Here is a 63,693-nt window from a genome sequence, read left to right on the forward strand (position 1 = left end):
GCCGCTGCCTCCTGCCACCACAGCCACCTTCAGCTGGCCTGGCTGTGCCACAGCACAGCTCAGAGCTTCTGCAGGGTCCAGTCCTGGGGGGGGCTGTGGGCTCAGCTGCCACCATGGCTGGCACAGAGCAGGGCTGAAACAACTAACAAACAAGGAATGTGGCTTGGCCTGCACACCGAAACAGAGATGAGCTGCTGCAAAAGCTGAATCCCAGCGAGGCAGTGGAGCAGGGAGGAAGAGGATGGTGGAGCTGCCACGCACTGGTGGGGAGCAGACAGTCCTGGCAGACACCAGATCCTACCTCTGGGGTCTGGGGAGGGGAAGGACCCCAAGGTGTGAGCAGGAGTGCCCAGCTCCGGCCGTGGGATGAAGGCAGGTCAAGCTGGGCTGGAGGACGTTGTGCCATCCCCTTGTGCCCCAGCCAGCACTGCCAGAGGCCACATGGCCGAGCACACACAGTGACAGCAGCAAAGGAAGGGCAGTAAATCATTAATCTGCTCTGGCTGCTCCGTTAGACCCCACACTGGAATCTCCAGGCACCTCACCCTGCCCATGACTGCACAAGGGCTGGAGTTGGGGTCTCGGAACCCACCACCCTCTCCCTTGTGCAGACCCTTGTGCTCTGCCCCAGGGAGCAGCTGCCTCGCTCCTCGGGCTCATTAGCATTTTCTAAGCAAACAGTCTTGCAAGTGCAGCTTGGAGCAGAGCATCTGCTGTGAAGCTGGGACTGGGTTATATCTGCAGCCCTGATTCTTTGGAAACTGCTGAAGCAGGCGAGGGAAGAGTTCCCGGTCCCCTCGAACGCACTCGACCTCCCCGGAGGAGTTGGCTGAGTGAGCGGTTCGAGCAGGAGAAGACTTGTGCTTTATTCCCAGCTCTGCCATTAACTCACTGGGTGGCTTTGAGTGAATCACTTCCCTCTGCCTGTGTTTCCAGCCGGGAAGTGCCAGCCGGGGCAGTTGCTGCTCCCCAGGCACAGGGTGGATGTACCTGGCTGGCTGCAGGATGGGCAGCAAGGGCACAGCATGGTGGAGAGGGGCAGCTCTGGGCTCCATCAGGACCCTGAGGACCAGGACATCCCTGCTAACAGGCCCAAGGCAAAGCCGGCTGACACCCTGAGCCATACCCAGCCTGCTGCAGGCAGAGCGTGGACAACACTGCCTGCCAAAGAGGTTTACTCCCTCTCTCCCCTGTGCCCCCCCTCTGCCATTCCCACATCCCTGGATCCCATCTTGTCCTTGGACAGCCTCACATGCTCCATCAAGCCAGGACAGACAGGACTCCCACGCCCTCCTCCCCAATGCCATGAGCCTAGTTGAAAAGATCCAGGTCAGACCCAGGCAGACTGTCCCCAGGATTTCAGATCCTTTGGAAAAAAAGAGCCTTGATGCTAGAAATAAAACTTGAAATGTTCTGGACCTTCATGATGACTCAATGCTGCTAATGGTGCGCAAGATCTGCATCTTCTGGGCTTCTGTGCACAGATGCACAGCACCCAGGGGGCCGCACCCACAGACCTGTGGGGTGTTGTTCCCATGGCTCTGGGCAGGGCAATTGCATCCATCAGGTGTTTGGGGTAGGGATCACCAGGTTTCTGGAAGAACTTCCAGAAGAGGGGCCTCTGGGACGCTAGAAGGGGATGAAGTGAAGGTAAGAAATGCAGGAACTGGTGGGGAATGTGTATAGGTGTCCCAGGCCAGGGAAGGTCAGGAGGTGCAGTAGGCAGTTGCTTGGAGGAGAACAAGGGTCAGTCCATGAACACAAATCCCCCTGATGATATTGGCTTACAGTTTCCTTCCACATGGCCTTACCCAGGGACATGGCAATCCCTGCATTTTCCTGAAGAGAAAACTGACAGCAAGAGGCAAGTCAGGTATGGAGGTCAGCAACAGGGTGAACATGAAAGCAAGCTTGGAGCACCCTGCCCAGCCCCTCCACCACATACAGCCTTCCCACAAGAGCACTTTTCCCCTCTGCAGGGCACAGGGGTGCCCCGGCAGTGCAGCCAGGCACCAGACCCTCCACAGCTCAGGATGGAGAGCCACAGAGACAGAGAGGGGAAAATGCACCAGAACATGGGGGTCTTCCAGAGATAATGCAGCTACTGGGGTCCCAGGAAGAAACGGGACAAGCAGGCACCTGCCAAAGGGAACACACAACAATCCCAGCGTCCAGCTCTGTCCACAGAGTTACAGAGGTTTGGGATCAGCTCTCCTGTGCCCCAGGCTGTGGTGTAGCCCTGGGCACATCAGCCCCAGTCCCCGTGAGGGCACTCCACATACCATGGCAGCTGGGTTCTCTGCCGGAGAGTTTGCAGTCAGCTCCTGGCGCAGCCGTGTCCCGGCAGAGCCCAGGGAAGGCTCAGGACCTCCTCTCGAGGCTCCACAGGAGTCATCTCTGGCAGATCCACTCCCAAACTGAACAGTCTGTTCCCCTCCACTCCCCGCTGGCTGCAGGCAGGGCAAGGCTTTGTGTGCACTGGGCAGGCAGCGGGCAGGGTCAGAGCACCCTCTGTCACTGCTCCTCATCCAGCACCCAGCTCCCAAACTGCAAAAGGAGAAAAACTCCCAAGGCCCCAGCTTATCACTCATATAATAGGCACAGCAAAAGGAAGTTTATAAATCCGGTCCACTTCTCTAAGTGGATTTGCATTTGGCATCTCTTTCAACAGGAGCAATGAAAACAGACTTTGATATCATATGCTATCATTTTACAAATAAAAACAGACCACAGTTGCCAAATAGATCTGAGCATCTTAAAAGTGCTCTTTGAATTAAAGAGACATTGCCAAATTCAAAGGGCAAGTTCTTAGTTCAGGAACTGGCCTGCATCAGTTAGACAGGAGGGCAGCAAGAGAGGGGCAGGCCGAGCAGCCCGCTGTGCTCAGCACAGCTCTCCGTGCACGCAGCTGCCTGCACACGTGTCTGCTCTGCCCCGCTGCTCCAGCAGCAGCATCCCTGGCTGCCGGGAGCATGTCCTGGGCCCGCTCCCGCAGCACACCTGCCTGGGAGGGCCGGGCTCCCGCAGGAACTGCCGCTGGCCGTGCGGAGCCGAGCTCTCCCACGGCTGCGGGGCCAAACCAGGGGTCCCACCTGCAGACAAACTGGGGGGTGAGATCCCCTCGGAGATCGGCCCACGGCACAGAGCTGGGAGCCCTCGGGGTTGGATCAGAGGGGACCTGCACTCGGGTGGAGCAGCAGCTCTCCAGCCCTGAGCATCTCCCGTGACGCGGCTGCCGCAGGAGGCAGCGGGAAGCAGAGCCGCCCCCAGGCTGCTCCTGCCCTCCCCAGCTCTGCAGGGCCCGCCCGCAGGGCTGAGAGTCAGAGCATCGGGGCCCTGCTCTGGGGACAGAATGAGGGCCCAGCAGCTGGGACAGATACAAAGCCTGTCCCTGCACATTTCTGTCTCTGAGTCACCGACTGATGCTGGCTAACAATCCAGGGAGTTATCAAAAAAGCAGTTCTCAAAAGGGATAAGTCTGATTGTTCTTGTCCCTGTCTGCCTAAACCTGTCTGCATACCTTCACGCCATGTCGGCACAGTCCCCAAGGCTTGGAAAGGCTCCCACTTCCCAAAAGTCAACAGTTTGGAGGGCTCCTTTGAGGAGTCCCAGCCTCCACTCAGTGTGCAGGAATATGCAGGGGATCAGCTATCATTCCTGCTGGCCTTGTCCCCTGGGGAGAGGGACCTCTGTGCCGGATGGAGTTGCCAAACTCTCTCCGTCCCAGGACTCCCAGTCTCAGCTCCTCACGAAGAGGACTAAAATTGGGAGAGGTGAATCACCCCCTTCCTCACCCCCAAGGCAAAGCTGGTCAGGAATTTTCTGTCATTGTAATTTTCCTAAAGGAAAATCCACTTGTGCCCAGCTCTGTGACCTTTAAGATTGACTGTCTGCTGGGAAAGTAGGAAAAAAACAGATTTGTTTGGTTCAGTTTGATCTGACTCGAAATATTTTTGGTTGTGGTCCTGATCCAAAGTGTTTCATCTCAGATCAGTTCCACATTAATCCGTAATTCCCTGGCAGGCTCCGCTGCCAGCAGCACTGTAGCTGGGATGCTGCTCCCTCCTGGGGCCCTGCTCCTGCGCCAGGGTGGATCTCTGTGGCTGCCCCTACCAGCCCTGGCCAGGTGTGCCATGAGGGTCACTGGCAGGAGGTTTATCTGGAGGTGCAGGTCCCCAGATGTGGGTGCAGGTCTGTGACAACCACCTCACACTGTCCCCGAGCAGTTCAGTGCCCACATCTGTGCACTGGCTGAGGATTTGGCCTAAGGAGCATCGGGCTTCAGGGCTCAGCAGGAGGCTCCTCTGAAGCAGCTCCTCACTGTCTTCTCTAACTTTTTTCACTTCTCTCTGCTCTAGGACCATCCCATTTCTTCCCAGCATTTGCCCCATCCCCAGCAATCTTTGCCTTCTTGACACTGTACCCCTGCCCCATTCATATGGCCCCGTGAGAGCACGGGGGGAACCTGAGCCCTGCGTGAACAGACATAAAACCTTTGCTGCCTCTGGTGCCTGGCTGCTGTCCCGCCGTAAGGCACTCGCTGTTTCAGGACACACAGACTGAGGGCACCGTGTCAGGGCTGGCGGCGAACAGGGGCTGCAGACAACGGGGGGCTGTGTGTGCCTGTCCCACAGCAGCTCCCCTGGGCAGCCCCGGCTCCAGGCAGACACATCCCGGTGCAGGAGGTGTTGATGGAGCCACGGGCCTGCGTGGGGCCTGCTCACAGGAGGCTGTGTCTGAGAGCAGGGCTCCTGCAACCAAGGGAGACCTCTGCCTCTGCAGGCAGAGACCCCAGGGCAGTGTGAACCCGGGATGCCACATGGCACGTGTGCTGTCCCTCTCCTTCAGTCCTGGGTGTCCTCAGCCACCAGCAGAAAGGGCTTGCAAAGCATAAGGATACTGTCCTTCCCCCTGGTGGGATGCACCTGTGGGTGTGCACGCACAGAGAGCTGCTCTGCAGCAGAGTCAGCCCCGTGGGTGTTTCTGCTGGACATGCACACCCTGCCCTGCCCTGAAATCACAAGGGAGGCCTCAAGCATCACTCATCTTGCTGCCATTTGCTGCAGAAGTTTGTCTATACACCAAAACATCCCAGCCAGCCTCAGTGGCATTATCTGGAGGGCGGGAAGGAGCATGCCAGTGAACCTCTGTGCCACTAGTTACAGTCTCCTTCCTCTACCTATTACAGAGCAACTGCAGGTAATGTGGGAGCCAGCTCCTGCATGTCCTCAGATGGGAGGGAGCAGAAGGCATGCTGAAGCTGGGGACAAGTCAAGACAGTGGCCTTGGGTGGAGGTAAGGTGTGCAAGGATCCTGATGAACACCATGAACCTCTGTGGTCTAGCACAGCCCGGAGCCCACAGCCAGGCCAGTGCTTTCAGAAGGAGAACATGTTTCCTCCAGCAATACTTGCAAATTGTATTGCAAGTATTGTAATAACCTCACCATCTATGTTTCCCACTATCCTGCAAAACGGTTTTATAAATGGATAGCTCTTGCCATGGGAGACTGGTGTGCACACAGCCCCCAGGAAAGATTTTTAGGTTGGTTCTGCAGAAAAATCTTACAGTCTCTGGGTGTTTCAGCCTGCCTGACTGAGATAACAGGCACACTATCATCTCAGGCAGCCGAGGCTCCCAGGAGCAGCATTAGGAAGGCAAACATTTGGATGCTCTAGATTGCTCTCCATGGCCCCACGGCACATCTTTGCTGTCTTGTTTGTTTCTAAAACTCTCCTGGTCTCCAGGCCGGCTCCTGCACAGAGCTACAGGACACACATCTACACACTCCAGCAATTTATCACTTGAGTATCCAGCTCCCTGAGCTCATTTCCTGGCAAAAAACTCACTGCACTTCTCCTCTTTGAGTCTGAACACCAACACTACCTGCCACAGGAGGGGAGCATGACCCCATAGATAAAGACCCCATGTGCCATCCCACCTGTGTGCTGGAACATCCTCCCCTGCGGAGGGGGAGTTCTTATTTCATGAAAAGGTTGAGGCTGGGAGGGACCTCCAGAGCTCACCTTGTACAACCCGCTCCAGGAGGAGGGAGATCCACATGGAAAAGCAGAAGGCTCTAGGGCCAGGCTATTCTGACATGGCCACAGGCAACTGCCACAAGACAATGCAGCCATGCTCACGTGTGACTGCGTTACTGCTGCCATCTGCCATCCATGACTGTGTGGGTGCTGCAAGCCATGGGAAATGCATGGAATGCTGCAGCCATGAGTTGGCTCCACAAACATCTGTGTGACCACAGATGCACAGACCTGCCAAGCAGAGACCTGTGCCAGGAACTGCACAAGGAGCCAGACAGCTCACAGGCAGTGCCGGCATGGCATGAACCACCTCCATCCACCCCTGGCAGCACATCTGCTCCCATGGCAGCACAGCACCAAGGAGGCTGCAGGAGGGAGGTGAAGGATGGGGCAGAAGGGCAATGGATGGGCACAGAGTCATAGACCCATGGAATATCCTGAGTTGGAAAGGGACTCAGAAGGATCATCGAGTCCACCTCCTGGCCCTGCACAGGACAACCCCAAGAATCCCACCATGTGCCATGAGAAGAACTGTGAAAGGGAGACTGCTAGTGTGATTGGCCATGACAGAAGACAAGGAACCAGAAAGGGTATTTTTTGTAATGTAAAAATAAGGTCTTTCAGCTCTTCATCTTTGCTACCTCCAAGGCTTTCAATGCTGAGGACTGAGATGTACAAGAGAGTTCACAGAAACACTAGCTGTGCCTAAACTGCAGGACCCAGGAACACATTTCAGCACTGGTATTTGGTGGGAACCAAATCACATCACAGCTTCACAGCAGGATAACACAGTCATCCTTCCCACCCAGTGCCAAAGTCAGTCAGTCCAGGCAGCAGGAGCTGAGCAGTTAGGCACTGTCCTGGACTCACACACAGCCCTAAGCAGTGATAGACCCTGCCTTTAGCAAGACCTCAAGGTGCTGGGCAGATGTTTGCAGAGCGTCAGAAACATGGAAATGATGTGCTGGGGGCCTCAGCCAACTCTCCTCTTTCAGGCTCAGAGGAGGTCACAGCCTGCCCAGTTGCTCATGGTGTCTTTATTCTGGCTCCCTCTTAAAATGTTTGCCATTCTTTGTCTAGAAACACCTTTGCTGCTCACAGCAGTTGTTCTTCCTAACTCAGCAGTAACTCACTTTGTATTGTTCTGTTTATGTTTCCAAGGACAGTTTGACTGCTTGTCCTTATCTCCTCTGTTCTTCTTAAAGAGCCTTGAATCACACCGGGGCAGCATCTCTGCTCACTGTTTTTGTGGTTCAGATTGTGATCACTCACAACAACTATGGACTGTTTGACCTGCCCTCTCCCTTGCTGAGTTTTGGGGGAAGGAAAGATGGACATAGATCCTGGAAGGAAACTGTGACATGCTGTAATCCCATAGTTTAGGCAAAATTTATTGATCCAGGGTAAAGAACCAAAGTCAGGGGAGGTTTAGGTCAGATATTGGGAAAAGGTTCTTCCCCCAGAAGGTGGTCAGGCACTGAACAGGCTTCCCAGGGCAGTGGTCACAGCCTCAAGCTTGGCAGAGTTCAAGAAACATTTGGACAATGCTCTCAGGCTCAGGGTGGGATTGTTGGGGTGTCCTGTGCAGGGCCAGGAGTTGGACTCGATGATCCTGGTGGGGCCCTTCCAGCTCAGAACATTCTAAGATATTGTGATTCTGCTGTGCTGCAGAGGGAGACTGACTCCCAACTTTTACTTTACTGCCACAGACAAAAGTCCTAGATAGTCAGGAAAGCCAGACTATTTGGGTCACCTCTCCCAGCATCTTCATCCTCCTCGCTGGAGTCCAGTGGGAAGGACCTGTCTGGAGCAAGCCCACCCCACCAGGGCCAGCACAGTCACTTTGAAAGGCTGCAGCACCTCACTTCTGTGTCCCCATTGTGTCAGCAGGTCTTGCTCTCTGTTGTCAGAAGCCTAAGATCAAGCATTTCTTCACCCAGTTTTTCCTCTGAGTACCTGATCTTTGAAACCCTGGTGCAGCAGGATGTGCAGTTTCAGTCCAGCTGCTGAACATCAGCATCTGTCCGCTGGTTCCAGTGGCACAGAACGAGTTTACACCAACAAAAGATCCCATCCAGGAAGCAGGAAGCATTGTTCTCATTACCTCTGCAATGCTTTTGGTCACAAGTTATCCCATAGGGAATGGTGGAGCTGGTTGTTTCAGCCTGGTTTCCACTGGAAACAAAACTTAAGCAATCATGCCATTTGTGTTTGTTCATCCATCCCCAACACCTTGGAGCCCATCGGCAAATTTCACCCAAATAGCACTGAGGTGTCAAGAAGCCGATGGTCTGACTGGACCTGTGACATGAGACCCTGGTGTGACTCAGTGTGTGTGACATGTGATCCCTCTTTTCTACCAATTGCGTGGCTATGAGAGCTCAGCTTCTATCAGACACCAGGAAAGAACACACAGAGCTTCCCCAAATGCAGAAACACAGACCTTCCTCGTGTGGGTGGGACTCACTCTTTCCAGGGTGGGACTCACTGTTTCCAGGACACCAGAGGATCCACCAGAGAAGAGAGAGCCCTGGGAGAAGAGATTTGTTCCTTCTGAGGATGTTGCCACCATGAAACAGAGAAGTTAACACTGATAAACAGAATGACTGAGAACACCTGTACCTGATGGAAAGAAGCAATGCCCCACCTTGGGAGACCAGCACTCAAAAATGCCAGGCAACATCAACTATGGCCCAGAACAGCATAAGGGTCGGGATTTTCTCACCCTTACAGATGAAGTTTAGAGATAATGGTGTCTTTTCTCCAGGCTTCACCAAACACTCAGAAGGAAATCCAGGGGAAACAATTGATGTCAGTGACTGATGTGCCCACTACAGTGCTTGAGCTGGTCATAGGAAGAAGCACAAAAATAATATAAGTTCACTGTTTATCTAACATCAGCCACAGGCAAAGTCAACAAACAGCCTTGGTATCTCTCAGGAGACACAGAGCTGACAGCCTCAGCCTGCCCTCAGTGGACATGGGACACATTGACTTTGGCAGCACTGCCTGCTGCCTGCTGTCATGTCAATAAACATCCCCATACAGATATCTGAGGGAGGTGAACGCTCCTGGGACATAGAGAGGAGCAGTGCTTGCTATAAAAAGGCAAGGGAGAGAGAAAAATCAGTCTTATAAATAATAACACCTCCCTCTATGATGTGCCAGGAAAAGTTGGAGCACTGATGGGGGAGGCAGTCTGGAAGACACAGTATTGCCTATACTGCTGTGCAGCTGGGTACAGCTGAGAAGATGGTGATGCTGCTGCTGCTGTTTTCCTGTGTGCTTCTAAAACCCCCTTACCTCACCACACAGTGTGAACCACTCTGGTTGCTCCTCTCCAGGAACACAGTCCGCATGTGCCAGTTTGCATGGAGATGGATGCAGCTCCGTACGAGTCTGTGGCTGGAGATCTAACCCAGAGCAGTGTTCCTTCCAGCCCACACCTCCTCTCAGATCCAGCCCCTTTCCCACCTCGGCCAGCAAAAGTAGCTGACATAGTAGCTTACACGTGGCAATGCTGTGATTACATCCTGGTGATACTGGTACTGTGGGAGAAACTACGGCTCATGGTGCAAATTTCACTCTCTGAGATGTGACTAGTCTAACACAGTCCCTTCAGGTGCTCACTTGGAGAAGGGAAGCTTGTTTCCACCATCTTTGAAGAAAGAGGGCTGCCTAAAATGGAAGCAAGAAGCAAACGAGCAGCACGGGCGGCAGAGAAAAGCCAGGCCATCAGCCCTGCAATGTACAGCACAGGACAGGCTACTGCTCGTGAAGTGCCCTCTGAGCAGCAGCTGTGCCCTCTGGGGTATCAGCTGGTTGCCCCCAGTCTCACTGAGAGTACACTCTAAGCCATTAAAAAGACACTAAACATTATTAGTCCCGGTGTCAAAAAAAGTATTGAATATCTCTGCCTTTTCCATGCCCTTTGTTTCTAGGTCCTCTGCCCCAGGAAGCAGCAAGCCAACACTTTCCTTAGTCTTCATTTTGTGTCTGGCATACTTGAAAGAGGCCCCTCTTGGTGTCTTTCATGTCTGCTGGCTCCAGCACTTTGGCTTTCCTCATTCCATTCCTGGAAGCTCAGGCAATGCTTCAATGCCTGCTGTAGGTAAACTGTCCCCGTGTCTACCACTGCCCCTGTGTCCGCTCTTGGGTTCCCCCCAAGCACTGCTCTTACATCAAGGAAGTTGGTCCCTGTCCAAGATGCTGCTATTTCAGTGGATCCAGGAAAAAAAGGCAAAGTTTCAGTGTAGTCTATCCAGGGGGAATCAAGAGTGAAATTCCACTCTTCCCAAAACATCTAAGCTGCACATACAGTGCAGGACCATTTTAAGAGCAACAATGCCCCCTGCCTGTCTCCATTCCAGCGTTCTCTTCCCATTCCTTTGAATTTTCCACCTCCAAATCAGTTGATTTAGATCCTTTCTCTCATACCACAGCTAGGACATGCAACTCCAGGTTTAGGGGAGATGGATCTTTCAGGACTGAATTCTATTTCAAGATGCTGGAGAGTAAGAGTGGCTTCACTGAAGTTTCTGCTGTTCAGCCTGAGCCAGGGCTTGGTCAGGGACAAGCCAGGTCCCTTTCAGAGGCCGACATCCTCAGGAGCACACAGAAACTCAGCTCCTTCTGTTTCCAGCTTCATGTTCCATACTAGTAACTCCATCCTACACTCTCCTTTCAACTCCACCACCTTTTCCAAACTCCCACTGTGCAAAGAGAAGATGCTGGGCTCTCTAGGGTGCTCTGCATCTTCTTGCTCTCTAAGGGTAGAGCCTTGTCTTGACTTACTGCTTTCTCCAAGAGGGCAACATGAGCAAAGATGGAAGAGAAGCAGGTCCTGGTGCCAAAGGAGGGCTGCAGGGCTGGAAAGGGTTTGTGCAGTGAGGTGATACACTCAGAGCCATGACCTGGGTCCCCACAGGGAGCTGGCTTGTCTAAGTACCTTCAGAAGAGGACTAGGAGGGTCTGAACCCAGAGAAGATCATTGAGACTCCACAGAACAGAGCAGGGGAGCTGCCAAAACTACTCTCTGAACAGACAAGGAGCTGCGGTAGGATCACAGACAACCCTGACGCAGAGGAAACCAGGCACTGGGAACCTGGAACAAGGGACTGGGAAGCACAGCAAGGGAAGAGTTTGGGGTGATGAGTCACAGGCTGAGCGCAAACACAGGCACAGGCTATCACGCGGTAACCAGTTCCTGCGTGTCAGCGTTGCAGTCCATGTGCATTCGCTTAGTCCGTGCAAATAAGGTCATTTCAGCCAGCTTAGTGCGGTTCTGTCACGTTGGCTAACTCAAATTGACTTGCATGTGCCATGGATTAAGGGTGTGCACACAGATGCCCCCCACTGCCAGCTGATGTGCAGCAGTATATTCCTCTGTGACAACTCGTCCAGTCTGTCCGCGCCTCCAGCTTCAGAACAGCTTCATCAGTGGGACAGGGAAGGCTCAAGGAAAAGCACTTGGGGTATGGTAAGGTGGTTAAGGAAACCAGGTGGCCAGTGGGGTTATGCTGAAGCACAACAAGGACCCATCCCATGCCAGTTCAGCCTTCCATCTTGGGCATGCCTTCTCCAGGACCACAGCCCTCCATGTTCCTCTCCTAGGCTGGAGCCTACTGGGCTTGGAGATGGCTGCTTGACAGAACTGCCTCGTTAGGAGGTTTCGCAATCAGCTCCCTGTGACTGCATTAAGCGGCCTGCATCATCTGTTTTGACTTTGCTGGATTTGTCTGTGTTCAATATATTTCTCGCAAGGGTCCCAGTTCAGCCCTCATTGACGTCAATGGGAGTCAGTCCATTCCCTTCAGTGAGAGCAAGAGCTGTCCCTTGGTGCTTGTATCTTGGCTGTTCCATTTCAGTACCCAGCTCCATACACTCTCCTACCTTTCCCATCCTTTCCACATGGCTGGCAGCTCTACCCTCTCCCTTCTGGCTGAACAGCCAGATCCTGTCCCAAACTCTCTCCTTGTTCCCTGACACTGTTTTTCACCACAAATCTTGATTTTCTGAGCACCTTCAGCATCATATTTCCTCAGCTGGGCCCTCGGCAATGTTTCCATTTCCTAAATTTTGCCAAAGCAGGTTTTGTTGGTTGGCCTCTCCACCTGGGTGATGTCCTCCTTCGACAGCACAGTCATCCAGCTGGACAATAAGGAAGGCTTTCCCTTCAGTTAAGTTTATTTCCACATTAGCTCCTCGAGGGTCAGTTAACCCATCCTAACTTAGATCTCTGTGTGGATGATTATCAAATACAAAAGCTGGACAGTCACAGGACTCTGAGAATCTGTTTTCAACACCACGCTCTGTTAAGGATACCCACTGAGATTTCAGATAAGCCATTTAAATTCTTCACTCCCTCCTGTAAAACCAGGAATCGTGCTCCCCTCTCTCCAGTGCTTTTTGATGATGAGATGTCCTCATAGTACTTTTGAGACCACTACTAAAGCTCATGCAGAGAGCTTAACATCCCCAAGCCTTTCTGAGTTAGCACCACCGCAGCTTCTAAGACACTTCAAAAATGGACAAACAAAGATACAAAATATTTGCTGATCACCCGCTAGATAAACCTTTCACCACAACCATGGATTGTCAGAGAAGAGGCAGGACAACACACACCATGCCTTCATTGTTCCCAGCCCTTTCCTAGAGCACTCACTCCAGCAATGCTGTGGAGAGGATCCCGCACTCAACAGCTCCATGGCGTGACCAGTGCAGCCCTGCTTACGTTCGCACGTTTATCCCGGAGCCAAATTGTCTGTCTGATTTATGTTATCCTAAGGAAGATCTTGAGTTAATGGCACCACATTTCTTCAGAGAAGACCCATCTCATGGCAAAGGGAAAAAGACAAGGAAAGAGGGAACCACGGAATTCTTCTCCTTCCACATCCCAGCTGGGCTTGGCTGGAGCTGGCTCCAATTATGCTGGTGGAGCCCAGCACTGCGTGCACTTCTGAGGCTGCCACAATGACTCCCAGCGCCAGAGATGCGCTCTCAGGCAAAGTGGGAAGCAGATGGGTCAAGACGGCACCCCCAGCTCCTTGGGGCAGGCACAGTTGGAGAGAAGGGGGTCGTTTCTATCAGTCACAGAGATTCTGCTGGAGGGGGTTGGCTTCCTGTGGGCTCCAGCAGTGAGGAGGGAATGGCAAAGCACTCAAACAGCAGTCAGCCAGGGTTCCAGGGGAACACTTTCAAGATGTGGTCTGTCCCACTTATAGGCACTGACAGAGAATTCAGCCTCAGGAGCAACCCTGTATCCCACCGGATATAGAGAAAAGACAATGCTTCAAAGCTGATGGTGTCCAGGGTCCCCCTGCACATCATCTCCCTGAGGATCTGCTGAGGCCCGTTTTCCACAGGGAAAGCCACTTGGTCTGAAGTGCTCACACTCAGCTCTCATCTCACAGGCAAATCCCAGGGAAGGAACTGCCAAAGCAAAGACCTGCCAGCTCTGCATTCCCTCAGCCCTTTACCTGCACAGCACTGGTACTAGAGACTGGCAGGGGATGGGGACATGCAGTGACACAGCTGTCAGACCAAGGAGGAACCAGGGATGTGAGAAAGGAGAAGGAGGAGGGATGAAAAAGGTGAACATCGGCTGCCAGAGCCCTGCTCAGGTGGGAGCTGGGCAGAAATGGCAGTGAATCCACTATTTACGAGGAGTAAAGTGCTACAGAGCACAGCTGGGCCTGGACTACCTTCACCAACACCACAGCCTGCCAAGCTCCTAATAAAACCCAACATGGGTTGACTTGGGTTCTCATGGTGCTCCAGAGCAGCAGCTTCCCCCTCCCCACCTGGGGCCCACATGCGCTGTGAAGCAAGTGCTTCCCCAGCATCTCACCACATCCAGGGTCTCCAGGGCTTCCCCACCCACCTCTAGAGCCAAGAGAGCAGCTAAGGAGTAGTGGGTCCATGCCCTCACAGCTTAACCTCCCCTCCACAGCCCCACCTCTCCACACACACCTCCCCTCTCCGAGCAGGGATGGAGTACGCCTATGGTCTGTTGTTGTTGGTTTTGGCACAGCAGTAGCAGGCTGCTTCCAGCAAGAGTGGTATGAATAATTGCCCAATTAACTGGAGGAACTTCCAGATGTGTGTTTGCTTTCATACCCATCCAGCCCCCCTCAATCCCACGTGCCTGACGCTGCGGAGAGCGGTGGGGGTGGGAGAGCCCCGGCTCTGTGAGCTCGCACAGCAGCATGGGCAGGGCTCACCCGCTGCCTGGCTCAGCTCCCCTTTCCATCCCCACCTCCCTCACGATCTTTAAATGGGGAAATGGTCTTTTTTTAATGACCCTGGGGAGAAGGAGATTTGCCCTGCCTGCCAGAGCTTGGTTACACATGCCAAAAGCAGAGCAAGCAGAGAAGAAAGTTGATCCCATGTTATGATTTTTATCAGGTGCACATACAGTGAACCCTCTTAAGACAGGTATTTTTTGCCATTTCCCCCCACCTTTTCCCACTGAATAATCTCGCACTCAGCAGAGGTTTTATTATCAGCCAAACTGCTTTCACCCTGTGGGACACTCGGGAACCTTTCAAGGTTGTGGTTCTTCCCTGTTGCCAGCAGGATCCGATTCTAGAAGCACCACCCGTCTGCTTCACACCGGCTGAGAAAGGGAGGCTCCTTCTAGGATCCAGGTAGAGATCTGACCTGAGCACAGGGTGTCTGGAATTCAGTCAATAGAACAAGGCCAAAAGCTGGCTCAGACCCCACAGACGATGTGAGCTTCCCCCCATCCCTCCCTCACACAAAAAGTGAAACGGGTGGTTTTCACCTCTGATTTTAGCACCCAGTTTGGCACCTGAACATCTAAGCTCCAGTGAGAAGAAACAGAAGCAGCTTCAGAGCAACCTGCTCCACCCGATAGTGCTTAAGACAAATGAGCTGATTCACTCACAGGAGGCTTCAGTCTCTCCCCACTGCACAGCACAGATGGAGCTCAGAGGACAGAATTATACCAGATGGCAAACTTCTAGACAGATACTGTTTGGGGAAATAAATGCCATCCAAAACACACTCTCTGTCCAACCACAGCAGGAATGAAGCAACTCCAGTTCAAAGCATTCTCCCAGACCAAAACCTCAGCCCTGAGACCCTTCAGACAAGATGTCCAGAAATAACAGCAGATAGGGGTGATGGCTCTGGAATTGGCATTAGCTTGGTACTGTGGGCTTTGTGTGACTCCTTGTGTCATCCAGCTTCCAAAGCTTTATCTTCCAAACCTTCAGACAGCAAGCAGCAGAGAGCATTCAGGACTTAGCAGCAACATAACTCCAGCCAGAACATCTCCTTTAGCTCCAGCACATGGATGCACACATGGCACTGTTGAAGCAGAAGGCTCATAAGACCTGCTTCTCACCCAGCAACTGACAAAGCTGGAACCGAGGAAGGAGGACGAACTTCCACGTGATCCTTCCCCGTGGTGTACAGGGAGCCAGGCTCACTGCAGGCCAAGCAAATGCTCTCTCTAACTGAGCAGCTTCAGGGAAAGTGTGCTCCTGAAGCCAGGAAATGGTTTGGATGATGCTCTGCTCCCATCCTTTGAATCAGGACAAGTGGACAGGGCAGACAGCCAAGCTCAAAATACCTTTGAAAGATGAACGATGATGTTTTCCTGAGAGGAGCTCAACAGCCAACATTAACTTTTCAATCATCAGCAAATAGCCCAGTGTCAAAAACTCTTTTTCATGCCAAATTTCCATACCACCCATCACAAGACTAGGATATAAAGTCTCATTTCTCACAATCACTGGAAAAGTCAGTGCTGCCAGGAATGACTTTCCCTTGCCCCTTAGATTACTATTCAAATCCAGCCCACCTACAGCAATGACAATTCATTTGCCCCCTTCTCTCCACAGCACATTTTCAGGTCAAATCCAGACACAGAGAAGTAAATGATTGGGTTGTTTCATGCAGACAGAGCATGAACCTGTTTGCTGGAGAGCAGCTGTCCAACTGCAATGCCTGCCTTTTGGAGGACTTACTCACAGCTCTTATGCTTGACCTGCTGCACATGGGGCAGCTTCTGCCACATATGTGGGAACATGAGGGAGGCAGGGTCTGAGATCCTGGCCTGAGGGGTGAGACTGTGCAGGACCAGAAGTGGTAAAGATGGGGAATTCGATAACTGTCCAAAGGGAGGAACTGTGTGTTTCCTAAGGACAGCAAAAGCTCACATCTGTTCCGGGCACTGGTGTCTCAACTCTGCCATCGGTGGGGCAGGGCACTGAGCCTGCTGCCCACAGTGCTGCTGTCAGAAGGCAGAGGAAGCTTTTAGACCATGCAGTATTCAGCAAGGGTGGAACAACTGGCTTCCCTTCCACAGCCATCGCCCTCCCCACCACCCCGCAGGACTCTAAGAGGGCCATAAATGTTTTCAGCATGGCTCTTTACCAAGCATATGCCATAAATTACAGTCCTGTGCCGATAATAAGGCAGGTAATAGCGACACTTTTTTGTCCTGCCAACTGCACAAAAGGTGGCAGAGGGGAGGGAGGAAGGTGGGGGGAGACGCCTATTAGCACCAGGCTGGATTTTACACGCGATGGAAAGTGTTTGTTCAGCTGGAAGTGAGAAGGGTCCTTAACCCAGAAGCACACACTAATGCAAACAGAGTGTGCGGAGGGTGAGGGGCACAGCACAGAGCAGCGATTCACGCTCCGGCGCAGGTGCGAGGGCTGCAAGGACCAGGCCTGGGCCAGAGCACCCACCGAGCCTGCTTTTGCTCCAGCTCCATTTCACACCTTTTGGAAACACTAATTGCAGGTTCTGCCTTGCCTTAGAGGAGAACACAGGCAGGTGTGAAAGCACCCAGTGCCACAGATTTTGGTGTAAAGCCCACTTGAGAGCTGAGCCAGGGACCTGCCCTGGCCCTTTGGCTGGGACAGACAGGATCCCACTCCAGGCAGAGGCCCTCTGGGCACCACACCCTCTTGTCCTTCACCCAGGAAGGCTCAGCCTTTTCTCAGGTCTCCAGAAAGCAAAGCCGTGGGTTCACAGCCTGGTTTTGCCTTTACTTGTCCAGCCACCTCTGCTGTGAACTCTTCTGGTCCCTCACTGCTCCCACTCCGTCACCCTACAAGGTAAATGCACTGAAGACCCAGAGGCAGCTGCCCAGGCAGAGGCACAATGCTATGAGGGACCCCAGTCCCCAAAAAACAGGCCCTGCTTTGCCTGGCAAAAGCCAGTGAGTCCCCTGAGAAGAGACAGTGATGTGTTTGGGCTGGTCAGAGCAGTGCAGGGGGAAGGAAGGGACCAAGCCACTATCGAAGACAGTGCAGAGCATAAATCAAGAACATTTACTTATCCATCCATGTCTGTAGCACGTAACTCACCAACAGTCCCTGGAGTTTATAGGATGCACCTCCACTTGGGAATAAACCAGACTCCTTCAGAATCACCTTCTCAGGAAAAGACCTTGGAAAATAAGCCATTCCCTAAAATCCCACAGGTCATCAGGCAGACACTCCATGGATGCAGGCAAACTGTGACATCCAAAATCCCTCTGCAATGAACTCTCCTCCTCCAGAGAGTCAGGAGCTGGCAAGAGTGCCCTAAAAGTGCCCAGCAGCCAGAGGGGTCTCTGTGGACTGGACCTTACGAGGTACCAAACACCAGAGCAGTACCTGCAGGCAAAGCTGGATGCTAAAAGGCAACATCCCCCTCTGGAATATCCGGTGTGATATGTTGAGAGTGTACTACACACCACCACCCAGTCCCCTCATGGAGGAGGGGGATTAAAGTCATCCTAAAGGAAACCTGCTAATTCCTCACAAATCCACTGTCCAAACCAAGAGGATCACCCAAAAGTTAACCCTCCTCATGGTATTCCTGGCACGATATGACTGCTCACCCCTAAAAGGCAGGAGCTGCCATAGCTGGGGCGAGGGAAGGGACAAAAAACCAGGAAAAGGTGGCTGCAATCCATTTGGTGTCATTAAAACATCCACCAGCACTCTCCCAATTTTGGGACCATTGGCTTGAGCCTTACCCTCATTGCCAGGAGGAACATCAGCAGCTCATCCAGAAGGGCAAAACCAGGTCTGGCTGCTGCAGGTGGAAGTGATCCACACCACTAAGCAAACCTCCCATTAAGATGCTGGCACGTGATAGGAAAAGGATTTACTTAATTATCCCATAGTAATTCCCTGTTTCACCCACAGGAGGTCACACTTTGCCAAGACTTATCATCTCTCCACGCAAACAGCCCAGTGCAAACAGCACTGCAGTGGGACCAGCAAAGCCACGGTTTTACTAGCCCAGCTTAGGTTTTGGCCTAAGTCCCTTCGGTGCATCCTGGCATTCTCTGATGATCCTCCAGCCGCTCTCCAGCCCACCCCACCAGCGCTAAGCTGCCTTCTCCAAGGCTGTTGGACACCCATGAGGACAGGTCTCATGTGGACTCAGCCATTCCTCACTTTCTTTTCTTTTCTTGCTTTCATGTCCTTCCCCAGTCCAGCCTTCCAGTCCCTCCACTGCCCCTGCCAAAAAGCTTCCATTACATCCAGTGCCTAGTCCATAACTCCAATTTGGTTTCACAAAAAAATGAGAGATACAACTGCATGCACCAGAGAGATTTCTGTTCCTATATGCCTCGGGAAAATGAACGCTCAGGGGGAATAGCATTCCCACACAAAGGAATGGTTCAGTATGAGCTCACTTGTCTTCAGAGAACAGAGAGAGAAGCCACCTTCAAAACACAAATCCATAGGTAAACAGGCTTCACCCAACATTGCACTTGTGGAACTTGATGCCACCTGAAAGTGTTCCCAAGTTGCAGGATATAAATGAATATCCTTCTTTCATCCCTAAAAAGCCCCTGCATATTCACTGCCCTCAGTGCCCAGCAGGTCACCAGGTCTTGCTCTCTATTTGAACCGTTGCAGGGTTTAGTACTTAGAGCCTCGGCATCCCCTGGCTTCTGTAAAGCTGCCAGCAATTAACACCTTTCTCCAAGAGAAGTAGATGCACTCAAACGTGTTTTCCATCAGCCATCAACCAGCTACTCAAGCAAGGTTTTCCCCTTTTCTCTCACTCACAGTCACAGTCCAACAGCCTGAGCATAGGCTGGCACAGATCACTCATGCAGCCTCCAAAACACCCAGCACCCACTCTGCACACATCATCTGCCATTTTTACAACCTCTACAAGCCCACTCCACCTGAAGTCTGGAAACATGGGGGCCTTGCACTCCATGCTAAATTTCATGAGTTTGTGGTGCGCTGTTGGGAACTAGGCGAACTACCTTCAGACCTTCGTGATGCAGTCATCATCACCTTGTATAAGAAGAAAGGAATTAAATCAGACTGTTCAGATTACCGTGGTATTACTCTGCTCTCCATTGCTGGCAAAATCCTGGCAAAAATACTCTTGAACAGACTAATACCCGCTATAGCAGAAGAAACTCTACCTGAAAGTCAGTGTGGTTTCAGAGCCAACAGGAGCACCACAGACATGATATTTGTTCTCAGACAACTGCAAGAAAAGTGTAGGGAACAGAACAAAGGTCTCTATGTAACCTTTGTCGACCTCACCAAGGCTTTCGATACTGTGAGCAGAAAAGGTCTGTGGCAGATTTTGGAACGTTTAGGTTGTCCCCCCAAGTTCCTTCAAATGATCATCTCACTTCATGAGGATCAGCACGGCCAAGTCAGATATGGCAACACACTTTCTGAGCCCTTTCTAATAAAGAATGGCGTGAAACAAGGCTGCGTTCTCGCTCCTACCCTATTCACAGTCTTCTTCAGCAGGATGCTCCAAAGTGCCACGGCAGACCTTGAGGATCAGGACGGTATCTACATTGGATATTGTACTGATGGAAGCCTTTTCAACCTAAGGCGACTGAAGGCCCACACTAAGATCTTAAACCATCTTGTCCAGGAGCTGCTCTATGCTGATGATGCTGCCCTTGTTGCCCACACAGAAGCAGCCCTGCAGCGTTTAACATCCTGCTTTGCAGACGGTGCTGAGCTCTTTGGGCTGGAAGTCAGCTTAAAGAAGACAGAAGTTCTCCATCAACCTGCACCTCAGGAAGTCCCCCACCATTCCCACATCACCATCGGCCAATCAGAGCTCAAATCAGTCCAACAGTTCAATTACCTTGGCAGCCTCATCTCCTCGGATGGTGAGATTGACGGGGAGATAGACAACAGGTTAGCGAAGGCATATAGTGCTTTTGGAAAACTCCATAAAAGAGTATGGCACAATAAACACTTGAAGAAAAGTACCAAGATCAGTGTTTACAGAGCCATAGTGCTGTCTACTCTCTTATATGGATCTGAATCATGGGTCATCTACCGCCACCACCTGCGTCTCCTAGAACGCTCCATCAACGCTGCCTCTGTACAATCCTGAACATCCACTGGTCAGATTATGTGACCAATACATCTGTTCTAGAACAGGCAGCAATCACAAGTATTGAGGCCATGTTGCTGAGAACACAGCTGTGCTGGGCAGGGCACGTCTCCAGGATGAAGGACCAACCACCCCCTCCCTAAGATCCTGCTTTATGGTGAACTTGCCACTGGCTGCCGCATGAGAGGAGCCCCGAAGAAAAGATACAAGGACTCCCTGAAGCAACAACTCAGCCTCAGGCACATTGATCACCATAACTGGTCCACTCTGGCCTCCAATTAGGAGGCCTGGAGACAGACCATTTATAACGCTGCTGATGCTTTTGAGAAAGCACACAGGATCACTCTGGAGGAGAAAAGACAACGCAGAAAGAATCGAGCCTTGCAGAATATACCATCTAAGGAGTCTTTCTGCTGTGCCTTTTGCAACCAGACTTGCCTTTCTCGTATTGGCCTTTTTAGCCACCAACGTGCTTGCAAGAAACGTGGGTAGAGCCCTTCCCAAATCTTTGTTCGTGAAGCCTAACCATGATGACAAGCCCACAGACTGCTGTCTCCTTTTATCCTGCCATCACACAGGCCCCCCTCCTGAAGGATGTCCCCATGCTGATCTCTCTGTGCAGGGCTCTGCCTTCTTGAACACTACCCCCTATGGCACCCAGAGTACTGGAATTAGGTAAAACCATTGGACAATGCAGAGGCTTTGGCAACAAAAGTGTCACCACTACACTCCTAAAACATCTCTTGATAGTGCACCACTGAGTATCAAGACAGAAGTTTGGAGAGAGCCTTCAATTATTGCTACTTTCAGTACACTGAGAACATATATCTGGCTAAAAGGTATGTTCAGTTCCAGTCACAGTTCACATTTCAGTAGAGAAATGATTCCAGGAATCCAATCCCTCTCCCTGTGCCTGCTCTTGCTTTCCTAAAGCCTGTCAATTCCCAGCTTTTTTTGCCTCCTTTTGTGAACACCTTCCCTCAGCTGCCATTTCCTGGGAGGGACATGGGAATATCAGCCCTGCTTTCCCTCAGAGAGGCACCATGGGCCCAAATATACAGACTACACAGGCCCCACGTACTACAGGGAAAGGACCTATAAATGCTGAAGACAGATGGAAGTTTTTCATCCTCCTACAAAATCTTACCAAATGCTGCCCACGCTTATCTCTGTTCCCACACCTCTCCATCTACTTTCATCCTCTTCTAAGCCTGCTTTCCTTGCAAGCTCAGCTTCATTTAGCACAGGGAACATAATCCTTTCCATGTGTGGAACTGCCCTCTAGGACTCTACAGAGCTTACAAGTGAATATAAAATGATGTACTATATTTCCAACTTAACATGTGAATAAACAAATGGCTTCAGGAAATGGCTCTGGCATGTGCCCCATGACACCAGTTCATTGCTCTCCACAGCAGCATTGGCCAGTCACAAGGAAGCACTTCAGGAGGGCTGCTCAGTGCTTCCCACCAATTTGGAGCTTAGCCCTTCCTTGGAGCAGTGGGACTGCCCTGCCTGGCCACCAGCAGGGGCAGGGGCACAGCAGTGCTCAAGACCCCACTCACCCTGTCACAGTGTGTGCTGTGTCCCTCTGCAGGACTTAACAGGGACCTGTAAGAAAGATGGGGACAGACTCTTTTAGCAGGGCCTGTAGCAATAGAACAAGGGTGATGGTTTTAAACTGAAAGAGGGAAGAGTGGTGAGGCCCTGGCACAGGTTGCCCAGAGAAGCTGTGGCTGTCTCATGCCTGGAAGTGTTCAAAGCCTAACTGGATGGGGCTTGGAGTAACCTGGGATAGTGGAAGGTGTCCCTGCCCACGGCAGAGGGTGGAACTGGATGATCTCTATGGTCCCTTCCAACACGAACAACTCTAGGATTTTATCTTGCCTCTAATCACTGCCCAGTAGCTTTAAGGTAAATACAAAAAACCCTCTTAAGATCCCCGTTTAAAATCCAGCTGCAACGGCTACAAGTCCTCTGTGTGTTTTATGTTTCATTATCATGCTTTGTACTTTCCTTGTGGTCCTTTGTGGTTTCCTTAAGATTGTAAACCTTCTGGGTAAGGGATTTGTTATCTCTTTGGCAAGATCCTGCGTTACCAAGCTGTGTACATTTACAACACCATATAAAAGATTAGTACTTTATTGGTCACTGAAGCATTGCTAGTTAATAATCTTTAATGTGGCAGTTATTTATCCAGTCGTAAACAGAACACTGCTGCCAAGCCAAGTCAAATAAACACTATGGAAATCCTCCATCTTTAAAATGAACCAATTTCTGTCCCGGACATTGTAGGCTTTGCAAAAAAAGCAGTCACATTGTTACTGAGCACAAAAGTAGTCAGATTTTAAAGCTTTCCTAAAGCAATAGTTGTATCCAGTATTTGCCCTGAGCTTTTCCCAGCCCACAGGGCAGAAACACACCCCAAGGCCTCCTCACCCCTCACTGCTGTCTGTGGGATGATGACCAAGGAGCCAGGCAAGGGCTAGGGCTGAATATCTGCAGCCTATGCTGTGTATCCTCTGAGTTATCTCTGTGGCTGGAGATCTGCACAGCTGATGTCAGGAAAGGCTCAGCTGGCCAGAGGAGCAGGTCCTGTGGAGATACAGTCCGGCTCTGAGGAACAGAACAACAGAGAACAAAGTTGTATGACCAGAACTTTGAAGGACACCATGGGGGGGGGGGGGGGGAAGTAACTTTTTGCTGATTAAGCATCATTTATATATTAAAACACACACCCTGCATATGCTAACAGACTTAATTAAGTACATGCTCCCACATATATGACTCATCTAGGCTCTCTGCCTAGATCGTGCTATATGTGAAGAAGGAGCAGGGGGCTAAGATTGGGCTGTATATATGGAGGATAAAATTTCACCTAGTTAGGAGGAAGACCCAAAAGGACCTTGGAGACAGTTGATGGGCTACTCTCCTCTCTCTCCTCCCAAGGCTTCTTGCTAAATTTCTGCATAAGATTATTATTACTTGGACTAACACTATACTACTGTTATTGTTAGAGCCCTATCATAGCCAGTGCATTTATCCAGGGCAATTCCAAATCTGTATTTCATTAATGGGTTGAGTTGGAAGGGACATTAAAGCTCACCTAGTCCCACCCCCTGCCATGGGCAGGGACACCTTCCACTAGCCCGGGTTGCTCCAAGCCCCGTCCAACCTGGCCTTGGACACTTCCAGGGATGGGGCAGCCACAGCTTCTCTGGGCAACCTCTCAGTAAAGAATTTCTTTCTAATATTTAATCTAAACCTACTGTCTTTCAGTTTGAAGCCATTCTCCTTTGTATTTCTGCTGCTTCAGTAAACTACGCTATTCATGAATTTGTGATGGTGAAAGTTCTGATAGAATATCACCAGACTCCCAGTTTGAGAACCTGTGCTCGCAGAAGTTCCTATCGAACACAACCACTTACAGTGCCAAATTGGTTATAATCAGAGATTAAGCCCAGCCAGCCCCTCTGATCTCCAAAGACCAGCTGAACAACAAGGGTGTTTTTCTGCCAAATTTCTATACTCTTATCACAACACTGCTCCCACTGCATTGTCTGCCCACACTGCCCCTCAACCACCACCCCAACCACCTTCACAGTCCCCATAACCTCTCACAGCTGCTCATCATTGCCCTGCATCCCCCTGATGCCTCACAGTCCTTCACTGTTACCTCTCACAGCCTGACCCTTCAAAGCTCCCACCATCCCTCACAGCCACCTCTCACAGCCCCCCATTAACCCTCACAGGTCCTCACCGCCCCCCATCACTCCTTACAGGCCCTCATAGACCCTCAAACCTGCCCCATCCCTCACAGCTCCCATTGCCCGACACAGCTCCTGTCACTCCTCACAGCCGCTCACAGGCCCCATCACCCTCACAGCCCCCATGGCCCCTCACAGTCCCTCACACCCCCCATCACCCCTCACGCCCCCCCATGGCCCCTCACAGCCCCGCTCGCCCTCAGGGAGCCTCGCGCGCTCCCGCCCCGCCCGCCGGGGACCGCGTGCGCGCGCCCGTCCCGCCACCGCCCCCTCCGCGCAGGCGCGGGGGCCGCGCGCGCCCCCGTCCCGGCGGACGCGGCTCGGCGGCGGCGGAGCGCGGAGAGGGCGCTGAGGGCGGTGAGGGCGCGGCTCCGGGGGAGGCCGGGCGAGGGATGGAGTTCGGGGCCGGGCGGCCGCATCTCCTCGCGAGCGGCCAGGCTGGACCCCGGAGGGGGGCGGCCCCGAACTGGCCTTCTCCGGGCCCCGTGTCCGGGCCGCGGGTCGCCCGCCGTGCCCGTGCGAGGCCGGGCGGGAGCTGCGGGGGAGGCCGTGTCTGCCCGTGGGCTCTGGAGCCCCCCGGAGGAGTGGGTGGCCGCGGGGGCTCTGGGCAGCGCCCGGGGGCTGCTGCGGTGTGTGCGGGTTAAATGGCCTGTGAGTGCCTTCCAGTGCCTCCAGTGCGGGTCCACCCTGTTCCAGTCCCTGGAACGTGGGCAAAGCTGGGGGTGAGGCGGAGAGGATCCCCCGGTGGCTGGTGGTGCTCACCCAGAGCTCACGCCTGTCCTGCTGGCCAGGCCCCTCGGAGGGGCGGTGGGTCCTCTAAACCCAGCACTTGTGTTCTGCGGCCTCTTCCTTCAGGGTTTTAAGATCTCTGAAATGGAAGTAAAATTTTGTTAAGGGTTTGTTTTCACGTTGGTCTTCCTCCAGGAGCTGCTCTATGAAACATATGTATGTCTGTACAGCCTGTCCTTCAGTGAAAATTGCTGCTGGAGTATTGGGACTGCGAAGTGTTCCCCACCACCCAAACATCAGATTTAGGGTACCTGCCAAAATGCTTCTCTGCCTCTCTGGGCCTGTGAGCAGGAGAGCAATAGCCAAGGGGATGCAGCATGTCTAGGGGTGTCCTAGGGCAGTAGGAGGCACCTGCAAGGTGCCTACAGGAAGCTGGAGCATCTCAGAGCTTTTCTGGCTTACAGGAAATCCCAGCAGCATTGTCAGAGCATCCAGGAATACCCAGAGCACAGAAATTACATGGATCACATCTAGGGAACTGTATTACTAGAAAAGGGAATTCCCTGGTTTTGGAATTTCCTTCTTTCTGCAATCACTAGCAGTTAGACTGTTGCAAAAGACTTCTCTCCAAGGTAGTTACTCGGGAACAGCACTGACAACTTGAATCCAAGGACTTCAGCAACATTTTATGATAGCTCTTTGTTCCTTCCAAGCAGTACGTGATACTTGTATCCTTTGTAATTTGCAAAATGGCCGTGGATAGTATTGCACAATAATTAGCTTTTGGGAATCCTTGTCCTGAATGTCTTTTCTGTCATTAATATTTGAAAGTTTACAGGTGTTCCTGCAGCCAGGAAAAGGAAAAACAGCTTTCTCCCTGTCTTTTTTTTTTTTTTGCTGTTAATAATTAAATGCTGCCAAGTAAATGTTTCTAGCAGGCTGTTTGTGGATCTGTCACATATTTAAGCACGTCTGCTCTTCCCAACTCAATCCTTTAACTGTGACCTTTGTTTTCTACCCTTGGTTCCATTTGCTTATTCATTCTGTTAATCTGAAATCTGTAAGGGCCTCCATCCCCTGATCAGCCTTGTCATTTGGACTGTAAAGAAAAATGAAAAAAAAAAAAGCTATCCCTGCAGTAAAATGACCCTGTCTGTATATTTAAGGCAGGCAAGCAAAGCAAACCAGTCCACACTGCACATGTGTCTCACCATCTCCAACACCAAGGTTATTGCAATCTGATAATGCTGCCCTGGCATTTGTTTGGGTCATAAGTGCCTTTCCTTTAGTGCTGAAGCCACATACAGTCAGTGACAAGCAAATTATTGGCAAGATACCACGAGTTCAGTGCTTGCTGTTCTTCTGGCTCTGCAGGATCCACTCTACCCTGCCTGTGAGGTTGGGGAGGACATTAGAACTGCTGCTGTCGGGCTGTAGCTGCAGAGCTCAGACACAGATAAATGTGTGTTACCACTCCAAATAGATAAATTGTGCCAATGGTCTGAAAGAAAAATATCTCCTTATATTCCAGTGTCTGTGTTAATGAGGGTGCTGGGAGTGTAGGCAAATACATTATCACAGAAACACAGAATGATTTGGGTTGGAAGGGACCTCAAAGCTCATCCAGTCCCATCCCCTGCCAAGGGCAGGGACACCTTCCACCAGCCCAGGTTGCTCCAAGCCCCGTCCAGCCTGACCTTAGATGCTTCCAGGGATGGGGCAGCCACAGCTTCTCTGGGCAGCCTGTGCTAGGGCCTCACCACCCTCACAGGAAAGAATTCCTTCCCAATATCTAATCTAAACTTTCTTTCAGTTTAAAACCCTTTCCCTTCTCCTGATTATGCACCAACACTGGATTGTTTTGTTATGTTTTTATGGGGAAAACTATTTGAGGGAGAAATAACTTGTGCACAAATTTGTTGTAGTGACTGTTTTTCAGGAAACTAGTACTGGGCTATTTCCAAATCTGTTGGGCTGAGTATCAGTCATTTGAGAAGAAAAATAATGTTCAGATTAGGACAAATTTTTCTACCTAAGAGGACAGATATCAATCCTCAGCAAGTCGGATGGTCTAACCCCATAGTCCATTGCGTATCTTCAGTTGGGTTTGTTTCAGAACTGGTCTTCTAAACACTGTAAACTGAATTCTAAAACTCCCTACCTGTGCAGCAAACACCTCTTATTCCCAGGAGGAGAGACATTTTACGGAGATTGCCCATTTAATGCAGACTTTTGTACATCCTGTATAGAGGGGGGGAATTCATGCCACAAGTAGTAATCCTGCTTGTTATTTTAGAGACTGAAATGAGTTGTTTATGCTGCAAGCACTTTAATTAGCTGTTCTTCTCCACTGTGAGGATATTTGTCACCTTGTTTTCTGTACCACAATTCCAAGTATGAAGGTTGAGAGCCATGCAGGCAGATACCAGTTTTTGTTTTTTAAAGGTTTGGAGGTCACTGGTGGACCTGATGCACGTCAGTGTTGCCCAGTGCATTGCTTAAAAAACAGTCTAATTTTTACAAATATTTTTTCCCCTCACAAACAGGCCCAGGAGAATGGAGTAAGTTATAAGAAGATCTATACAAAGAAAAATTCAAAGCTAAGACTGGAAGATTAGCAATGTACACTAATAGTAAGATTATAAACTTGGCAGCCACTCTGGTTTTTTTTAATGCCCTTTGATTTTAAAATCATAATCAAAGTAATGCAGGACTAGTTTGGGATTCTACACTGATCAGTTTTTCTTTATGAGATGCTGTTTCTGTAGCTTTGCTGCCGCACAGGAGTGTTTGTTGCTAATCTTTTACTTTTAATAGTGCCTGAGTTTAGAAAGACAACAGAAATCAGTACCCAAATGAAAAAGTGTTGTTCCAATTCCCTGAAATGCAGCTGTTGGCTGAACTTATGTCCTCCTTTAGCTGTAAAGTATAGTTGGAACTGGTTGGTGTCTGAATATTTTCTAAGTGTAGGATAACCTACACTTTTTTTCAGGGAAGGGTAATCCATTATTTGGCATACAGGATTACTGAAGCTTTTCTCCTGAGCAATCTCAGAAGAAAGGAACAAAATCTATAGGGTTTTGCAGAGATAGAAGAAAATAAATCCTGAGTAAAATGACAGCTTTAATTTTTATATGCTCATCTTACTGTAAATCGACTTTAGTTTTCTGAAAGAAAACTGCTCCACCCTTACACTTAGTGTAGAGAACAATGAAATAGTCTGAGATTGTAAGATTTTCCTACCCTGATTTTAGCTGCTGGCTGAAATTATGGAAGCACAAGTCTACCCTGGAATAAACAAGTTCTAAGGATAACTGCTGGCATTAATAGAGTATATGTCCCACTGGCTTACTACAGAGTTAAGGAGTGTGTGCAGTGATTTCCATAGGCTCAGCAGAGATTAAGAACTTGTGTGTTCCACTGCACCAGGGTTACTGCTTCATTCACCCATTCCCTAATTTAGGTATCTCTTAAGCTCTCCAGCACTGCCACTTAAGGCTTTGTATATTCAAGTATTGCAGTGAGGGGTCTTAAATCACTATAAACATGTCTTATCAGTTGATTTAACAGAAAAATTAAATTGGCATAAGCTTCCGCACTGACACTTGAATTGCTTTGATTAATTTGTCTTTTTGTTTTGTTTTAAAGAACATGTGGGGAATTGGGACATTGGCCTGTTTCCTTAATAGACTTTAGATGATACCATTCATATTTTGAACCTTTTGCAAGAGACAATGTGCAACATTCATCTGTGTGGATGTATTTTTGATAAATATGAATATTGTGAAGAAATTGAGCATTACTTTTTAAAAATAGGATGTATATGTCTATATATTGTATATATACAATATGTACAGTGCAATGTATGTTTTCTGGGTATATATATATTTGAATGGAAAATATATTTGTATTAGCAAGTTACTGCTGAGACTATGAGGAGCTAGTTCTGCTTGCACATCGCTTGAGCAGCAAAGGCTTCCCTGGAGCCTGCAGACAAGGCTCCTGGTGCTACCTGGCCCAGCACAGCAGACCTATTGTTAAATCGTACATGGAAAAAGGCTGCTATTGTATGGAACAGAAGGATAAAAAACAAAAACCCCACAGTTACAGTATGGTCCAGATCATGACTTGGAGAGGTTGTTGGTAGGAGAGGCTTTGTCACGAGATGTGTTCCTCCCCACGGAGCAGCTCCCATCCCCTCCCTCAGTGTGAGGATGACCATGGCAGTCTGAGGCCAGGGATAAGCTAGCAGTCTAAGCCCTGGGAAGCTGAGGGGTTTGTTGTATTCTAGCTGGGCTGTGTTAGCTCTGGGACCTGCACTTGCTGCAGTTTGGGGTGCAAAGCATCCCAGCAGCTTGGTGGTTGCACAGGGAAAGACTGGCCCAGGGTAGAAACCCAGTGATCCATAGAGAAAACCCCTGGTCACAAAAACCTGTTGAAAAGGAATAATCACATGCTGTGGAGACTGCTCAGGCAGTGGGAGGAGTAGGTGTAGGAGGTGTGAGCTCTTCAGCCCTGAATGGCTTTGTCCTGGTAATGAAGCCATGGAACATTGCCAAGGACTGGGAATCGCTTCTTGGCAAACCTCTCTCCTAGGAGTACCCTTTCCTGGTAGCTCAGATTGTGCCTTCTGCATGTAAAAATCTCCCTGTGTTTCCATTCATGCTGTCAGCTGCTTGTTCTGGACCTGAAGAAGCACTAAATGTGTAGGAAATCAAACCTGATTACATGTACCTGTGGAGTACATGTACCTGTACCTTCTGGTTTAGGTAAGAAAAAAATAAATCAGTTTTCGACATAAACCAGTGCAGACACTATGTCTAAGAGGAGAACATTTCAAATCACAAATATTTAAATATGTTTTTCTGCCAGTAAATGTTTGTAGTGGAGAAAGATCTAGAGGTGATAGATGTCGAACTGACAGAGCAACTCAGTGCAACAGAGCAGGAAAAGGGCTTGGTTTATTGCATATGGGTTTGATACCATGTCAGGTGTTTCACTGACAGTTGCACTGTGTCTTTGGTTCTGTGTAGCTGACTGTACTTCCAAATGGAGAAAGATATAAACTGAAGGTTTTAGAGGAAGGAAAAAAATAAGAAGACTGAAGACTGCCTGTGAATCAGAGTTTGCTGTTGAAGGGAGACATGTTTTTAGTTACTCCTATTCCTGAAACAAAGGGAAGAAGAATAATTAGCACAACATGAGGAATTTTTTCAGTCCTACAGTTAGGAAGAACAAGAAGGAAAATACAGACAATGTAGTAGAAAAATTATATTGATTTTTTTTTTTGCACTACTTTGACAGATATCTTTTTTTAATGGATAATTTTTAATACATCATGTGAAATAGTTTTGCTGGCAAAGTGCAGTTTTCTTTTGGTTTGAAGGGAAATAAGATAGGAATTATCCTCTTTAATTTCATTAATTGTTTCTTGTGTGTTTTTATGATGTAGGCAGGAGAGAAAGCTGCTAATCTGTGGCTTTGATAACATTTACCTCCAGTATCCTCTTACAGAGCTCTGCTCTTTAGCTTTTTTGACCTTTTGTGGAACCATTAACCATTTTTTTCTCTTCCAGTTTTTCAACAAGAATGTGTTGTGGTTTTCAACAGACTTTTCTCTTGCTTGGTTTTGTGTGTTTATTTTGTGCCTTTATGGCATCTTACTGATCAGTGCAACTCACAGGGATTGAGCATCACTGTGTCATCCCAGCCTGGGTGGGAATGAGGGGCTGCTTTCTACTGAAGTGCTTGCAGCTGTGAGGTGTATTTAGATTGGATGTTGGGAAGAAATTCTCTGCTCAGAGGGTGGTGAGGCCCTGGCACAGCTTGGCCAGAGAGGTTGTGGCTGCCCCGTCCCTGGAAGTGTCCAAGGCCAGGTTGGACGGGGCTTGGAGCAACCTGGGCTAGTGGAAGGTGTCCCTGCCCATGGCAGGGGGTGGGACTGGATGAGCTTTCAGGTCCCTTCCAACCCATAAAATCATGCCATGATTCTATGGCATACACATTCTCCTAAATATAAGCTACTGTCACTTACCTGCCCAGCAGTGAAGAGCCCAATGTGTGTCTGAACTTTAGACTGTAATGAAGTGCACAACAAATTAATTACAGATAAGTTAAAGACTGTTTAAGGAGGTGGTAATAAGTTCCTAAGAATGAACACATGGGATTCTAGGACAGACCTCTGTGACTGTGCTTCATATGCAGCACTGATATCCTGAGAGAAATCATGTAGATGGCTAGAATGATTTGCCTGTAGAGTACTCTGATATCAGGTCTTTATCAGTTATTTGGGAGACCGAGAAGTTTCTAGACTTTGTCCTAAAAGAATACAAAAAAACCCCAGCAGGAAGCAGCTCCTAATCCCCTATCACATAGTTGGTAAACTCGTATTAGGACATTATCAGGGACTTTCTCCCTGGTACTCAGCATGTGCTGTGCACAGTGCCCAGGGCACCACACAGAGATCGAACTGCATTTAAAGCAGTTAAAGCAATCCATGGATCTCTGTGTGCTCTGCCAGAAGGGATCGTGTGTTCCCAGTCTCTCCATGCTGTTCTCATGCTAAATGGAGTGTTTAATCCCAGCTCTGGAGCACACAGCTGCCCGGGGGAGAGGTGGCAGAGGACCTCACTGAGGCTGTAAAAGTGACAAACCTGTAGAAGTGCTTGTGGTCAGGGTTGTTTGGGCAGAGGGGAACTGTGGTGTCCAATCTTGTTTCCAGATCGATGGAGCAGAGATGTCAAGGTGTGCTGCTCTAAGTCCAGGCTTGGGAAAGCTGCGGGATGCACTGGAATACTGGTAAACGAGAGGGAAGCTGCCTGCCCTGTGCCTTTTGTTCTGCAATTACTGCTGTCTGGCTGTGTTGCTTTGTGCTTCTGTCAGACTCTTCCATGCATGAAGGAAACATCTCAGAGGTGATCTGAGTATTCCTCACAGATGGAAATCATCTACTCAGACTTTTGGGGTTAATTTTCTCATACTGGGATAAGGACTACTTGCAAGCTGTCTAGAGAAAGCAGTTCTCATTCTCTCTTTGTGTGCCTTCTGCATGGATTAGTCTAACAAGGTTATGAAAAAGAGTAAATTTGAGTCTTTTCCCTGCCTATCAGCAGTATAAACAGCAAATGATACTCTGCAGGTCTGGAGGTTTACATTAGTCTTGATTTGCAGGGCAGCAAAAAGGAATATTTGCTTTCTGTTAGCAACTTATAAAAATACATACCAGTATGTGGTTGTTCGTATCTGGCTGTATCTGTACATAGCAAAGGGCTGAATCCAAGGTGGTGTAACTGCCCACAGAAAAGAAGAAAAATGTTATTTTCAAAGTTTGGGGGTTCCTGTTATAGAGCAGCTACATTAGATTTAAATTAAGTGCCTTAATAAGCTTTTAAACTGTAGTCAGACTTTCAGAACACGAAGTTGCAAGAGTACCTAAATGGAATAGGGGGCAAGGTTTTCCTGATTAATCATAGCTTGGGGTTTTTTAGGACACTCTTTTGTGTTTATTAAAAGCCATATCAAATCATGTAATCTCAGGCTTTAACTAAAGTTGGAATTTATTTTTAAGAAGTTTAGATTGTAAATATTTCACTACTGCAGAATACTGGGTGTACTCTGGATTTGACTACAATAATTATCCACTGGGTTAGTTGTACTTCAGATATTTCAGTTTGCTATTTCTCACATTTTGGAAAGAAAAAACAAAGCAAACAAACAACAAAAAAACCTCTTTTAGTAATAAAATAATTCTTTTCAATAATAAAATTATTGAAGTCCCCAGACATGTTATCTTTAGTGAAAGCATTATATTCCCCATAATGAAAGTAAGTCGTAATTCAAATCTTCTTTTCCTGCTGATGTGTTTTTAGACACTTCCAGAGATTTTTTCTTCACAGGCAGTATGGGAATTTGCCTGTCACGCTTGGCTTCACTGCTGGGTATTTTATGCAGATTCAGGCAGTTTTAGGCAGTCTTCTGAAAGCAGCCCAAAAGACAATGGGAAGAGCTAAGGGAATGAAATGGAAAATGTGGCTAGACTAGCAAGCTAAATATTTCCTGAGAATTCAGTCACTGACTTGAACTCATGCCAGTTACCATGGTCCTTGCTTGGGTTTGAATTGTAATGATTGTTTGCCTGCTTCGTAGTTTAAACTTAACCTTGAAAATTTTTGCCTCTGCTGCAGCCATTGTTGGCAAATCTTCAATATGCATTTTTCTAGTTGTAATTCTCACTTATGTGCTTGCTTTTTTTTTTTATATTGCACTTACCTGAAGAGCTCCATTATAAACTAATAGATCTAACAATCTCCAAATTGTGGGACAGGTACTAAGAAAAAAGCCTTTTCTCCTGTTTCTGTTCTCTGTTAATTCCTCTGTTTTGTGAAAGTCAGTCTGATGAGAAAGGAGAATGACTTCTTCCCCTAAATAAGGAATACAGAACTTTGGAGCTTTGTGGTTGCCCAGAGAAGCTGTGGCTGCCCCATCCCTGCAAGTGTTCAAGGCCAGATTGGGTGGGCTTGGAGCAACCTGGGCTAGTGGAAGGTGTCCCTGCCCATGGGTGGAAGGAAATGAGCTTTAAGGTCCTTCCAACCCAAACCATTCTGTGGTTCTATGGTTATTATAAGTAATGTAATTTTTTTTCTGTTGAGTTTTTACTTGTAGTTCTGTTCTGACACGTACTTGACAGCAGTTCAGTTCTGTGCAGTTCAGGTGCTGATCTCTCCTGTTGGCCCCATGTCCAGTTAGAAGATATTTACCATAATGTGATGCTGGCTTCTCTACAGCTATTTCAGCAGGAAGGAAAGAGTTTTGCTGCAATAGGGGCTGTGAGTCTCTGCCTGCCTTTAACCACATCTTCAGACAAACATTTCATTCTGAAATGGTTTTTTCCCTTCTGCCTGTGTTTTACCCCTTTATATGTGTAAGCAAGGTAGTTTAGGTGAAGATGGGACTTTGTGACACAGCTGCACTCTTACACAGCCATCCTCCTCTAGTTTTGCTCTTTAACTGAAACTCCAGCCTTCTGTCCCTCCAAATACGAATCTGCACTGCCTGGTTGCTGCCTTGTAGTGGGAGGGATGGGCAGGAGACAGCCCTGACTCATTGGCCCTTGGCTGCTGAGGGTGAGACGTCTTCTGTTTCCTCTTCCCACCAGCCCAAAGTTAAGCATTGCTCTTTACATGATTGCCAGAAGAGAGAGAACTTGTCCTGCAGGAGGGAGGGATGGAGGAAGACTCAGAAAGAGTGGGAGGAGGAGAAGAAGGCTGTCTGGAATTTTCCTGAGATTTCTTGGGCTCTTCTCCTTTGGCAAGTAAATCCTCCCCATTTGAGGACTGCTGGCTTACAGTAGCTACTGGCACAGTGTCAGGAGCTATGCACCATTACACTGGAGCACACGACTTCTGTTGGTTTTGCAAGTAGAGTTAAGAGCTGGTCATGCTCTGGCAGCCTTGACAATGCCCGTTTGCTTTGCTGTCACTTTTTCTCACAGCATCTCGAGCTGTGAAAAGCATATGCAGCCAGACATACTTGCAGACCCAGCAGAGTTATCCCAGCCAAAGAATGTATAAAACCATGAGCTCAAATCAAAACCTCTGGCAGTCTGACTGCCATCCTCTAGCCATGGATTTCAGTGAGCTTCAGGAGCACATATTCATCAAATTGGTAAATTCCTGGAATGGGCAGTAACTGCTAGAGGGAAAAATGACTGATGCAGCCTCTAAGTATGCCTGCATCTCTGGATGATGGAAAATAAGACAGGAGAAGAAAGTTTACAGGAAAAAGACAGCCAAGATGTATCTCTGGGTATCTTAGAAGTTGTCTTATATGATGGACAATTTACTTAACACTCCCTAATATAAATCAAGCAGCTCCCAAGGGATGGTGGCACAAGGTGGGAGCATGTTGGAGAATCCAGCAAGAACAGGGCAGTGATAGTTTCTATGCTGAAGTGTCCATGAGCAGAGTGGCTCATCTCTGTGTCCTTTGGCCACTGCAAAAATAGATTGAATTTCTCTCCTACACAAGGACCTTATTCTAGGATTTGAATTAAAAATACTGAGTGTTTCTATGATTCCCAGGTGGAGAATGACAGAGAAATGTTAACTTCCCTGGAGCTGCGTTGGCTCTGCGATGGACTGGTGTCCTACTGCACCTCCTGGAGACACACACTCATCACACCAGGGCATGTTGCTGAACCCCGGGAGATCTCTCACTGTCAGGACAATGGGTTGCCTCCTGTAATTACAGTCTGAGAATTAGCTTCAGATGTGGAAGAATGCAACAAAATGGTGAGCATTTCTGTATTGCTCTTACACTGTACAAAGACAACTCAAAAAACCCCTGAAATAGGGTAGAGAAGAGCCATCCAGAAGCCTTCTCTGAAAGGCTCCTGTGTGTTGCTGCCAACTTTTAAAAGAGGAGATAAATTCTGGAGTTTCAGCATGTGATTCCAAAATACACAGATTAGTATTTAGTCAGAATCTAAAACTGTCTGGATTAAATATATGGCAGCTTTAGACAAAATGTTTGGTTTACTTTCCTGTGTGGAAGCCAGGAGGGCGAGCTCCCTGCCTTGATAATGTATCTACCTTATGAGTTTCAAATCATTTTAAAGCACCTGATTTATGGAAGACCATGTGATAAATGTCAAATTCCATGCATTTTCCAGTCTGTCAACACAGGAATGACTAAGGGTTCTTTGGAAGTCTTTCAGTAACAGCTTTTGTTGATTCAACCTTGCTATATAATGTCTTAATTATACAAAACAGTTTCACAGGCCTGTTGCATTTTATGGGGATTGTCTGCCTTTGCAGAGTGTGCAGCATCCACAGCCATGTTCCCAACTTCAGTCTAGCACTGAGGGCACGTTGGCAGAGAGGGTCCAGCAGGGCAGACCTGCTGTGATAGTGGAGGTTATTGTATCTCCCCATCTGGTTTTGCACTGACTGATTAAAGCTGGTTCGGGTGTGGCCATTAGTGGTCACAGCCACACTGTCTGCTGGGACACAGCTGTGCCCTAAGCCTGCAGTCAGCTGGGAGATGAGGTAAACACGTGGTGTGAGGCAGCAAGGCCACAACCTGATGTTTGCCAAGGTGTCTGTGACATCTCCAGTGCAGGGGACAGCAGGCCCTCTAGTGGGAGAGCTGCTGTGTGCCTGTGTGACAGGGCATGGCCGGTGTCCAGAGCACCACTGGGAACATGGAAGTGCAGTAATGAAGCTGTTTGAAGCTGACCCAAGCATGTACTGCAGTCAGGAAGGGTGGGTCTGTCCTGCACTAATCTTTGTGGTGGCTCTAGTGATGATCTGACTGACACAGAACCACAGGATCGCTGAGGCTGGAAAAGACCTCCAAGATGGAGCCTACCCTGTGACCAATCCCCACATTGTCAGCTGGACCAGAACACTGAGTGCTACATACAGTCGTTTCTTGAACACCATCCAGGGACAAGGACTCCACCACCTCCCTGGGCAGCCTGTTCCACTGCCTGACCACCTTTTCCATGAAGAAATATTGCTTATCCAATGAAAAACAAAAATCGTACCAGATTAACAATCTGATCTCAGTGACTGTGTGGTCACACAAGTGCCTGTACGAGCACCAAGAAATGACTAAGAGCACATGGCTGTGACTAGTAGGAGATCAGATCTCACTGGCCACACAGTCTCAAAACAGTGTAAACTACTTCTGAGAGTGCATCCTTCTAGTATGAGTAGTGCTTAACTTCCCCAGAGATTGGAAAGAGAGATTGCAAATTGAACAGACCTTACAATGGATATTTTTGAAGTGAGAGTCTTCTGTTTTCTTAAGTGAGATGTGAATATAAAGATCTATGCCTCAGCTTAGACCTTCAGTTAGGGAAATTTATTTCCTGGGAAGATGTCCTCAGGATCAGTGTCTTGGCTGGACGTTGACCAATTACTGCAGTAGTAGTTACTGACAATGCAAGGAAAGTTGGGCTTAAAAATAAAGAGGCATCTTTAACTTTCTTTGCTGTAGAAAACAGTGGTGCTGTTGCAGGAACAAGTTGAATGTATATGTCTCTGTTCCTAAAGAAAACTGGAGATTACTTGTTACTCAAACTTCTGTTGTTTTTGCTGTTTCTTTTGCAGAAAAATCTGCGAGTCCTTCAATGACTATGTAAAATTCTCATGGTTTATCTGATTTACTTCTCCTGGAGCCATGGATGAGTACAGTCGCTTTGTGGACTGGGACAAAATGGATGTGAGTGCCCAGAGCCAGGACACGAAGGAGCTCAGCTGCACCGAGTTCCAGGAGCTCAAGCACCTGGCCCGGCAGGGCTACTGGGCCAAGAACCACTGTCTGAGAGCCAAAGTGTACCACAAACTCATCAGCAGCATCCCATGCCGCACGGTGACCCCAGATGCCAATGTGTACCGGGACATCGTCGTGAAGATCGTGGGAAAGCGCAGCAGCAGCTCCCTGCCCCTGCCGGAGTTTGTGGACAACAGCCTGGTCCCCACGTACTGCCTGAACGCAGAGGGCATCGGGGCGGTCAGGAAGATCATCCTGTGCATCGCCAACCAGTTCCCAGACATCTCGTTCTGCCCGGCGCTGCCGGCGGTGATCGCGCTGCTGCTGCACTACAGCAAGGACGAGGCCGAGTGCTTTGAGCAGGTCTGTCGCATCCTGGCCTGCAACGACCCCTCCAAGCGGCTCATCGACCAGACCTTCCTGGCCTTTGAGTCCTCCTGCATGACCTTCGGGGACCTGGTGAACAAGTACTGCCAGGCGGCCCACAAGCTGATGGTGGCCGTGTCCGAGGACGTGCTGGAGGTGTACTCGGACTGGCAGCGGTGGCTCTTCGGGGAGCTGCCCATGACCTACGTCGCGCGGGTCTTTGACGTGTTCCTGGTGGAAGGGTACAAGGTCCTCTATCGTGTCGCCCTGGCTCTTCTGAAGTTCTTTCACAAAGTCAGAGCTGGGCAGCCCATGGAGTCCGACAGCATCCAGCAGGACATCCGAGCCTTCGTGAGGGACATCGCCAAGTCAGTGTCTCCGGAGAGGCTCCTGGAAAAAGCCTTTGCTATCCGCCTTTTCTCTCGGAAGGAGATCCAGCTGCTGCAGATGGCCAATGAGAAGGCTTTGCAGCAGAAGGGCATCACGGTCAAACAGAAAAGGTAGGGGCTCACCACAGGCAGCCTGAGCCACCTCTGGAGTTTTCCCAGTCAGGCAACCCTGGGGCACTGCTGGGGCAGCTCCACTCGTGTGTGCTGGTGTCCTCTGATGTTTTCTCTCTGAAGAAAAAGCCAGCAGCCCCAAAATTAAGCATTGTAGTGAGAAGTGTAACTGAGGTGTTATGACACAGGCAGAACAGAGCAGTTTCTCATAGCTTGCTCAGTGATGAATTTATACAGGTACATATTAATTACAAGTATTGCATCTCAAAAGTGTCTTTCTTTTTTAAATTAAAGGGTATTTTAGCAAAGCTGGAAAAAGCACTGATAATTTACTTGGAAGAAACATACACAAACAACTGTGAAAATTAATTCTTAAATATGAGATTAGCTGTATAAAATGTCAAATTGATGCTGCCCAGTACTGTGAATTCAGCAGTTTCTATAATGTAAGTAGGTGCTGTCTCAGCTGGGAACATTTTGCCTAACTGGGGAGTTATTTTAACAGAGCAAGGACAAAAAAAGTCTTATTTACAGGTTACTTTTTAAATTAATTTGACTGCAAGCCTCCTGAAAGTCAAGAGTAGCAGTCAAGGGTAGGAAGGAATTCATCTCTGTGACAGGTTCGTGTACTATTCGAAATAATGATTTTGAAAGAAATGTGGAAGAGAAGAGTGAGTATGCAGGTCCAAAACGTGATTGTGTCATCACAATTCCTTTTCAGAAATGAGGGGAGGAAAAAACAACTGTGAAACTAGGGAATGAAATCCTGCTCCACTGTGGTAGTAAAAGCCATACTAATAAAAAGCCTAGCTGAAAGACCTCTCCGTGGATATAGAAAAGGTAGCAATTTATTAATCTAATCAAAATTAGCATCCTGCCAAGTGCAAATGTATGTGCAGGTAAATGCTGGTGGTGCATGTGCTGTTTCTCCGGAGGCCTCTGACAGCAGCAAACTTCTCCCAGTCACTTTTGAAATCTAAGTTTAAGTGTTGGACAGTTTTATGAGCTGCCCTGCCCTCTGAAGGGAAGGGTGACTTCTACACTCCCTGGGTCAGTGAGTGTGTTCTCTAGAATTTGGTATTCTATAGGCACAGTCTCATTTTCTCTAAATCTTCAAAAATCCAAAGGTACCAGCCCCTGATGTAATAGGATCTTCCAGCTAACTGTTGCTGAGTTAGTTGTAAACAGATATCATTCCATGGTATGTAAATACACACTGAGTGCATTTCAGCCTATAAAATAACATAAATCTTAGCTGAACCTCCTTCATGTGCCTAAGCACATGTAAAGTTCCCTCCAGTCTTTTCCAGTGGTTAATTTTTAGACTCACAACTTGTTTACAATCAGCTGCTTCATTTTTCTGTCAGACTCAACTATTTCAGGGCCTTTAGCCAGTGGATTGTCACATCAGGGAGAGTTCAGACCGTTGCGTTTGAGACTCACAACCAGGAGTTTTAACTCTTCCAATATGTGTCTTTTCTTCCTGTTCTGAAGTTCAGGAGAGTTGTAATATCCTTTCTGAGTATATTCTTTAAAACAGAACGAGCTTTAAAAAAAATATAAAAGAAAAAAAACTCCACACCACAACTAACCACAAAAACCCCAGAAACTCCTGCTGTGTTACATGTCGCAGAGAAATTCTCGCTCACAACTGTGGTGCCTTTAAAGAGAAATACAGTAATATACCCAAATGAAGCCAGTAGCTACTGCTACACCAAGCAGAATTGCTACTGAAAGGTTTGTATCCTCTCTTGGCTACTTCTGTGAACCCACTGAAACTTCTCAGTGTCCTGGGGAGCTTGGCTCAGTTTGGATCCCAGCATGGGCAGATGTGGGCGCAGGAGAAGTGAGCCATTCTCCAGGGCTCCATAGGATGCCAGTGAGTTCTCTTCTCCAGGTCTGTTTGGCCTGTGCAAGGAGATGATGATTTATTTTCCAATCACATAACAAAAAAGGGGGGGAGGAAATAGAATTATAAATGTTTTAACCTGTCTGATTGTTTTTCTCATGCTTGGTGACTCAAATCAAACCTTGCTTTGTTTCTCTCCAGGCTCCTTTCACTCACTTTGTCACGGATGTAGGAAGTCACTGATCTTTTCTATCTTTTTTTGTCTTTCTCCTTGTACGTTCTCCTCTGTCCATTCCATCCCCACTGCACCCCTCCTGTTTGCAGCCTTGCACCTCCCAAAAGGTAGGTTAAAACACTTGAACCCTTTGTACTTTGCTGGTTTCCCCTGTCCTTGGCTGGTTATTTGTTCCAAGGCTGTTGTCATCACTGAGGTTGGGGCAGGAGAAGCAGGGCAGGAACTGGAGCATCCCATTGCTGTGCCACAGCTCCTGAACACGCTCCTGCAAAGTTAGTTCAAAGCACCTGCAGAGCTGTAAGGGAAGGGATCGTGGCCCAGGGAGTGAGCAGAGCACTTCAGACAGCAGCACAGCTGTGCCTTGCAGAGTGGGAAAGAGTAATGGACGTGGTGGGATCATGGTAATGGCTATAAAGGGCCAATATAATAATGGTCCTTTCTACACGAGGAGAAAAGGTGGTGGGGTTTTTTTTTGAACATCTCAAATAACATGTTTTCAGAGCTGCTGGGTATAATCCCACATCCAAACCTGGTATATGCTCTTGCATTAGATGTGAGACACACTCAACTTTTTTTCTTCTTTGCAAGCTTTCTGCAGTTATTTGGAAAGATTTTGGACTGACCCCAACTTGGCACACTCCTAAAAGTGACCTGTCTCTACTAATACTAGATTATATTTATTTTTAAGTAGGCAGAGGTTTTTTAGAGGTGAGAAGACAAGACTCTTTTCCTGTGTCAAGGAGGCCAGAATTACTCAGCCATAGAGCATTAATGGTCAATGAAGTCATTCATCAAGTCTTGACCTGGAAAGTAAATCTTAAAGAACAAAACCCAGTGGATTGTGATATCTGATTAGAGGAGAACTTGAAAAGGGAAAAAGCTGCCCTGTGAGTACTAAATACCACAGATGTTTGGGTTTAAAGTGATGCATTTGAGAATCCTCTGGCCTTGCTGCAGGTGCCCTGAGTTAACTTTAGTGAGTGATGGACACTAACATTTATACTAATTTATAAAATCAAAGTTGGAATTAATTTCCTTGTGTTTTCATGTTTGAAATAACATCTTAAGAGACTTATCAAAGCATGTTTCATACCATAACTTCTGTGTTGAGGATTTTACCCCTTATAAATCAGCAGGCTGTTAATTCCAGCCAAGCAAACCTTCAGCATCTGTGCATTATTTTGCTGCAGTTAAATTGTTCTGAAAGCAGCAGAAAACCTTAATTTCTGCTAGGAAATGGATTGGGTTGGAGGGGGCCTAGGGAGGTGCAGGGTGTCTGTTGACATTGATCTCTAGTTTCAGGTTTATGCACCACAAATTACTTATATTGCCATTTATGACTGAAAAAGAACATCTCCCTTTTCCCACACAATTATGCCCTCGCTGAAATTATAATGGAATTTAAAGCTAATGCAGCCCCTATAAGATTTGACCCAAACCAGAGTAGAGCAGGACAATGTAACTCAGTGAGTCATACCTTGGAGTGGGGTATTTGTTGTCATGGACATATCACTGGGACCTTTGAGGTGTCTGAAGCACATTGTATTAATGATACAGCTGGAAAAAACAGCATTCCTAATGAAAGCAGCAAATAAGATGCTTTATTAAAAATTCGTTGTGCTGGGTTTCTAAATCTAATTTCCTTTGGTATATTAGCAGTTGAAAAAGTCTTTCCAACATCAGCAATCAATAGAAAGTTGTCATTCTCATCCCAGTAACTGATGAAACAGTAATGCAGGGTAAAATCTTACTGAATTTGTTCAGTTCTAGTGATAGACTGTAATGCTATCCAAATTTACTGATTTCTCAAACTGCTTGTTTTTTTACTAGATAACCCTGAAAGACCTGTAGTATGGTGAAGGCTAAACTTATTTTTCCTCAGTGAATATAAACCAAAACATTTGGTTTTTTTCCTAGTCAACTTGTGTTCTGTTCATTTTCATTCATTTACTACTTTGAAAAGCAACTGCCAAACTGAAGGAGATGATTTTCAGTGTCATTAGATAAATACTGTCAAAAATAAGAGAACTAATACAGGTTAGATACTTGTAACTAGCTGCAATTTTCTGGGCCCTCTCTCCCCTAGAAAAGCCCCTTATATTTTTGCTCAGCAGCACAGATGGTTTGATGTAGGCACAGGCTGTGTGTGGACACTGGTATCAATACAGGGTCAGGTTTCAGTCTCAGGCACCTGCAGCTGAGATTTGTGACTGGGAAATAGCAAGTCATTTGATTTCACATCCTTTGGCCAAGTTATGGTCTAGGTTGAACTAGATGATGAGATTAAATGCGGAATGATTTGCCATGATATTCAAAGGGAAGGAACTGTATTCCTGAGATAGTTTTAAATGGTCAATATAGTGGCAAAAGCTTTTGAGTAAATCAGAAAGATCTGTTTGAAAAGGTGATATTCCACCCCCATGGAAGAGTTGTGGGAAGACACAGGGTTCTGAAAGGGATGTGTTCCTGGAAAACTGCTGAGCTCAGGCTTTGAGTGGGGCTTGGGGAGGAAAGTCCTTAAACCAGCAGTTCAGATCAACCAGAAGGAACAAAGGCAAAAGCAAAGGCACTCTGAATGTGAGAGCCTTTTAGGAACAAGAGCTGAAGTTTAGTTGCCCAAACAGCTCACAGAAGTGTGAAAAATATACAGACCAGAAATACAAATAATTCTGAGGTTTGCCTGAGGTGTAACTTTAAAACTTTTGATATTTGCTACTAACTCTTAGCCTGTTTATCATCGTTACTTTTCCTCCAGAAATTCACTCTAACAAACTAGTTGATTGCCCTGAATACTTTTTAATTACTTAAATGTGGAAAAAAAAATCTAATTTCTGCTGAACTGAAACCAAGGCTTTGTTTCTCAGCTCTGTTCCATAGTGCCACCAGTTTTAGCTGCAGACCAGACAGGATCCGGAGAATGAGACCTAAAGTAAGATTCTGGAGATGTGGGTTCAAAGCTTGGCTCATACTTTGCTTCAGTGGATCTCTCCTGTGGCTCAGCTTGCTGTTTAAAAACACAAATAATTTCCCTAGTCAATGATACTGTAAGTTTTAAAAGCCATTAAGAGTTGCAAGTTCCTTCAATAGGTGCCCATAAAAGTTCCTTGCTCATTAAATAACTCAGGGTAGCAATGCAGGGAGTGATTTGGTTCATTTGGCTGGAGGAAGCAGTAATTTTAGTATTTTTTTTATAGTGACTTAAGGAGTCACTTCATTAGAAATGCTGGCACTAAGGCAGCTACAGTGAGTTTCAGAAAGCAGGTCCCAGTGTCTCCAAGCAAGCACCACTCTGAAGTATAGTACAAATGCTGCTGATTTTTTGGTACTACAAGCACGAAAAGTAATAAACAATTATAGTTTGTGTGTTTTAGGGAGTGAGCTAAGCTGTCCAGATCCATGTAGATGTACACTACTGAGGGTGTCTTTATGTTCCATGAAACTGAGAGGAAAGAAATGTATAATTATCAGAAAAAAACCATCAGAAATAGGCAAATACTTGCACCTGAACCCTTGCATGCAGAGCAAACTGATAAAGCTTCACTTGACTGCTGGCTGCCCAGTAACTCAGGGTCTTGTGCGAGCTCCTGTGTCATTGCACCACGTCCTTGGCTGTCACCTTTGCATTTTGAGTGTTTAACATGGCAATAACACTTGTTTAATCCCCAGGCTCTGGGTTTGTGTGCCTGTTTAATCTGAGAAATGAAGGCTGTTTAAGCTGATGATGGTTGTTACCCTCAAGTGTTTAAAAGCCATGAATCAATCTTTATAACTGTATCAGACCCCTCTGGGGGGCGTGGGGGTTTCCTCTCCATTGTCCATGTCCACCATTCCTTCATGTTCTCAGGCTCCATCTGTAACCATGAGCCCAGGAACTTCTTTGGTTCTTAATGAAGTGGAAGTCATTGCTAATGACATGTTTCCAAGAGGTGGAACTTTCGGAAAGCTTCAAACATTTTCCTTGGATTAAAGTTGCCCAACCTGGTAATGCTAATTCCTCAAAGTTTTCTGAGGGCTTTAGGGATTCTCTAACCCCTGATACAGGCAGGACCTGGGGGTGGGGGGAAGTACTACCCCTTCCTTTCAGATCCTGGCTGTTTGTTTTGGCATTCTGTTCTCTGTGCTTAAATACAAGTGCAATTTGAGAGAGAGACCACCTCAAATAGCAAATACAATTTGAACTATTTAAGGTCATGGTCATCCTCACTGGCTCAGCGTTGTGTCCTCTGTGTATAAAGGTGCAGGCAACAGCTGCCATACAGAGGAATAGCTCCAGGTATTTCAGTCAGGCTAGATCTCTGCCTCTCAGGATTATCTTAAATTGCAGTAATTTATTACCTTCACTAGGCCATGGCCTTCTAACCTCGTGAGGTGGAGCTTTGAACAGTAACTTATCTACTAGGGTCTGTTAGTGCTCAGCTATCTTTGCATGTTACTGTCCTGTAATCCAAAACTTGTTAAACAAAACTTGTTTCTCAATGTTTTGTGTTGTATTTCTCAGGCAGAATGTGCACTTGGCAGTTCATGCTGAGAACTTCAAGTCAGAAATTGTCAGTGTGAAGGAGATGAGAGACATCTGGTCATGGATCCCAGAGCGATTTGCTCTGTGCCAGCCCCTCCTGCTTTTCACCACCTTGGAACATGGCTGTAGCCTGAGCAGGTAAGGACAACCTTCAAAGCTGTCAAACTTCCATCAGTTCCCTGACTGTGCTGGTCTGAGACTGGTTCATTCCTCACTGGGTCGAATGGTTCAACTCAGTGGCAGATCTTCAGGCTCTTTTGACAGAAAACCTGAAGATCTGCCACTGAGTTGAACCATTCGACCCAGTGAGGAATGAACCAGTCTCAGACCAGCACAGTCAGGGAATAAAGGAGATTCCTCTATATGAATCTGATTGTCATTATTTTTTAAGTGGGATAAACTAGATATGAGTTCTCCTTCCACTTGGCACAGAAGACTATAACCCTATAGCTCCTAAAAATGACTGTCCTTGGCAGGTGAGGTACTGAGGTGGGGAGTGACCTGCTCTCCCAGCCCCATGTGCCTGAGGAAGAGCAAAAGCAAGCAAAGAGAATGCATCACAATTAGTTTCTATGAAGACCCAAAGCCCTTCAGACACAGCTGTCAGCCCTCTGGGTTGTTTTAATTCAAAATGCTGTAAAATGCTGCTGTTGGGATGGTCAGGTTTCCAGTTATTCTGCAGAGATATAAGCAACTGCAGAGAACTGAGTAGAGAACAACTGCTTGATAATATTCATTTACACTCAGCTGTATGATTTACATGGACTGTAGAAAGCATTTGCAGGAATGTTCTTAGTCTTTAGATGTTTTTTGCTATGGCATCAGCTGGAGGAGGAGGTGGTGTGTGACGTTGAGGAGGGAAGGAGCTGCAGTTGGTGGTAGTTGAGTGCTCATTTTTGTGTGCTCTGCACTTCAGGTTCTATTCCCACAGCGAGGGACACGAACCAACTCTTCTCCTCATCAAGACAACAGCAAAAGAGGTGAGTGAAGTGAAAGAGAAGTGATTAAACTGGGTTTTGGGCAGTGTGCAATGCTGTATTGCAACACACAACTGTGTATAATAAAATGAATAAGCAAGGGTTGGTTTTGGTTTTTTAACAATCCATGCTTTAAATGATTCCATTTGTTGGTTATAGGACTATGCATTCTTGAGTAGATCTTGTAAACCAAGTCTTGGTCAGCTGCTTTTTCTCCAGTAACTAATGTTGGACTAAAGTAACTCATTTTGCTCTTGGACAGACTCTGAATTGCAGAATCAAAGGGACAGGGTGGGAATTGTGTTAAACTCATGATGCATAGAAGATATTTTCTTTTCTCCAGGATATGAGGAGAGAAAGTAACAGAATTTGAATGGTATGAATAATGCTACACTACATAATGTGAAAGCAAAAGCCTTAGCTTCATCTCCTTCTTGACTGGGACAAAAATAAACCAAGGCAGCTGTGAGAAGTTGAGGAGGAGTGCACACAGGTGCCTTGTTTCTGCTTTGCTGTGTGTGGCAGTATCAGGCAGCATAATGTGAAAGCAGCAGCTTTAATACATAAAACAAGAAGTCTTCCCAGAACCTTCTCAGGAGGGCACACAGGAGCTTCCTGTAATGGTGCTGGTTGTCTGTGCCACTGGGCATGACTTTTAAATATCCTGTATATAACATTAAGCTGTTTGCAGCCTGTGGGCTTATATTTCTGCCTATGTCCCTGCAGGATGACTGTCCATGAACAAGCCCATTTCTACTCTTATTTGCAGCTACCTAATGCTCAGACTCTGGGTCATTTCGTATTTCTGATGGTTTCTGGACATCCAGGCCTGCACTGATATGCCAATGGCTCATGGAATACCCCTGGTGTCTAAAGGAGAAAGGGGGGAATATTTGTTTATTATTTTGCTTCTTGTCCTGGATTATGTCAAAAGTCTTTGCTGGTTTTTCTAGTGTGGTTTGCTTCTTACCTCTCAAAAAAATATATACAGCAAAAAAAAAAAAGTAGGAGAAAAATAAGGAGGATTTCGTTTGGTGATTGTGGGTTCGAGGTTTAATGCAAAGGGTTGTTCATCCTCTATTCATACGTCTCTAGTTACTTTTTAGAATGAAGAAAATTTGCCTTCTGATTTTCTGTCTCTCATATCCGTCAGGCATATCACATCAAATGGACTGCTGGGTCATTTTAGATTTAGTTCTAAATTGAAATTTAACTCCAAATACAGATTTATCTGTATAAAAAACTTGTTCTTCAAGGATCTTGTCCTAGGAACTCTGTTTGTAATGCTGGTGGAGGCTAAACAGCAAGTGTTCTTTAGAACAAGTCTGTATAACCATAACTGGTTTTCCAGTTTCTGGGAAAAAAAGCAGGGATGCTTTCACCCCACTCTTGGAGCTTCACTGTGTGTGCATTTGGCAGGGACGTGTATTGCCAGTAGCAAAAAATTCTTCTCCTGCAAACAAAAGGCTCCAGAAATCACCTCAGCTTTCTGAGGGTGCTTCTCTTTGTTGGAGATTAGTGACCCCCCTGTGGTTTCCTGCTAAATATCTGAGCTAGTTCACCATTGGCTTAGCTAAACTGGCTTTGGCCTACACTTGGAAATGTAAGAAAGCCACCAAGGCCACTGTTTATGACCAGAACATGTTCAGGCAGAGCTGCTCATACTGTAATTTGGGACAACACTGTTGCTTTGGATGCCAAAGTGAGGAAGTGGGAGTCAGACTGTACAGGTTTGGAGTGATTCGTGCTTTGGTACCGGGGTTCTGTTGGAACATTTCTCCCTTAAGGCCTCAGAGATGTGAAGTAATTTATGAAACTCTTTGGATTTAAGGGAAACCACAGGTGGATTAAAGCAATTTAAATCTATCTTTAGATATAAATACTGGTGCTGCTTTAATCCACTGGTACAGAGATTCTGAAACTCCAACTAAAACCTGCAGTTTTGGTCTCTGAAATGTCGGTATCAGTGGGTTTAACACACTTCCTCCTTTGATGGGAAGCCTGACTGTGCTGTCTGTGCCAGGTCTGTGGGGCCTACCTGTCCACGGACTGGAGCGAGCGCCGGCGAGGAGGGAACAAGCTGAGCTTCTTTGGGACTGGAGAGTGCTTTGTGTTCAGGGTGAGTACAATTTTATTGTTCCTGCCCAGTAGAAAGACAGAACCACTGTACTTGTGTAACTCTTACTTCCCTTCCGCTTAAGTTTCTTCCCTTGCATGGAATATTTTCTTAAAAGATCATAGAATCGTTAGAAAAGACCTTAAAGGTCATCAATTCTGGTTGTCAATCCAGCACCAGCACCACGTTCATCACTAAGCCACGTCCTCAAGTGCCACATCCACACAGCTTTTAAATCCCTCCAGGGATGGTGACACCACCCCTTTCCTGGGCAGCCTGTGCCAGTGCCTGGCAACCTTTTCAGTGAAGAAATTTTCACAATATCCAACCTAAACCTCCCCTGGCACAACTTAAAGCCATTTGCTCTTGTCTATCTCTTGATACCTGGGAGGAGAGACCAACCCCCACCTAGCTCCACCCTCCTGTCAGGGAGTTGTAGAGAGAGGTGATGCAGAGATGAGAGATGTAATAAGGTAACTCAGAAATCACTCCATCATTTCTTCAATCACCTAAAAAGCAAAGGAATGAAGAATACAACATCTGGCCTCAATAAGGGTTGATCCAATCTTTCCCACTGCCCGTGCAGATGGCGACCGAGGGTCTGGAATGTCCTTTGCTGGGCAGAGCTCTGTGCAGTGTGTGCACTAACTACAGCCCTGCTCTCTCTGCCCCTCTGCAGCTGCAGCCAGAAGTGGAACGCTACGAGTGGGTGATCATAAAGCACCCAGAACTGGCCACGGCTGGCCCAGAGACAGAGAACCACTCCTCCCCAGCTCCCAGCACACTCTCCTCCGGCAGCGGCCCCTCGGAGCCCTCGGATCGCCTCTCTCCCTTCCTGTCAGCACGGCACTTCAACCTGCCTTCCAAAACTGCCTCCATGTTCATGGCTGGCAGCAGCGAGTGCATCATCGTCGGTGAGTCGGTGTGAGAATCCGAGCACAAATCCTACCCCAGCTCTTCCTATCCACCTCGGATATGTGGTAAATACAGGTGACCCCTGTATCTGTTTCAGTATCGCCGCAGTTAGAGATAAAACTGCCCAAAACCTGATATTATTTCCCAGCAAAATTTTTCTGTGGGAAAACTTGCATGCAAGCGTTTTAGAGAAGGCTCATGGCTTTAAGCACAGCTGTTCCTTCAAACTGCCTAATTCAGGATGAGAAGTAGTTCTCAAAAAGGAACTTACTTTACATCAAGGCTTTTGAAACACAGACTAAACTATAAAACATGTTAATTCTCCAGGAACTTTACTGGATCTGTGATGCTACTGACTTTGGCAAAATCCTTCTCAGTAATGTTGTCACCTAAATGGGATTTACAAGGAACAGGTATAAAACCATAGTTGTCCTTTTCCCAAAAAGCTTCACTTGACAGTTGTTAGGAGAGCAACTGGCCTGTGATTTCCTCCATAATATCAAATGTTGGCTGATTTCCCACCCTGCAGCATGTTGGAAAAGCTCTCTAAGATCATCAAATCCAGCTGCTCCCCCAGCAGTGCCAAGGCCACCACTAACCCCTGTCCCCACATGCCACATTCACACAGCTTGTAAGACCCTCCAGGGATGGGGACTCCATCACTGCCCTGGGCAGCTGTGCCAGGGCCTGACCACCCTTTCCAGGAAGACATTTTCCCCAATATCCAACCTAAACCTCCCCTGGCACAACTTGAGGCCGTTTCCTCTCATTTTGTCCCTTGTTCCCTGGGAAGAGATCCTGACCCCCACCTGGCTCCACCCTCTTGTCAGGGAGCTGTAGAGTGTAATGTGTCCCACCAGCTCTTCCTATCAGCCTTGGGTAAGGGAGTCACTTATATTTACCATATTCTACACGATAGGGAGGAATAAGAGAGATCCAGGCTTGGGTGGTAGATACAGAGAAGTGAGTGTTGTACACAGCTCCAGCTGTGGACCAGAATTCCCACCCTTCTGATTCCTCAGATGTTTTTGGTAGATGTTCTTTGATGGTTGCCCTATAAGCAATAGGAGATATTCCTTTTTGTTTTCCTAACATATTTCTGTCTAACTTTATTTCACTTCTCTGCATTTTCTGACTGTAAGCAATGTGAACCTTGACATAGACCCACAGATAATCAAAATACTTTTAATTCTTACATGTTTTATAGTGATTTAGAAGACCAGACTGTTGCTTACTGATCTTGTTCTTCTCCCACCTTTGATTTTTGACTGCTAACAGAATTATTTGGTTTTTCTTAACTGGAGGGAAAATTTGCAGTTGGTTGCTTCCAGTATCCTCCAGCACTGAAAAACAAATCTTAAGTACAGGTATTTGAGTCAGGCTTCTTGTTCTCACTGAGCTGCATTACTTTACTTTGTTATTATTAAAAGAAATTATCCAGTTCTGATATTATCATTTAAAACCTTTACATTTGATCATACTCTGTTACACCTGAAGAGAGCTCTCAGACATCACTGAGGGCTTTACTCGCATGAGAAAAGCACTGAAGTCTTTCCTTTATTTTGGTTTTGTATAGCTGTTTCCCATGCTAAGAAACGCAGAGACCCCCTCTGACCCTCTCTTTGTCTCTTCCCAGGAGGAGGTGATGGCCAGGCTCTGTACCTGGATGCAGATCTGAACCACGGGAGAACCAGCCACTGCAACACTTTCAATAACCAGCCACTGTGCTCTGAAAATTTCCAGATCTCTGTGCTGGAGGTGTGGGGCTTCAGAGACACCATGAATGGTTGACATGACTGTCATTAATCAACTAGTTTTTCAGTTGTCCTAGGATTCCCACAGCAAATTCCAAGGCAGGAGCCAAGTTGGAACATCCTTTTTGCTGGGCTCGGTGCTGTCAGTCATTCCTAAGTGGTGCACTTGGATACAGGGCCTAGTTGTTTACTCCTGTTTTAGACAGGTCAAGGTGAAGTAATGTCAACTCCTTGTCTCTTTACCTCTAGAGCTCTGTATTCAGGCCCTGTTATTAGGTAGAAATGAACATGTGATGACTTCAGACCCATCCTAGGTGGATACAGGTCCGTATCACGGGATAGGTTTGGAGTTTGCAGTTCCTCGGAGGCACAGCACTGGCTGAGCTGTGCTGCAGAGCTCTGAGCCACTGGCACCAGTACCTGGCCTGAGCCAGGAATATCAAATGTCTTCTCACAGAGAACACTGATGACCTCAGATTTGATGTAGAACAGTAGTTCATAAAACCACTGCCCTACTCTGAGCAGACTTTGTGCAGGTAAATCAGTACCATTAAGTTATGAAGCTCTTGATTCACTCCAGAACCATGATTGCTAATCCTCTCCTTGTACCAGAACCCTTGGCACGTCCCAGTTGTATCTGTTTGAGGAGTCTGCCTCTGAGAGAGGCATCCAGGCTGGACAGTCATATCTCCAAGGCTTGATTTTGTTTACAGTCCTACTCCATATCAGTATGATGACTTCAGACTGACTTGTGTGTCAGGCAACTGGATGCCAGAGCATATCTGCAGTGCTCAGAAACAGCCCTTTCCTCATCCTTCCTGGGAGCTGAAATGGAGCTTTAAATCTGAGAATAACTGTGGTGATATCTCTGTGTGTTTGGGGAGTTAGACATGGTGACACAGGAGCTTCATGCTCTCCCCACAAGTGAAGGAAGGAAGGTGGGAGGAAGATCCTGGAAAAAGTAGCAGTTTCCTGCCAGCATGTTCTGGTAGGTTCTGGGTGATGCAGAGAGGCTTTTGCTCATTCCTGAGCATTCCTACAGTCCTCTTTGGGCATGGCAGGTGGCATGTAATATCTGGAGGCAATTTCCCAGTGTCTTTACCCAAAACTTGCACTGTCAACTGTGGAGTTTCTCCCACATGAAGCACAAATACATAAACATCAGTGAGTAGTCCAGAGCATACAACAGGATGCTCAAAGCTTCAGTGAATAACTCACCAGTAAGATTTATCACAACAGGTAAAATGAAGGGAAAGAGAAATTGCTGATTCTTTCAACAGTTCAGTCTAAAAAATTGCTGTAAAGTGGGAGAAATGTTATTGCTACTTAAACTTGAACTTCATTAAAAGGAAAAATTAAGCATTAGTAATGTTAAAAGTTAGGCTGGACAGGGTCACGTTCATGTTCAGAGGTGAGATTTTGGTGATGGTGGCTTGTCCAGCTTGGCAGCAGTGACAATCCCAAATGGCTTGGGAGAGGGCTGCCTCTTGCAGAGTATGTGAACAAACTTGGCAAAAATATGATTTGCTGCTTAAGGTGCCATTTTGAATTTTTGTCAAAATAACTCTCTGAATTATTGGCCTGTGTGCAGAACAGTTTAGGGTGTCTTTTGCACCATTTGTGTTTGCAACTCGATTCTCTCACCCTGTCTGAGGGTCAGCACTGGGCCTCCCTTCCTCCTCCTTCCCACTCAGTGAGTTCTGTCCAGCTGTCTTTTTCACAGGTTTACCATAGGCTTGATTGAACTGGGAGAGATAATTCATTTATACTGATGTATTTAGGTGGAAGAACTCAGTCATATCAGGCTTTTTTTGCAAACACTGGCCGATGCTGCCTTCTGTTATATTTTTCAAAGCCACCTGTGTCACTTTGCCCTTGCAGGTATCCCACAATCTTCCTCAGACAAAAGAAATTACTCAGAATATGTATCCCATTTAGTGGGTTCTCCTCAGTGTAGGTGAGTTTTCACTTTTGTCTGCATCTTCTCTTTTGAGCTTATGTGAGGTGCCCTTGGTAAAAAAAAAGATAAGACCAACTCAAAACCACAATAGCATTAATTTCCAGGTTGTTGTCAGAAATTCCCTGGAGCTGTATGTTGGCAGGATTTGTGGGAGTTGAATATTACACTCCAAATGAATAGGTTTTATCTGCAGAATCTTTGCTGCAGTGTGATGGGATTTCCTCACTCCCATCCCCACTGGATGCAGCAATGGCAATACCTTATCTTAAGCCATACCTAAGAAACATGCCTCAGAAACATGTTCCTTTCCCTGCCATGTTCTTAGTGCACAGTGATTTGGGTGTTTGGAATCAGAAATAACTCCTGGTTGCTCAGAAATCCATTGTTGTGTGAGAATCCAAGGAGCAGTCCTGGACACCAGGCACAGGGTTGGTTTGGTTTGATAAAGGCATCCTGTGGGACTGGTCTGTGTGGTTTGAACTGGAATAGCCTGGATAAGCAAGAGGCTGCAATAATCCTGGGAGAGGAATTGTACAGTCCTGTGGCATCTTCACACAGTCCTTGTGTTCAGTAAAAGTGGACGTTCCTTGTCACATGCAAATCCTCATTTGTCATTCCTGTAGTGGTTGTGAGACACCTTAGAGGAACAAGACTTGGGCTTCTTTCCAGTACCAAAGAGGTGTTTTTCCTCTCCGTAGTTAATGGCTGTTGCTGACCAAGTGTTTATCAAAGTTTGTTACAGTTTGTTGCATGCAAAGCCCTTGAAGTGGAGGCCACAGGCTGGTTTTGAAGACAATGACTGCAATGGGCACCTTATCAGAAGGTTCAAGTTATCTCAAGTGCTCCAGCTGTGAAGTGCTTTAGTCAGTTGTTACTTGCAGCTCTGAACAAGTGTTGGTGTAGTTTGTAGTCCCTCTTTGTGGTCCCCCTGGCAGCAATGACAGCAGTGCCAGAGTCAGGGAATGAGCCCTTTGTGGAGCTGGGCTGGGCCTCAGCCACCACAGTCCTGCAAGAGCATGTCTGCCTTCCTGAGAACCTGCTTTTGCTGTGGCATATTCTCTTAAAAGCAGAAAAGATTCAAAACTCCTGACATCAGAAAGTTGACTTCATTGTGAATGACATTCAGGCTGTTTGCAGGCCATGGGAACTGTTTCCAGCTGCAGCCAGGCTGGACAGACTTCACTGCTCCTGAGCCACCATTCCTACAGCTCCTGCACTTTGGCATGCGCCCTTTTCTGATTGAAGCACATTGATCACCCTCCTGTTAACAGAGGCAAATTAACAAAAGGATGGGAAAAACTCACATTTCCTCTCTGGTGACATATCTGAAGTCAAAATGGAGTGGGGCCAGTACTGTTCTTTGAAGAGTTAAACCATGCCAATAGAGATCTGTGGTTACCCACGGAGGGGCACGTGCAGATCCTTCAACTGCTATTTGTGTGTGTGCATTGAATTTGTGTACTTTCTCCTTGGAAATCCATCCTCATTTTTGATGGGGAGTGACGTCCTCTGCCCGCTGAGCACAGGGACACTGATGCTGTGGCCAGCAGGGACCAAGAGCTGAGCTGCAGCTCCAGCAAGTGACATCCAAGGCGTGCGCACCCGGCTCTTGGGACGCCTTTGTGCCAGCTCTCTGTCCTGAATTTCAGACTATTCACAGTCATGTTGAGTGTGTGCACTATTTGGGGTGATGTTCTCTCAGATGAGTGGTGGTGTGCTGTTGATTTGGTTTTCTACCCTCCCTTGGAATCGCTGCCCTACGTCGATGGTATTTTTGTCACTGTGCGGAATCTTGGATTATATTAAAGGTGTTTGACTGTGGGGGCTGCTGACCTTGTCCTTCTTTCGGGTCTTTTCCTTCCTGTCGAGCTCATAGCAAAAGGCACCCTGAAACAGAGAGACCTGGAGTGTGTGTTCTGGGGCAGGACTCTGCACTGTGGTGAGGTGATTACATGGTTCCTGATTGTTTCAGAACTCACAGGACTTCCACTAAGACCAGGTACCAAGCTGACTGTAAAAAACCTCTTGATTGGCAAATTCTGACATGAGCCTTCTTCCTTTTGCAGGGCTCAGGAGCATGGTTTGTCCCAGCCCAGCCTGAGTTTAAAATGCAGCTTAGAGGCGTCTTCTGACCGCCAACACCTCTAAGTTGTGACCACAGGATGGTCCTTGTGACCAAGGATGTAAATTTTAAAAGTGGAATTCCACTAAATTTTGGGGTTTAAACAAAACTCCTTTTTCCAAAAAAAAAAAATAAACCCCCGCCATACCTACCTCATACACGAGTCTGGGCTTCCCGTGCTGCCGTACATGGATGTTTTCAAGAGCAGAGCTGTGGTTTTAAGGCAATGCAGTGTGGAAAAGAGGGATTGCTGAGCTGGCAGAAAATTCCCAGAGGATTCTCAAACCAGCTCTGCACTTCCGTGAGGATTTGCTGCACAGAAAGCCCGCGGCCACTAGAGGTTCCTCTCAGCCTGTTCCTCTCCCTCCGTCACCGGTAAATCCATTCTTGCAAGCCAGAAGTCCCAGAATTTGGTATACACCATCAGACTGTCCTTCTTTGTCAAAAGAGACAGGAGCAGGGAAAAGTGGTGTGAATAGACTTTGTTCACATGGTTTCCTTAAAAGTGACCTTAGCCTTAAACACCACAAATCACAATTTTACAACTCCCTTAAGGGCCTTAATAAGGAAGGTGCTTAGTAGCAGGAAGGTGTAACTGAGGGTCGTGAGGAGCTGAGCAGTGCGGGCGGCTGGTTTGGGACCTCACAGTGACTGAGAGCTTGAAGGGGAATGTCTTTGGTTGCATCAGGCAGTGGGAGCTCTGTGCTGCCTGGAGGATGGTGGGAAGGTGGGTGATGTCTCACAGGGCTGGGAGCAGCTGCAGGAGCCTGAACTCCTGGGAAAGGAAGGCTGTGCTCTGTCTCACCAAGGTGCTGCGGCGTGAGAGGAGCCTGATGTTTGCTACTTGTGCCTTTTTTGCTGGATTTTTTTGTGCAGGCTTTTCTGTAAATGTCTCACAGTTACCCGTTTCCTTGGGAGATGTTTTATAACCAGCTGGTGGCACCACATTGCCTCTGGCAGCAAACTTCAAGGGTTTCCTGCTTTTTCAAGCCCCCTGTTGGGTGTTTCCAGGCCTGCCCTTCCCAAGCACCGCTTTGGGCTGCGGAGCCTGAGGCGCTGGAGGGTGGTGGCCCCGCTCCTTGGCCGTGCTCGGTGCCATGAGCTGCTGCTGACTCTGATTTCAGGCCACACAAACAGCTGCTCCGTGGAGCTGGATCCAGACTTCAGCTGGGGGAGATCTGAGCGTGTTCCACTCCTGCTTTGCTGTCCTGCTGCTCTTGGGCAAAAGTGGATAAGACACCAGGACTGTCTGAACACCCTGAACCTGGGGACGTGCCTCCCATTGCTGACACAGCTTCAGTTCATGGCTTGCAATGTGATTCACCTCTCTTTCCGAGGTTGAGTGGTCCTCCAGAGTTGTGGCTGTGCCCTCCACCTGCCACTGACTGGAAGGTTTCTGTTCCCTCCAGCAGAGGAGGAGGCAGCTCTGGAAACCCGGAGGGAGAAGAGGAAACCCAGTGAGCCAGTGATTGGTACCTCATCCTCCCGGCCTGGGTGATGCTGGATCCTCTGAGCCACAAGCTGAGAGTGCCCATTTTTGACCTGTGATCATTCCAGAGCAGCCCCAGCGTTGGCTCCACCAGCTCCGCAGGCCCAGCTGGCTGCAGCCAGCGCTCTCCTGCTGGGACACAGTCCACTCCTCTTCCCTAAACATTCGTCCTCGTGCTGCCCTAAATCCCTCTGGGTCCATGTGAGGACCCGCTTTTGCCCTCTTACTCTGGGAAGCTATTAGCTGTGCTGCAGGGAGCCAGTCCCTTTCCCTGCACTTGGGCTTTTGCATCCCTTACCTGCTGCGGGGGTCTGAGTACACCCTGTGCTTGGCACACTCAGCTTCATAAGGCTCTGAATTCAAGCCCAACAAATACCACAAATCTAATCAGGTTGTCTGCTCTCTGAATCCTACAGAGCAACAACTTGTCCCACAGGGAAGGGCTATGGCAGGGCTGGGACCCTGCTGGGGAGCAGAGCCCCCCCAGTTACCCACCCTCAAGACAAAGCCAGAGGAAAATGGATTTCAGCAGTTCCACAGCTCACAGAAATACTTGTGGATGCTCTTTTCCTCAACAACAGCCATAACCTCTCTCTTGGGTTCATTAGGCTTTTCTTGCACTCCAGGAACATCAGCCACAGGTCTTACATGTTCTCTTGTGGGGGAAAGCATTTCCTTGCAGCCCCCCATGGGTTGTGCCCTTGGGGTTGACTCCCACTTACAAACTGAACTCAGAGCAGTTCAGTTCCAAGGACTGCAGGGCCGTAACTAACAGCATTCCTGAGGGTGAGGGTCTCCTCGAGACAGTTTCCTTCCCTAATGAGCAATAACAGACTCATGAACAGATTTTTGAGATTGCAGAAGCCGAAACCACAGGAGGAGCAACTGACTGGCTGAGGAAATCTGATGAATGTGTTCAACAGAGCCCTGGGGGGCAGGTAGGGGCAAGCCAGGACTTTCCAAGGAAAAGTGGGAGCACCTCTCTTTTCAGCCAGCTGCCTGCCTTGTGCTCAGCCCTCTGACAGTGTTGGAGCTGCCTCCAGCTCAGACTGGCCCCTTGGGGAGTGTTTCTAGCCCACATTTAGGAGGGAGATGTGCTGCTCCTTTGGCTCACGGGAGCAGATGTTCCCTCCAGCCCATTCCCTGGGTCAGAGCAACCTCCAGCCAGTGCCAGCCCCGGCTCCCAGGCTGTCCCAAGAGCTGTTGGCAAAGAAGAGGGTCCAGGGCTGCCCAAAGGAAGTGGAAGGGCAGGCGCTTGTCCTGTAAACCAGAACAAACAAGCTCCAGGCAGAAGCCTTTGGCCGGATTTGTGTCTCATGACCTTTGCTGTGATCTGTCTCTCGTGCAGCCAGAACCTTCTTGCAGGGGCTGGATCTGTGTTTCCTTGTACACACGACAAGGGTACGGGTTCATGGCATTGCACAGTCACTCCTGCCCTGCCTTCACACTGGTTTTCTGAGGCACAGGATGTTTTTAAGGGTTTAATGTTTAATCTGCACCCTACTGACGAGGAGAATTGCAGAGGTTACAGGAGCCTGTGAGGTGGCTGCCCAAGGTCCTTTTCCTTCCCAGGCTCCATGTGGCTCCAGCCTGGGCAATTTTCAGAAGCACAGGGATGTGAAATCGAGGGATGTGAATCCATGTGAAAAGCCACTTGCCAGGGCTGGTGAAAGGCGCATGAACAACCCCCTCCAGGCAAGAGACCTGCACTGGGAGCACAGGGAAGAGGGAGAATGGGAAAGTTTTGCATTTCTGGGCAGAGTTCTGCAGAAACCCCCCCGCAGGAGCAGACGAGTCCAGCAGTGAGCCCTCATGGCCCTGGGCACACCAGTGCTGTGGGACCAGCTCTGTCCCTCCTCAAGCTTGGGATCAGGGTCTCCCTTCTCCCAGGGCTGCAGAACCAGGGGTTATCCAGCAGGTCCCATGTGATGCCCAGAGGCAGCTGCTGTCCCCTGAGCGACAGCTCTGCCCTGGCCCCAAACAACCCCAGTGTCCTCCAAAGGACCTGACCCGAGCCCGTCCTCCCTGCTGCTGATCCCTCACCATCACCGGAACCACCAGGGAGGATCTGTCCTGAAAACCCCTGGGGGCCAAAAATCTCTGTCACAATCCCAAATATTCGCTGCTGCCCATCCTGCAGGCTGTGCCACTCCCAGTGAAATCCAAGAGCATCAGGGTGCCACCCCCTACCCGGCACCCACAGCTCCCTGTGGGATGCAAAGATCTCCATCACTGCCAGGGCTGCTCCAGCACACGGGAGCTTCCCCACAAGTCTGGAAATGGGGAGGGAGGGCTGGGCCATGAGGATAAGAAGTGCCCAGGGAATAAGAACTTGCTTGGGTGAGCCAGTGCCTCAGCAGATGTTACTAACACGCGTGTAGTCGTCCAGGCATCCTGAAATAACGAGCTATTCCAGACCTCACTGCCCATGTGATCCTGACTGAGTCAGCTGATAGGAAAAAATCCCTGGATGGAAGAAACAGCGTGTCCCTCGAAGAGGTCTGGGGCTGGGCAGGCCACCCCTCTCCTCTGGGTTCAGCCAGCCCGGAGCCAAGCAGTGTGTGAGGGATGGGTGAGGACAGAGCATTGTGTCTCCTGGAGGGAGAGTGGAAGAGGGGCCAAACTGGGCTTGGGTTGAGGTGTTTGGCTGGACGGAGGCTCCCTGTCCTGATCTTAGATAAGGGACTGGAATCTAATCACAGTCCCCCATGTTGAAGGGGAGTGTCCTTCCTTTCCCGGCACATGCCAGGAGTGTCCGGCCACTTTCTCATTCCGAGGACAGGAGGGTGAGGAGGGAGAGTCCAGTGCAGGACCAGCCTGTGGGGACATCATGGGTGCTGCACACATCCCAGCTGCCCCCAGTTTCCATCACGGACTAAAGGTGATGGTGTTTCCCCCTCTCTCAAAAGGAATCACAAAGCTGGATTTATTCCCCCTGTAAAGCCTCCTGGTTTTGTAAACCCTCAAAGCACTGCTGGAAAACACGGTGCCTTGTTGTCACCCGTGTTGTCACCTGGGCTTTGTGGCTCTCCTTACCTCTGACTTGCTGATCTATGCCTAAACCTTCTGAACCAGTAAATAAAATACTTTAAATCAGCTTCTTTTAATCTGTTCCATGTATGCTGCCCTTCAATTTCTGTGCTGTACTTGAGCAATATGGTAGAAAGAGGAACTGGTTGGTTTTGTATGTTCCCGACATCTTTCCACTGAGTCTCCTCTCCCTCTTCCTCTTTTCTGAGCCAACATCCTCGTGTGATCTTTTGTCATCTGCAAACGCTCTTGCCCTTTTCACCTGCAGCCACTGAACTTTGCTGTCTTGGCTGTGCCTTCTCCAAAAACTGCTGGTTAATGCGGAGATGGCTCTGCCCCAACAAGGCACCCAGACTGAAGCTCCCTCTGTAGTAGGTGATGTCTTCAGGGCCCGTGGTCAGCACTGGCCAGTGGCCCCTGGGCTGTGTCAGAAATAGTGTGGGCACAGGCCCAGGGCAGTGCCCGTCCCTGTGCTGGCACTGCTGAGGCACCTCCAGCCCTGGGGACAGTTCTGGGACCTTCAAACAAGAGACACTGAGGGGCTGGAGCGTGTCCAGGGAAGGGAACGGAGCTGGGGAAGGGGCTGGAGCAGCAGGAGCAGCTGAGGGAGCTGGGGGGGCTCAGCCTGGAGAAAAGGAGGCTCAGGGGGGACCTTCTGGCTCTGCAACTCCCTGACAGGAGGGGGTCGGGTTCTGCTCTCAGGGAACAAGGGACAGGAGGAGAGGAAATGGCCCCAAGTTGTTCCAGAGGAGGTTTAGATGGATATTGGGAAAATTTCTTCACGGAAAGAATGGTCAGGCACTGGAAGAGGCTGCCCAGGGCAGTGGTGGAGTCCCCATCCCTGGAAGTGTTCAAAAAAACAAGTGGACTTGGGGCACCTGGGGACATGGTTTAGTGGTGACCTTGGCAGTGGTGGGCTAATGGTTGGATTCAGTGACCTTAGCAGTCTTTTCCAGCCTAAATAATTCCATGGTGGATGGGCAGCCTAAAAAACAACAAAAACCAGAGGACTGGGCTTTGGAAACCCTGGGGTCATGGCACAGATCTGCTGCTTCTGTGGCATTGAGGTGAGCAGGTCAAAGACACGCAGGAATTTCTCCTCCCAAGTCTCATCTTTCCTGGGTGTTTCCGCCCAGGGGCAGCACATCTCCTGCCAGCAAAGGTGGGCACGGGCTGAGTGGGCACCTGTAATGCAAATATAAAAGCACAAGTAGGAACCCACAGGTAACCAGCTGCTTCCTGCTCTACTGAAAACTTGCACTGGAGCCTTTGGAGGTCTCAGAATTTCCCTGTGGTCTGTTCTCTTTGCTAGGACAAGTCTGACTAAGGCCATCTTTGAGTAGGTACAATGGAGCTTCCTCTAGAAGAGGTGTTGGATGCCATGCCCAGGACAGTCCAGGATGAGCGTGGGCAGAGGAAATCCCAGCCCACCTCTGGCACCCTGGAGAAGGATGTAACAGCCCCAGGACGCCCCAGACTGTGGTCCCATCCGGACCTGCCTCCTGTTTCCCTGGCTGCAGCAGCTATAGACATTCAGTGCTCAGCCCCCTTTCCCAACGTGCACAGAGCTGCCCCAGGCATCCTGGCTGGCAATTCCCAGCCTTGGGGCTTGGACTGATGGGAAAATCTGGTGCTTTGTCTTCTCTCTCCTGCCAAGGCAGCTCTAAAACACCATATCCCGGGGCTGGGTACGTCCCTGGCTGCAGGCACCAGTGCTTTCTCTCGGATTTAGACGAGAAGGCAGCACATGAAGCAGGGGTAGGGCAGGCCCCGAGAGCTCAGCCTGGCACACCCCATCTCGGGATGGAAATTTTACACCGTGATGTTGCGTGAGTGTTTCCTCCAGACCAAGAGGAACAGAAACTCCCTCCGACTGCCACAGCCTTTCCTGCACCGTTGTGGCCTTGCTCATTCCCAAGCAGATGCTCATTCCAGAGGAGGTGTCCATGCTTTTGGGAAGCAGGAGCTGGTTTCTGTAGCCACCAGTGGGTACCACGTGGACGCCCACCCCAGCACAGGGCTCTGGGAGGCTCAGATAAGCAGATGTCACCCTGTCCCCATGATTAGCCAACTGTCCTCTCGCCAGTGGCGCGATGTTTCACTGTGGGTGTTGGAGGAGAGGAACTGCCTGCCGGGGAGAGGCCAAACCCAGCAAACAGAAAAATCACTCTTAAAAAAAAAAGGCCTTGTGCCTTGCCCAGCAGCAGATCCAGGGCCAGCCAGGGCTTGGCAGGCAGCTCCCATTCCTCAGCAAACCGAGCAAGGAAATAAGAGCCTGAGAGCGAAATAACCAAAGCAAAGGAAACATGTTCCTTCTCCCTTTCAGTTTGTCTTTGCTCAGAGTGATAACAGAGTGCTGGTTAACTTCGCTCACCCACAGCATTTTGGGTTGGGTGCTGCTGGGCAGCAGGAGCACAGCCAGGAAGAGGCAGTGCCAGCTGCCACATCCTTTGCCCAACAGCAGGGCAGGGAGGTGAGGCCATGGGATGTCCTACCCCACTCTGAGCTAAGAGGGGCTGCCAGGGGCCAGAGCGTAGTGTCTGTGGTCCCCTCAGCCAGGCAGAGCACACTCAGAAACCATCTGCAGAAAAACCAGTCACCCCAACTCATGCACAGAGCAGTTGTTGGGGAAAACGTGACCCTGTTTTGGCAAATTTCTTCACCCAGTCAAAAATACCCTTCTCTAAACGTGGTAGTCAAGCCCAGCAGAGAATGTGTGCAGGAGGGGTGGCGGGGGGGGAGAGGAGGTCTGGGGGCTCCCAACCAGCTGCCACCGAGCTGCCACCAGCACCAACACCAGCTCAGCCTCATCTCTAGTCCCTGAGGGGTCCATAGGCACGGGAAGCCTGGAGGCACGGCAGGGCAGCGTGCCAGAGGTGTTGCTCCACCAGAGCAACAAGGAGCCAAGGCTGGAGGAGCCAAAAGCACAGCAGCTGTGCAGGAACACCTGGGATGTGCCAGAGGGGTTGGATTTAATTTGCTGATTAGTAGTGGGGCACTCTGATGCGAGCTGAGCCAGGCAGGGAGGGCAGAAGGGAGGGCAGTGGAGGCTCCTGCTCTGGCACAGCTCGGAGCAGAAGGGCAGCAATTCCTCAGCCCCTCGTGCACGGCAGCTCTGCAGGAAAAGCCGTGTTCTGCCAAGGCTTCCCCTCCCTCCCCGCCTGCCGGGCCGAGGGAGCGCTGGCAGCGCGGGGGAGGAGCGGGGTGTGGGGGCAGAGCCAGGGCACTGCCCCGGCCCAGTGGCCAAGGGCAGATTCGGGCAGCCCAGCACAGGGTTCTGAAGCAGCTCCTGCCCAGGCAGCAGAAAGCTTCTGCCCTCACATCTCCTGGGACAAGCCAATCTGGGTTTTCTTCCCAAAACCGTGTGATAATCCAAAATCATCCTTCTGTTCCTTGTCACCCTGTGGCTGCCCATTCTTAGAATCTGCCAGCAGCTCCGTTCCCAAGAAGAGGTGGCCCCACAGCCAGAGTGTGGCACCCTGGGCCTTGCCTTGCCCTGCCACATCCTGTCCCCAACATGCTCCTCTCCCCCCGTGCCTGTGTCCCCAGGGCAGCAGGAGAATATCCACAGGCAGGTGAGTCCCAGTGGCATCCCAGGCTGGCTCCTGGCTCTCCCTGTGGGATGGTGTCTGCTGTGGCTACAGGAAGGTAACACGCACCACCCTGTTCCTGCAAGCCTCTTTCAGGAAACCCATCCTTGGGAGACTCCAGTGCTGGACTAACCTGCACTTTGAGTTTGCACCTCTCTGGGTGTCTCTGCATGGGAGCATTGGGAGCACAGCCCACACGTGGCTCCCAGCAGCCGAGTGTCCTTCCCGTGCTGCAACCCCCTCTCGCTGAGCATCACCTCTCCAAAACTGCCTCTCCAGGACACCTCAGCTGCTCCAGGTCCCCATTTGTAGACCAGCTTCCCAAAAACCAGGCATGGGGTGGGGTGTTGGAGTGTCTGTCTTCCAAGAGCTCCAAGACGCAGCACAGGTACAGGCTCTGTGCTGGGAAAACCACGTCAGCTCCTCCCAGCAACGCAAACCCTGCAACTGGGGACTGGAAATCAGTGGCAGCGCTGCAGGTGCAGCCAGTGCTTTATAAAGAGGTTTGCTGAAGGGTGCCAGGGGTGGCAGGGACATCCCACAGAGAGTGACCCAAGAAATTCCTGCCATTTCCATGGGTGAAGGTGACACCCGCTGGTGGTGCCACGTTGGAGAGAATCTCCCAACCAGGCAGCAGGAGCAGCATGGCATGACTTCCACCAGTAACTATGGTAACTCAGAGCAAATAAATGCTATTTTCAAACCCCAGGCAGAACCTCCTCGTGGGAAGGCCTGGCTGATCCCTGCTGCCAGTTGAGTGCTGGGGTCCAATATGGATGCCCTGTGGAGGGAAGCATGAAGACCATCCACGCACAGCTTGTGGTCCTGGAGAGGCCCCTGACAGGGCATGTCAGGAAAAGGATGGTGGAAAAAAACCAGCTTTTCTCCACACTGTCCCCAGGAGCTGAGGAAACTGTTGGAAAAAGGATAATTTCCCAGCTGCATACACCCACAAATGTGGTGTGGGAAAGGGGAAGATCAGAGGGTTTATACAGGGCAGGAAAGTCCTGGACAGAGAGATGAGAAAAGGATTAGATGAGACTTAGTGAGAATAGAATAGAATAGAATAGAATAGAATAGAATAGAATAGAATAG

General features: G+C 48.7%; 1 protein-coding gene and 1 long non-coding RNA gene across 3 annotated transcripts; one reads left to right on the plus strand and one right to left on the minus strand.

The window, feature by feature from the left end:
- Window positions 1-22,512: 22,512 nt before the first annotated feature.
- On the minus strand, window positions 22,513-24,193 carry LOC113972516. The gene is made up of 2 exons (XR_003535928.1): window positions 23,674-24,193; window positions 22,513-22,999 (listed from the first exon to the last, which is right to left on the minus strand). It is a non-coding gene; the product is annotated as an uncharacterized LOC113972516 (long non-coding RNA).
- A 288-nt stretch (window positions 24,194-24,481) lies between these two features.
- Window positions 24,482-54,188, plus strand: TBC1D24 (TBC1 domain family member 24). Of its 2 annotated transcripts, XM_027693647.1 has the most exons (11): window positions 24,513-24,528; window positions 25,329-25,628; window positions 33,919-34,022; window positions 34,980-35,189; window positions 37,014-38,042; window positions 40,216-40,233; window positions 44,625-44,783; window positions 45,562-45,625; window positions 47,646-47,741; window positions 48,418-48,652; window positions 50,290-54,188. In XM_027693647.1, the coding sequence occupies exons 5-11, from the start codon at window positions 37,084-37,086 to the stop codon at window positions 50,442-50,444; spliced, it is 1,686 nt and encodes a 561-aa protein (XP_027549448.1). In that variant the 5' UTR covers window positions 24,513-24,528; window positions 25,329-25,628; window positions 33,919-34,022; window positions 34,980-35,189; window positions 37,014-37,083; the 3' UTR covers window positions 50,445-54,188. The 2 variants fall into 2 exon arrangements, with proteins under 2 accessions (XP_027549447.1, XP_027549448.1); XM_027693646.1 differs by lacking the exons at window positions 25,329-25,628; window positions 33,919-34,022 and having other exon boundaries at window positions 24,482-24,528; window positions 48,325-48,652.
- The last annotated feature ends 9,505 nt before the right edge of the window (window positions 54,189-63,693 follow it).

The sequence above is a fragment of the Neopelma chrysocephalum genome, unplaced genomic scaffold (assembly GCF_003984885.1).
Source record: "Neopelma chrysocephalum unplaced genomic scaffold, ASM398488v2 Primary Assembly neopelma1_93, whole genome shotgun sequence".
Classification (NCBI taxonomy): domain Eukaryota; kingdom Metazoa; phylum Chordata; class Aves; order Passeriformes; family Pipridae; genus Neopelma; species Neopelma chrysocephalum.

Coding starts and splice junctions, on each gene's coding strand:
- TBC1D24 (XM_027693646.1), top strand. CDS start 37,084: ATGGATGAGTACAGTCGCTTTGTGGACTGGGACAAAATGGATGTGAGT. Junction 45,626..47,645: donor TCAAGACAACAGCAAAAGAG/GTGAGTGAAGTG, acceptor TGTCTGTGCCAG/GTCTGTGGGGCCTACCTGTC. Junction 47,742..48,324: donor GAGAGTGCTTTGTGTTCAGG/GTGAGTACAATT, acceptor CTGCCCGTGCAG/ATGGCGACCGAGGGTCTGGA.